The following is a 71133-nucleotide window of genomic DNA, read 5'->3' as shown; positions in this document are numbered from 1 at the left end:
AAAATGAATTTATGTCCCTAATTATCTTTTGACCATAACACCCTTTTGCCGGTGAAAACTGTCATACATACAATGTTGATTAGTGAAAATATCCCAGAACTTGACCGCCAACGTTGCGTCTAAGAGCCTCTTCATGATCCAAAACGCCATCTGGAGTTGTAATCACGACATAACCCCACTGTAAGGAAGAAAGAGATGCCAAGTGAGTTAAAAGGTTCCAATTCTTTGAACTTTGTAATCAAATTGTAACCAAAACAAACACTGGCAGTATGACTTGTATCCTTAACATTCTCTTTCCAACAGGAAATGAAACAAACTAAGCTAAACCATGAAAACAAGTATCTTTCAGCAAGGAAAAGAAACAAGCTAGGTTAAATCATATCAGACATGCCATATGTAACAGGTCTACAAACCTGTCGCGTTGGAAGAGTACGTGTTTTGTACTCCTCAATTTCGATAGCCTTGATGTCCTGCCTGTGAGTAAGTGCTTTACAATCATTAATCCTCCCCTGTAGTTGAACTGTTATCTTCCCCACTCTATGTGGATCATAAACTTGAAAATCCTTAATATAGCCTATAAATTAAAATGTGAGTTAGGGACGCTGTTAGATACAACAACAAACTAACAAACAAGCATTACTCTTATCAAAAGGATTATTCTGATAAAAAAAAAAATGAAGTGAAAGACAAAGCATCCAAGCCTGCAGCAAAGCCTTTTCTCAAATTTAAAACTAGTAATTGAACAGGTGAATGCAAAGAGCTTCAAGTTTCAAAACATAACCTATTCATGCATTTTAATAAAATATCAATAATTTCATAAAGATTTCAAAGACATGCTGTCAAGTAATTCCGAGATCATATTAAACAGATATAGCAAATGATGAGAGTCATAGGTTCTCAAAGAATCAGCACAACAAGGACAAGCTTTGTTACCAAGAAAAGCAGCAAAATTTCCTGCAACACACACCCGGCCCCTAAACACATCGGGCTGGCAATGCGTACTTGACAGATAGTGAACCCCATTAGATATCTAAAGTTGCATTGCAAAACAACTCAATCAAATAAGAAAACTATAAGCTCTTCATAGTTCATAATCAAATCTATTTCTGCAAAAACTCTTGAGAATTACTATTCAGGCTTAACCCAGCTACCAATTTCCAAGTCCAATTACCAACCTTCTAAGAGTGGCATTAATTCACTCAAGAAGAAGAAAAATCAATATGATCAATCCAGCCGCTAGTGTCATAAAAAGGGTTTTCCAGATCATTCATTTGAAGTTAAGAAAATATGCACCCCCTTCTAATCCCATTACTAAACCAACTGATAGAAAGTAATGGCTATGTTCAGATATACAAAAGGCTAATTTGTTGAAATTTTCGTCCTGTTGTTATTCATCTTGTAATTTGCAAAACAACAAAATTTATGCACACAAAATCATCGAGTATCCAAATCCAAATCGAGATACCGATACAATTAAACAATGGGAAATCTTTCAGCAATAGTTGAAGAAAGAAAAAAACTACATAAAGGGTTTTACCTCGATTTTTCATGATATTGAGGAAAGAAGACATTACAGTGGAGATAGGCTTCAACTCCACCATGGATTTCCCTCTTTTCTCGGCATTCACCATTGATCTGAGTGCTTCATTCAGTATTCTTCTCCCCATCTTCCTTCTTCTTCTCTCTTCCGACGGAGCTAAAACCCAAAACCCGAACTCAGTGATACCTGAAAAAGACCTACACCGAGGGTTTTTAAGTCTTTTACGGCAAAAAAGTCACACTTAATCTATGTCAAAATTATTATCGATCCCCAAATTATAGGCTATTTGCAGAACAGCCCGCTTTGATAAAATAAAAAATAATTATTTAAGAATAATTATTAATCATGTTTAGTGAACTTTTTACCCCCAACTAAATCGTGCCTTTAAGAATAATACTTCTTGAAGGAATGAAAGAAACACATTCTCCATTGGAGGCTATAAAATGTGACATCTTTTGAGTTTCAAAAATCTTTTGGGAATTTATTTCAGTATTGAAGTTGATCCTCACTAGTCCATTAAGAGGATTCCAAGTAATTCACATTTTCATCTCAAAGATTAGAGAGAGGTAGAGCTCTATATTTTTTTATGATAGGATTGTTCTTTTGCACTATTTGGATCGTTTCTCTACATTCAACTTTTATTCTTTCTTTATGATATTTTGGCTTTCTTTGTTGGAATTATGGATCTATAATAGTTTGTAATCTCTAATTTTCATTGTATTGCTTATAGTATTTCACTGTTTTTAGTGCACGATCTCTACTTTTAGGGTTTACTTTTATTTTTCATTAATATATTTTACTTTTATCAATTTTAATATCAAAAGAATATGTTTGGAATACACAGAGGAGATGCAAATTAGTAATTTATATTACAGATGGAGGTTGTGTTGACTGGTTTCATTCACGCTTAAAATTTTTATTAATTTATGAAAGAGGAATATTAAGCAGAAGAAATATATTACTATGTGAAAACAAAAGATCATATTTGAATGATATCTCAGATCCTCTTTTGGATTGGACTGGAAACTCGATTATGAGGTGAGTTTCTTTTTTGTTTTTGAATTAAATCTTCCATTCTTTTTAGATGTTCATATGAGTTATGAATTTTAGAAATATCTTTTCGAACCCAAAATCTTTAATCCCCTAAATTTTCTTGGCCCATGAGATCCCAATTTCTCCATAGGAGACGGATTTCTAAAATATAGTAACACTATTTCTCTAGTTTATATTATTTTATTTTTCATTTTTGTGCCACAGATTGTATATACATACAGTATGTGAATCTAGATAACACTAGTCCTTTAGTTTTTAATTCATTAAGATTATTTGTAGTTGGTTTGTTTGGGAATTTATGCTGGTTTCTTTTTGAGTTAGTGAAAGACCTATAAATTTTAGAATTTTTGCTTGTATGTTTGCACAGTGTGATGAAGTTTTTGGGTTAAATTTTTTAAATTTAGTTTTGAGCCTGGGAGATCTCGGTCAGTGTTGTGTTGGGTTGAAGGCTGAAATGGTGGATAGTTGATTTCATCTTGTTGTTTGTTATTGATTTTGTTCTTTTTTGGGTGAGCTGATATAATGGGATATACTATTAATTTTGTTATAGGTTTGTTTTATATTGATTTTGTTCTATTTTGCGCCATTATTTATGGCTTTGCGCCTTACAAGGCTTTAGCACCTATTATATGGTTGGACCCCTAATTATTTAGGGTAGTTTGTTTAAATTTTCACATTTTTTGGTATTGAATGTATAAGAAAATTTTGACAGAATAATATTTTAAAGTTAAAGTTATGCACTATACAGATTTATTAGTCGGAATAAAATAATTATTTTGGTTAAGGTATGATTTAAAGAATATTTTAAACTGAAATAAAGTTTAAGAGGGTTTACTTTAAACGCTAATTCCTATTAGCTATATTTTGGTTTATATTTTTTAGGAATTTTCGTGTTTAGAATTTTAGTATTCAGATTCTAATATTATAATTAATTAAATAAATTAAAGAATAAGAATTTTGAGGATCTTGTAATAAAGGGAGGTGGGAACACTAATGGTCTAATGAGAATATATTGCTTCAGATATATTTGGGAAGTCAAATTATTATAGAATTTTGATTTGTTCTCAATATTATGAGAATGTACCAAAATTATTACATTATTTGTATTTTTAAATAATTTCTGGATGAGTGGTATTAGCTTTTTTTATGAAAGAAATAAAAGTACAAATTTGATGGATGACATGCGCCATTGTTTATGGCTTTGGTGCCTTTTAAGATTTTCCCTGATTTATGGCTGGCCCCTAATTATTTAGGGTAATTTTGTTAAAATTACAAGATATCATTAATTATAAAATATTATAAAATTTAATAGCTAACAATTATAGTATGTAATTATGAAATTATTGCCTTATTAGTTTATTATGGATAACATAATATTAATTTTAAGTATATAAATTATAAATATGAGTTTACTACAGATAACATAATATTATAAATAACATAATATTAATTTTGATATATAAATTATAAATGTGGGATTTTGTAATTAATTGGAGGTAGGGACATTTATTGTGAATTAAGAATATTTTGTTTTATTTTATTTTTATTTTTGGGAAGATATTAAAATAAATGGGAAGTAAATGAAGTATTGAGATTATTGCCTTATTAGTTGTATAGGAAGATACTAATATGAATAGTTTTTATAATAATTTGAATGGTATAATAATTAGGAGGTCATCTTTTTAAATAATAAATAAGGAAGCATTATGTCATAATACTGAATTGGATTAATTAATATTAATTTAATATTATTAATTAAATGTATGATTAAGTGGTATTAGAAAAAATGTATTTTTGAATGTGAAGAGTGCAATCTTAAGTTTTAAGGATATTAATACAATTTTGGTTTAATTTAGGCTGAATAAAGATTATAGATATCATGTTTTAGGCTATAAATAAAATAATAAACAATTTGACTTATTAAGGATTTTGACATATTTTAGTCTAAAAATAAGTAATACTTTTAAGAGATAAAATGAAATAATTAGTATATAATATTTTGAATATTTAAGGAATAATGGATATTAAAAGAAATTTTTTATTTATGTTTATTTTTAAAAGGGTAAAGGTATGGAATATGGATCCTATGAAGGTTATGAAGTAGAATGCTATAATTTAGTTGTTACTAGCCAAAGGTTACTCCCTTTGGCTAGTTCTAGTATTTTATAGGGAGATCTAGTTGCTTAGTCTTGGTGGTTGGTTGATTCTATTCAATTTGAATAGTTTTCTAATTAAAGTTTTATTCTGTTTTTTGATACTTTTCAGGTGGAACTTCAGTATTTTATTGAGTTAGGAGCGTTGTTGAAAGATGTTATATCTTTATTGTCTAAATTTCCGGGGGCAGTTTTATCCCATGGGGCTCGCTCTAAGATTTTAGCGGCCTATGGTTGGCAAAGCATGCTCTGTGTTTAGACGATGAGCTATCCTGGTTCGAGGAGGTTCCAGCGTCGGTGGCGGACGTGGGCGTCGTAAATTCATGAGTGATTTTAATCACTTTGTCAAAAAAAAAAAATAATACTTCTTGAAATATTTCACTAACTATATGCTGACGATACTTTTGTTTTTTTGCAAAGCGTCTATGAGATAATGCTTATTTTTTGGTGGCTTCTGGGGTACGTTGTTGATCCTTCGAAGACTGCTTGGATTCCATGGTTGAGCTAGAATATAGAGCGGCTTTCAATCCTCTTGTTGAGAATGCTAGGCATTATGTTGACTGACCTTTCTTTGACCATTTTGGTAGGTGGAAATGGGAGGAACTGAATCGGTGTATTTGTAGATTTTTGGGAAGTCTCTTGGGAGAAAAATTATTTCTATTACTAGAATATCTCTTCCCCATACTAATCAACTTATTTCAAAAGATAGGAAGAATGGGGTATTCTCTATCAAATATGTTTACCAAATTGACCAAGAGCAACAGTTGGGCCCTAAAAAAGAGATTTGGAAATAGATATGGAGTCTTGAAATTCATCCAAGAATTGCAGTAATGTTGTGGAGAGTTTGGAATGAGACTCTTCCTACTAACTCTAGATTGCCATTTATTGTAGATAAAGACTGCAGTTTTTGTGCAAACCATGAAGAAAGCTATCTTCATCTTTTTCGTGACTGTGTCTTTGTGAAGGCAGTGTGGTTTGCTGGAGTGTTTCCGTGTTTGGTTGAGCACATCCCGAGAAACTCAGTGATTCATTTTATGGAAACTTTCTTTGATGATAGGTATCAATAGACATAAGTTTTTAATTTATGAGGGATGTTTATTTCAAGAGGCATGTCAATAAAGAAATATTTTCAAGTTCCAAAGCACACCAGCAAAAGCAGAAGCTATTGTTGGAAAGATTTTAACCTCTTATTCGAACTTCTCTTCCTTTGGAGAAGATCAAAACAACTGTGAAGGGTTGAGTTTTGTTGAAGAGCAGGGAATGTACAGGGACAAGGTTGACTTTGTTTTCCTTACTGATGTGTCCTGGTTTGATGACACTGCTGGACTAGCGGTGGTCATGATTAATTTGGCAAACAATTCTTGGGCTTACAGTACTCAACAAGTCAGAGCAGAGTCGACAATGGAGGCGGAGACTCGTGCAATCCAATGTGCTCTTGAGTGGACTATTCAAAACTCTTGGAGTAAAATCTATATTCTCTCAGATTGTCAAGAAGTGCTCAGGGCGTTGGACCAGAAGAAATGTCCCCTTGATTGGGGTTTTTTGAACTTATCTTTGTTGGTTTTAGATTTAGTTAACAAACTTTCATATTGTAGTTTTTTCTTTATTAAGCGTTGTTTGAATACTTTTGCAAATGGACTAGCAAAGAAAGCTAGAGTTTCTAGCCATGTGTCTAGTGTGTTTTAAGGAGAGGGAATTCTCTCTCTAATTCTCATCTATGTTTCTTAGTTTAATAAACTTGATGTTCTTCTAAAAAAAATTAAAGGGTTTTTGAATTTATGCCATTTTGGTGTATAATCTTTACCTTTCCTTCTATTCATTTTAATTTGTTTTAAAATAATAAATTAGTTGTTCATAATATGTATAATTATATATAAATTAGCTATTATTCCTTATTAATGTAAATAATATAAAAAGTGATATTTTTTAAACAAAATTATTTTATTTGGTATCATATTTTTATTTTGTGTCATATTTAGTATGAATCATTAAGTAATAAATTCTCCTCATTGCACAAAAGTAGTGAAAAAAACTACACCAACAAATAGTCATTTATAATATGTTTGTGTTTTCTAGGGGTGATATTTATTAAAAAATTATATAAATAATTTTTTAAAAAAATTAATTAAATAGTTCTTTTTTTTAAAAAAAAAAATAAGAAAAAAAACATCTATTAAACAATATAACTAAGCAAAAAAAAAAAAAGAAGTGTGTTGAATCTATGGTTGATTTGCAACCTATTGCTTTATGTAATGTGGTTTACAAAGTGATATCAAAAGTCTTGGCTAATCATTTGAAGTGTGTGCTCTACAGTATATTTCAGATTCTCAAAGTGCTTTCATTCATGGGACACTAATCACTGACAATATTATAGTATCTTTTGAAATAATGCTTTATTTGAAATGAAAAAGTTGTTGGGTTTTATGCCCTAAATAAAACTCATTTCAATATAATCAGATTTACTTATTAATATAGATCAGAAATAACATTTAATGTTGCATGGTTCACATGATTTATTTCATGATTATATGTACATAATGTATAAATTCATCTGAAACCCTTTTCACATACTTGATCCTGTTTATTGTGACGTCAACACATTGGAAAGTAAACATGACTATGTGAATAAAGTTTCCTAGATTTATCAGACACAGGGTTTTACTGATATGATAATCTACAACAAGAGTTTACTTGTATTTGGAGAAATACTATGTTCTTTCCAGAACATTGGTTAAAGTAAAGCTCAGGTTGGATGCATGGAGTATGCATCGGAAGGGACCGATATTGAACTTTGACTTAGATTTATTAAACTTACCGTAAAATCTATTCAAGTCAATATCGCCTAGTTGATCCTAGATCAAATGTTCTTAATCCTGTTATGATTAGGCTCAATCTTGAAAGGCTATTCGTGTTCTTTGATTTGTTAGTTAAGCCTACTTTTAGGTCAGGGTGATACGTACATTTTGGGAACACGGTAGTGCAATTGAGTGGGAGCGCTAGCATAAACATGGAATCTATAGCTTCTATCTGGCGAATAGTAAGCAAAGGATGATCTCCTTCGAGCTTGACCAAACGAAAATAAATGGTGGAGATCTCATTTCACATAAGCTGAAATATCATTTATACGGGGTCAAGTGTTTTAAGGATAAAATACATAGTAGGGTGTTACGGTAATCTAATCCCTTTACTGTGTAGATCATTCATACAGAGGATCATTGATCAAATTAGGATTATAACAATGGATAACTAATGATGTGTCTATATGGTGGAACATATAGAACATTCTATATACTGAGAGTGCAATTGTAAGTTCTATGCGTGGATTCAACGAAGAATTAATAAGTTAGTGAATTTTAGTGCCAAATTCTTGATCTACTTATTGGAAGCTCGGTTATATAGACCCATGGTCCCCCCACTAGTTGAGATAATATGGCTTGTAAGACTCATGTAATTGGTTTTGATTAATTAATTATAATTCTCAAATTAGACTATGTCTATTTGTGAATTTTTCACTAAGTAATGGCGAAATTGTAAATAAAGAGTTTATAGGGACATATTTGTTAATTATGATACTTTGTATGGTTCAATTAATAAATATGATAAATGACAATATTATTTAATAATTATTTATAGTTATTAAATAGTTAGAATTGGCATTTAAATGGTTGAATTTGAAAATTGGCGTTTTTGAGAAAATCAGATGCAGAAAAGATAAAACTGCAAAATTGCAAAAAGTAAGGCCCGAATCCACTTGTATAGGGCTGGCCACTTTTGTAGGAAATTTAAACTGATATTTTCATTATTTTAATGCCAAATAATTCAAACCTTACCCTAGTGGAATGCTATAAATAGATAGTGAAGGCTTCAGGAAATTTACACTTAAATTTCTACACTTCTGATTCAGAAAAAAACTGAGCCTTCTCTCTCCCTATCTTTGGCTGACCCTTCTCTTTCTCCTTCCCTCTTGAATTTCGAAATTCTTAGTGATTAGAGTAGTGCCCACACACATCAAGCAATACCTCAATCATAGTGAGGAAGATCATGAAGAAAGATCATCAGCAAAGGAGTTTCAGCATCAAAGATTCAGAGAAAGAGATCCAGGTTCAGATATTGATAATCCTCTGCTACAGAAAGGAATCAAGGGCTAGATATCTGAACAGAAGGAGTCATTTAATTCCGCTGCACCCAATGTAAGGTTTCTTAAACTTTATATGTGTTTAATTTATCGTTTTAGAAAGTTCTTATTTAGGATGTTAATAAACATACTTGTGAGTAGATCTAAGATCCTGGTAAAATAATTTCCAATAACTGGCCTCAGAGCCATGGTAATTGATTTACTTGCAAGAAATTTGGACTTTAAAACGATTGTTTGTATGTTTTTGGATGGTATCATGTTGTATTGAGTGTTATTTGATGATTGATTGATGTTTGTAAATTTTCGTGAAAAATAATTACGATTCTGTTTCTAGAATTATTTTTATTGGATAGTATGGAAAAAATTAAGCAAGTTAGCCTTTTACAGAACTTAATTTCGATTTTATTTGAATTAATTATGATTTTTTGAAGATTCGAAAAAATCGGAGCTGTGCTGAAATTTTCCTGCGATCGCGAAAACTGTCCGTACAGTTCACAATTTTTTCGTTTTTCTTCGATTTTTCATGCTTTTTCATGTAATTAACTTCCGATTTTTTGTATAGTTTTGTATTTATACTATTACAATTCCTAATTCAATTCTAATTATCATTTTGAATTAATTTAATATTTTTAAAATTTAATTCAAGATATTAGTGTAATTTGAATTTGAATAGAATTAGTATCTATCTTCTTGCTTAAAAATCTATCTTATTTTTAAATTTGATTATATCTTATGTTAATTTTAAATTTAAGGTCAGATTTTATATATATTTTTCAAATTAAATCTTTTTTAGATATTTTGACCTTATTTAAATTTAAAATAAGATAATTATAATCATGTAATTTTAAATATATGTAAGATATTTTGCTAACTTTTAAATTTTGTTATTTTATTTATTTAAATTAAATTTAAAATCTGAAAAATATATTTAACTTATCTTTTCTAATTTTTATTTAATTTTTATTTATAAAATAACATTTAAATTTTAAAAGTAGTTAGCAAATTTTTTGAAATGATATTTAGGTTGGTTGAAACCTAATTTTTCAAAAATTGTAGGTTTAATTTTAAATTTAAATATTTAATTAAATTTTGAAATTTTTTTTTATTTTTCAATTTTTTTTTAAAAATTTTTGAATTTTTTTTATTAATTATTTCGAAATTAATTATTTAATTTAAAATTAAATAAATCCTACATCCAACTATCCAGCTAACCTTGTTGCAGGAGTATGTGTTTTAGCTTGTTTGTAAGTTTTCAAAACCTATTATTACTTGATTGCAAATAGCCATGGTTACTTTTTGCCAGATCTAATGATCTGATGGCTCCCTTGGTCAAGTTAATAATTTGTAACAGGTATATTTACAATCTTCTTTCATCTGTGTATGACCTAGCAACATGATAGGACCCATCCAAAGTGTGCTTGTGTGAGCCTATGTGTTTAATTTGATTATAGATACATATAGGTTATTGTTGCTAAAATAAATTATCATATTCTTGATAGAATTTATTTAGGCCCATTTAGTTATTGGGCTTATTCAATTAATAACAGTTGTTTTTATTAAGGTTAAATTCCTCTCTTTTGGGCCTTGTGTGAGAGTTGGGAGCCATAGAAGTGGGTACGACATACTGAACCCAGCACCCCCTCACATGAACCACCCCAATTGTGAAGGCCCATTTGCTTGATTTGAACAACTGTACTAGCTTAATTACACTAGTTTAACCTAATAAAATTGATTAGCAACATAATTAATTTCATTTATTTTGAAATTAATTTAAGAAAAATTATAGTTTAAAGAATTCTTTATTCTAAGCTAAACTATATGTATTATCTTGTATTTAATTAAATATAGAATTATAACCATCTAGATTCTTTCTGGAACTTAATTTAAATTTTTCATTAAATATTCTTATTTAAGTTGATATTTAGTTATCTACAACTAACCAACTTAAATCTGAATATCTTTTGAATTTCAAATTTCAAAATTAAGTTGAGGAATTTTAGGCATTGGTTATTAAGATTCTTTAGATATTTTTTAAGTTAATATCTTTTCGAATATTAACTTAAAATGGAATATTTTCAAATTAAGTGGTTACAACTTAATTTTTGATATTTAATTAAATTTAAATTTGAAAAATATTTAAGTTCTAGATTTTTTCTAATACAACTTAAATTAGATATTTTTTTAAATTTTGTGGAAAAGATACTTAGTCAAATAAGATATTTTCTAGATAGTTATTTCTAGACTACTTATTATTTCTAATATTAAATAGGAAAATATTATAAATTGTGAAATTAATTATTTAAATAATTAATTTTGGTACAATTTATTTTAAGTATATTTTTTCCTAGTATTAAACTAGAGATTAATAATTAAGCATTCTCTACACTTAATTATTTATTTCTTGAATTTAATACATTTAATTAATTTGAAAATTAAATATCTAAGTTGATTTTTATCATCATACTTAAATATTTCTTTTTCATGACATTTAATTAAATAGAAAATTATTTTTAGTTGAAATTTATTTTTTCAACTAAATTTAAATAATTTTCAAAATATATTTTTTCTTTATTTTATTAATCAATTTTCGAAATTGCATTTCTTAAATGCTAGAATTTCGAATTTTATCTTGAAAAATAGATTAAGTTGTAAATTAATTATTTATTTTAATTAATTCTTGGATCAACTTAAATCAATGATTTTTTCATTTATTGATTAATTTAAAATAAATTGAATTAAAATATATTATTAGAAATTGAATTAATTAGTCAAAGGAAAATCTAGATAGATGATATTTTTGCTTGAAGTATTTTTCTAGTGTATTTAATTAAATAGAAAATTAATATTTAAGTTGATTTTCATCATCATACTTAAATATTTGAAATTTTTCTTATATATTTAATTAAATAGGAAAATTATATTTTTTATTGTAAATTAATTTTATTAATTAATTTTGGGCCAACATTAAATTAGAATAATTTTTCCAGGATTAATTTTTTATTTTAACATGCATTTTCGAAAATTGTATTCTTAAATACTTTAATTTTTCGAAATGCAAGATATATTTATAGAAAATTAAATTTGAGTTGTAAATTAATTTATATTAATTTTGTAACAACTTAAATTGAATATTTTTCTAAATATTTATTGGAAATTATTACTAAGATGGAAGAAATACATGTTATTTTCATATCCATCTAAGTAAAATTTATAAATATTAAATTAAAATTTATATTTAGAATTTTTCATTCTAAATTGGAAATTTTAAATAAATATATATTTAAAATAAATAAATTAAATAAAGAGAATCAAAGAAAATACAACTCACTTTAAATAATGAGCTTGATTATTATTAAGATATTCGATCTCCATTGTTGGTCTTACAAAAGTTAAATGTTTTCAATATAACCTCGAGACGCTAGACTTCGTCCCCCTATGGATGGTTATTCGTTGAACGCATTTAACACCGTAAGATTTCATTTGATAAGTGTTTTGTAAGTTTTCGTCTCTATTAGACTCTCCCCTACGGTGACTACTTAGAGATAAACTTATGAAACATGAAACAATGGTGGAAGCTCATAAAATGAGAATAACCTTGACTCTCGCCTACCGGGACAACGTTGGATTCTTATTTTGATCGAATAAAAGGTTGCTAGAATGGTTTCTATTTTAGATGAGCTGACAACTCTATTCAATAAATGATACTTTGACTCTCGCCTACCGGGACACTGTATCAGTTTGTTGAAAACCTTGGAAATTATTTAGGATTGTAAGTTTTAGTATTTTCACTTGTCATTCCTACTTGCTATATGTTTAATAATTTCTGAATTGTGTATGAATTTATATTGAACCATGTTATTTTCTGTTATTAAGTTGTAGTTTAATTTCGAATCTTCATTGTTGGTCTAACATGTTTGTTTTTCTAATGAGATAAATCCCTAATGGATTTTCACCATTAGACATACATAATAATGTAAGATCTCGAAAGATAAATATTGTATATGCAACATCTAGTTGTTCATCAATTGATGACACCTTAGACTAGTATTTTTACAATATGAAACAAGAAGATTACATAAATAAGATTACTTTGTCTTTCGCTAATCGAAGCATCGTTGGATTCTTATTTATAAACGAAATTATCCTAATTCCTCTTAGGTTATTCATTTCGAATTAGCTTCAAAATATATATCATTGGATGAATGGTCTATAAATCATTTCATGTCATTATATTTTCTCTTAAGAAATTAAATGATGCATATGATTATAATCCCGAAATTCTATTCCCAATTGATATAAATCCTCAATCTTAGAAATCTCCTACTTGTATGGGCAAATCTGACTTAGAGTTTGTATTAATAGTGGTGGTCCAAGAAAGAATTACTCATTATATTTGGTTGAATTTAAGTCTTTGACTTTAATTTTAGAATCCAAACAGAAATTTTCTTATATTTCTAATTCCAGATACAATACAGTTACACTTTCTCAAGTGTTTAATATCCATCTTTTATTAATGGATTCAAACTGTATGGAATATGAGTTAGGTATTCTGTGACCAGGATCCACTTGCACTATTCTAAGAACTCTTTGATGTAACTAAACCTATGTCATCAAAAGACACTACCACATTTTTTTATCTATGGCATTTGTATCTTGTTCATAGTGGATTTGACAAGATCAATCTCTGCAAAGAGTTAATATGCCTATATCCACTGAAAGTAGTTCATCTCATTTGCAGATGGATGTACATTCAAGGGTGGATATGAGTTTTTCGTTGTATTCTTAAAACGATAACTCAAGATTATACCTTTTAGCAAAGAAATTTGAAATGTTTGAAAAATTTCATTAATTTCTAGCAATGGTTAAAACCATTAAGGTAAGTGGTTAAAGATCTTGCGAACTGATAGGGGTGGAGAAATAGTTAGTAGATATTCAGTTCAAAGATCATTAAATTGATTTTTGAATTATATCCAAACTTACCTCCCCAGAAATTTCGAGTTGCATATTGATGATTAGTTACTAGTCGTTGCCTAAATCCTTCTATGGTAATACAATTTCAGAATGATGTAATGGTTGGGTACTTAATGTAAATTATTACTAGATTCGTGGATGACCTAATCAAAATCTTAAGAAAAGCTAGAACCATTAACCATGGTTTGTTAGCTATTCTAAGTGATTAGGGGTGGACCATCCCATTGTCAATAGATAAGAAAGTGTTTGTTCAAACAAATACTACTTTTCTAAGAAAATGACTAAGTCTGAAAAACAAGTAGCAAATAAAGGAGATATTTAATTCTTGATTCCAAAAGTGTTCTATCATCTTATATAACATATGATGATCCCACTGCCTCTGTTGTCTTGTCACAACCGAAGAGATCAATACCATTTAGTTTTCTTAGACATAATTCACGGTGCCTTGTCGTAGTGGGAGAGTTTCTAGGAACTCACCTTCTTATGACTTGGGAGACACTAGTGATTAAAATCCATTGTGAGTTTAAACAAGTAATGGATTGTCAAGATAAGAAACTAAGAAGAAAGCCAATAGAACTATGGTTTAATCCATTCACATGGAGTAACCTAAAGTTTTCTATTACAAGGACATAAAAGGAAATTTTCGTTTTATAAGTCCATTCAATGGACTTAACAAAACTTCCTGTTCCTAGTATTATAGGTTCGAGTTTATCTAAACCTATGGCTTGTGGTATACCTGGTAATTACTTACTCTAATGCAAGCAACTTACTTTAGTAAGATGCTGAAGCATTTTCTTTCTAATGGCAATCTATAGAAGCTTCACAACTTCTTAGGTATAGATTTTATTTATCTAAGGAAAAGTTTCAACTATTCCAAAAAAGATAAAGCCATGAAAGAATTTCTTATATCTACAGTGAGAGGTCTTAGATATGCTTTTGTATGCCTTAGACCAGACACCTGTTGTTGAGTGGGAGTAATGAGTAGGTATCAGATTAATCCAGGAGAAGAACATTGGAAGACAATCAAGTAAATTTTAAGATTAAGAAGAGGAACTATATGTTAGTCTATAAGGGTGTGTTTAAAACTCTTAGACTACACCATATCAGATTTCGAAATTTGCCTTTGTGCTAGTAAATCTTTCTGATAAGATGGTGGTTACTCTGGGGGTGGAATAGTGATTTTGGAGAAGTGTAAAAACCTATCTGAAGTCTCTAGGTTTACCAGAGAGGGACTGAATGTTAAAGTTGCAGGAAAGGTAATTATTCAGTCTAAGGAAAGTTCTATACATTTTTGGCATCATTCCAAATTGCCTTAAACTACTAATGTTAATTTCCTGATTAACCAAAAGTAGTTGCCAAAGATATAGAATCCAGTATCCCAAGAGAGTAGACATATAGAGAGGAATTTCACATTATCAATGATTTTGTGATTAAAGGAAGAGTAATAGTGGAGAAAAGGTTGTGGTTAATTCAACCTTTCAGATCCTATTACGAGGAGTTTACTACTACTACACTTGATTTATATATCAAGGTGTTGAGATTATTTGAAACGCACTTTTTGTTTTATATTAGTGCAAGTGGGAGTTTGTTGGGTTTTATGCCCTAAATAAAACTCATTTCAATATAATCAGATTTACTTATTAATATAGATCAGAAATAACATTTAATGTTGCATGGTTCACATGATCTATTTCATGATTATATGTACATAATGTATAAATTCATCTGAAACCCTTTTCACATACTTGATCCTGTTTATTGTGCCGTCAACACATTGGAAAGTACATGACTATGTGAATAAAGTTTCCTAGATTTATCAGACACGGGGTTTTACTGATATGATAATCTACAACAAGAGTTTACTTGTATTTGGAGAAATACTATGTTCTTTCCAGAACATTGGTTAAAGTAAAGCTTAGGTTGGATGCATGGAGTATGCATCGGAAGGGACCGATATTGAACTTTGACTTAGATTTATTAAACTTACCGTAAAATCTATTCAAGTCAATATCGCCTAGTTGATCCTAGATCAAATGTTCTTAATCCTGTTATGATTAGGCTCAATCTTGAAAGGCTATTCGTGTTCTTTGATTTGTTAGTTAAGCCTACTTTTAGGTCAGGGTGATACGTACATTTTGGGAACACGGTAGTGCAATTGAGTGGGAGCGCTAGCATAAACATGGAATCTATAGCTTCTATCTGGCGAATAGTAAGTAAAGGATGATCTCCTTCGAGCTTGACCAAACGAAAATAAATGGTGGAGATCTCATTTCACATAAGTTGAAATATCATTTATACGGGGTCAAGTGTTTTAAGGATAAAATACATAGTAGGGTGTTACGGTAATCTAATCCCTTTACTGTGTAGATCATTCATATAGAGGATCATTGATCAAATTAGGATTATAACAATGGATAACTAATGATGTGTCTATATGGTGGAAAATATAGAGCATTCTATATACTGAGAGTGCAATTCTAAGTTCTATGCGTGGATTCAACGAAGAATTAATAAGTTAGTGAATTTTAGTGCTAAATTCTTGATCTACTTATTGGAAGCTCGGTTATATAGACCCATGGCCCCCCCACTAGTTGAGATAATATTGCTTGTAAGACTCATGTAATTGGTTTTGATTAATCAATTATAATTCTCAAATTAGACTATGTTTATTTGTGAATTTTTCACTAAGTAATGGCAAAATTGTAAAGAAAGAGTTTATAGGGGCATATTTGTTAATTATGATACTTTGTATGGTTCAATTAATAAATATGATAAATGACAATATTATTTAATAATTATTTATAGTTATTAAATAGTTAGAAATGGCATTTAAATGGTTGAATTTGAAAATTGGCGTTTTTGAGAAAATCAGATGCAGAAAAGATAAAACTGCAAAATTGCAAAAAGTAAGGCCCGAATCCACTTGTATAGGGCTGGCCACTTTTGTAGGAAATTTAAACTGATATTTTCATTATTTTAATGCCAAATAATTCAAACCTTACCCTAGTGGAATGCTATAAATAGATAGTGAAGGCTTCAGGAAATTTACACTTAAATTTCTACACTTCTGATTCAGAAAAAAACTGAGCCTTCTCTCTCCCTATCTTTGGCTGACCCTTCTCTTTCTCCTTCCCTCTTGAATTTCGAAATTCTTAGTGATTAGAGTAGTGCCCACACACATCAAGCAATACCTCAATCATAGTGAGGAAGATCATGAAGAAAGATCATCAGCAAAGGAGTTTCAGCATCAAAGATTCAGAGAAAGAGATCCAGGTTCAGATATTGATAATCCTCTGCTACAGAAAAGAATCAAGGGCTAGATATCTGAACGGAAGGAGTCATTTAATTCCGCTGCACCCAATGTAAGCTTTCTTAAACTTTATATGTGTTTAATTTATCGTTTTAGAAAGTTCTTATTTAGGATGTTAATAAACATACTTGTGAGTAGATCTAAGATCCTGGTAAAATAATTTCCAATAAAAGTATTGGGAAAGTAAGTCAGATGGCGTTGAAGATTGATATGAGCAAAGCTTATAATAAGGTTGAATGACTTTTTTTGGAGGCTATGATCTTGAGGATGGATTTTGATAGTCGGTGGGTGGAGTTGATTATGGCATCGGTCTCATCTATTAAATATTGGGTCCAATCTGGTGGTTTCTCTTTGGGGTCTGTAAAGTCCTTTTTTGGCAAGTTAGGTGACAAAATAATTTTTCCTTTTTATGGTAAGATTGCTATGCATTCATGTTCGAATTCTTACCTCTTTTATTCGGTTTTTAGTTGCCATTTTCCTTGTTTGGAAAGTTGCACTTTCAGCTGAACTTTCCTTTGTTGAAAACTTCTCAAAAGAGAAGGAATTCTCTTTTGGAAAGTTGTCCTTTTTAGGGAAACTTGGTTTATTGCCTTTTCCTTATTGATTTCGATTGTATCTTGATACAATCAGAATATCTAATCTGTTTTTGGCAAGAATCAAGCATTGAAAGAAGATCAGACCCGATTTTAGTAAGTTTCCTGTTTCTGGGCAGATCTGCTTCGTCAGCATCCGAATCTGATGTAGCAGATCGTGTTTCTTTTGGAAAGTTTTTGTACAGCTGCTAATTCGAACTTGTGGTTGCCTCTTTGGTTTCTATGATCTATAAATAGAGCCTAGAGAGCAACCATTCGAATTACCTCTTCCATTATTCATTTTCTACATTTATCTTTTGAGAGAAGAGAGTTTTTCTTTGTTTTGTGAGAGCCTAGTTGTTCATCTAGGTTCTAGTTGTTCTATTTCTGTTCTTACTCTATCCTAGAGGTTGTGAAGAACTTCTTGACTGAACAAGAGATTGGTCTTCGGGAGAAGACTTGATAAAGCCTTACTTCGGGAGGAAGTAAGCACTTGGTCTTCGGGAGAAGACTTGTTGAAGCCTTACTTCGGGAGGAAGTAAGCACTTGGTCTTCGGGAGAAGACTTGTTGAAGCCTTACTTCGGGAGGAAGTAAGCACTCACACTTCAAAGACGAAGGGAGTTTGGGCTTGAAGGTGTTTTAAGAAGTCAGATTCATAAAGTGGATTACAAAGGACTGCGGCAATACTTTAGAGGGAGTCTAAACTTGTTTAAGTCAATTGTCTTTGTAATTTTGATACTTTATTAATTGATTTCATTCTCTGGGCGTGGCCCCGTGGACTAGGAGTGTTCGTGAGAACACTGATACCACGTATAAATCTCTTATGTCAAGTTATTTATTTTTCTGCAAATATTTTATATTCTGCCTGTTCAGTTTTGCTGTAGCAGAATTACTTTCTGCTGCTGCAAACGCTTACAGTTTTTATATTTTCTTATATACAACTGACATTTGCAAAAACACGGTTTTTCAATTGGTATCAGAGCGGGACACTAAACTCTTAGTGTGGTCCTATAACGTTTTTGTTAGAATGTCATTTTTTGCAGAAGGAAGTTCTATTTCTAGACCACCGTTGCTTAATGACTCTAACTATCCTTATTGGAAAGTTAGAATGAGGGCCTTCATCAAATCTCAAGATGAGAAGGCGTGGAGAATGGTTCTATCAGGTTGGTCTCCTCCAGTTGAGACAGATTCTTCAGGTAATACTACTATAAAATCTGAACTGGAATGGTCTATTGAAGATGATAAACTATCTGCCTACAATAGCAAAGCCTTGCATGCTATCTTTAATGGTGTAGGTGAGGGTTACATTAAACTTATATCATCTTGTGTTTCTGCTAAGGAAGCTTGGGAGATTCTTCAAACTCAGTTTGAAGGAACTTCTGATGTGAAAAGATCTAGATTTATCATGCTTCAAACTAAATTTGATGAGCTTAGAATGTCTGATAATGAAACTTTAACTGAATTCTATGAAAAATTATCTGACATTGCTAATGAATATTTTGCTCTTGGAGAAAAGCTTGATGATTCTGTTCTTGTGAGAAAAATTGTTAGAGTTCTTCCAGAAAGGTTTGATACTAAACTTTTGGCAATGGAGGAAGCTAAAGATTTTAGCACTATGAAAGTGGAAGAATTGATGGGTTCCTTACGTACTTTTGAATTAAATCAACAGATTAAACAAAAGGACAAACCCAAATCTATTGCTGATAAAGGTAAAAGTATTGCTTTGAAAGTTGCTGATAATGAAAATTCTGATAGTGAATGTGATGATGAGATTGCTTTATTAACTAAGAATTGTCAGAAATATATGAAAAAGATGGGAAATAAAAAGAATATTTCGAAAGGTTCAAAAGGTAATACTTTCATTAAACCATCTGTCTCTAACAAAAAGGGAATTCAGTGCAGGGAATGTGAAGGTTTTGGGCATATTCAAGCTGAGTGTGCAAACACTTTGAAAAAGAATAAGAAAAGTTTCAATGTCACTTGGAGTGATGATGAAACCGAAAGTGATGAAGATATTGCTGAAAATGTTGCCCTAACCTCTGTTTGACTAATGTGTTGTGTGATTCACAGGTGAAAGTTAAATTGGTATGTCTGAATAACACCACCAAACAAGAGGAATCAGATTCAGATGAGTCTGAAATCTGTGAAGAATCTCTTGCTGAATCATACAAAGTCATGTATGAAAAATGGATTCAGGTTGCTTCTGAAAATAGAGAGTTGAATAAATTGAATAAAAAATTGTCTCATCAGATTGAAATGTGTAATTTGAAAATAAAAGAATATGAGACAAGTTTTTGTGATAAAGATGAAAAAATCTCTCTATTAAAGAAGGAACTTGAAAACTTTAAGAAAAATGTTCAAATGCTTAATCCTGGATCTTCTATTTTTGAAAAAGCTCAGAATGCAGGTCAGAGAGGTTTCGTAGGCCTTGGTTCTAATGGAATGGAAAGTTCTGGAGTCACGAAGTTTGTAAAATCTAGTGTTCTAACGAATCACCTTGAGGCTACAAACTCTGCCGTAACAGTTTCTGATGCTGCAAAATCTCCAGGATTTTCGAAAAGGGTAAGATCTCAGGTAAAAAGATTTGTTCCCATCTGTCATTTTTGTGGTAGAAAATGACATATCAGACCTAAATGTTTCACGTTGAAAAATCTGTTTAAAACAAATTATTTTGATAATTTGAAAAAATCTCGAAAGAAACATAAAGGTTTGAAACAAATATGGGTGAAAAAGAAGTGTCTAGCTGGTTTCTCTGATAAAACCGCTGCATCTCAAATGTGGTATTTTGACAGTGGTTGCTCTAGACATATGACATGTGACAAGGATTTTTTGACTAACATTCGGCCTATGTAATGTGGAGAAGTCACTTTTGGTAATGGCCTATCTGGAAAAGTTGTTGGTATGGGAACTCTAAATTTTGAAGGGTTACCTAGACTGAAAAATGTGATGTTAGTTGAAGGACTGAGGGCTAATTTACTTAGAATCAGTCAAATCTGTGATCAAGGGTTTACTGTTTCTTTTGATAGTGATCATTGTTATGTTCTGAATGATGACAATGAATGTATCTTGCAAGGATTTCGATCCAATGATAACTGTTACACTCTAACCCCTGTGTTTACTTGTCATTCAGCTATCAACTACACCACAGATCTGTGGCATGCCAAGCTTGGGCATATTAATTTTAAAAACATGAAAAAATTGTCAAATGCAGGTATTGTTCGAGGTCTTCCCAAGCTTGGTAAGGAAAGTGAAGGTAAGTGTGAACCGTGTCAACTTGGGAAGCAATTAAAAATCACTCACAAGCTCCTCAGAAAACCGATATCAATACCTCAAAGGTATTGGAATTGCTTCACATGGATCTTATGGGTCCAATCCAAGTTGAAAGTTTGAATGGTAAACGATATATCTTTGTGTGTGTTGATGATTTCTCTCGTTTTACTTGGGTAGATTTCTTAAGAGAAAAATCTGACACCTTTGATGCCTTTAAAACTCTTTGTCTGAGATTAAGAGTTGAGAAAGGTTGTAATATTGGGAAAATTGTTCGAATTCGAAGTGATCATGGTAAGGAGTTTTAAAATTCTGTGTATGGTGATTTTTGCAAGTCTACAGGTATAACTCATGAATTTTCAGCTCCCAAAACTCCTCAACAAAATGGAGTTGTTGAGAGGAAGAATCGAACATTGCAGGAAATGGCAAGAGTGATGTTAAATAGCAAGAAGTTGACAAAGCGCTTATGGGCTGAAGCTATTAACAGAGCTTGCTACATAATAAACGAGTGTTTATTCGTCTGTGTACCTCAAAAACATCTTATGAAATCTGGAAAGGTAAGCGCCCCAATGTAAGTCATTTTCATGTTTTTGGATGTGTGTGTTATGTCTATAGAGATCGTGAGCATATTGGCAAATTTGATGCTAAAAGTGATGTTGGAGTGTTTATTGGATATTCCTTAAACAGTAGAGCTTATCGTGTTTATAACATGAGAACTCAAACTGTTTTGGAATCAGCTAATGTGGTTGTTGATGATTTTAGAGATTTTTCAGAGTTTTCCACAGAAGCCAAGATAGATAGTCTCATGGATTCTCCTCCAGAAGTTGTAACAAGCGGATCCCGATGCAAAGAACCCATTGCCGATGCCGCAAATGATGAATCTGTCGCCGCAACTCGAAACCGGAGAACCGTAACCGTCTATCTTGACTCATCCAAACATCATCACCGACTCTATTCGTAAAGAACCAAGCACCGAAGTCAAACCGAATCATCCAAAAGATCTCATCCTTGGAAATCCTGAAGAAAGCATGGTAACTCGCAGAAGGTATATTAATTTAATCAGCTTTCTTTGCTTTGTTTCTCAATATGAACCGAAAAATGTGAAGGAAGCCATGACCTTTGAGGAATGGCTCAATGCAATGCAAGAGGAACTCAACCAATTTGTTCGCAACAAGGTATGGATTTTGGTCCGAAGACCAAAAGGTATAAATGTTATTGGAACAAAGTGGTTGTTTAAAAATAAAAGTGATGAGTTCGGTACAATTGTGAGAAACAAGGCTCGTTTGGTGGCTCAAGGGTACACACAGGTAGAAGGTATTGATTTTGATGAAACTTTTGCTCCTGTTGCAAGACTAGAATCAATTCGTTTACTTTTGTGTATTGCTTGTATTCTGAATATTAAATTGTTTCAAATGGATGTGAAATCTGCCTTCCTAAATGGTATTTTGAATGAAGAAGTTTATGTTGAGCAACCAAAAGGATTCGAAGATCCTCAATTTTCAGACCATGTATACAAACTTGAAAAAGCTTTGTATGGTCTGAAACAAGCTCCTCGAGCTTGGTATGAAAGGTTGACTCAATTTTTACTTTCTCATGGCTATCACAGAGGTAGTGTGGATAAAACTCTTTTCATCAAACATATAAAATCTGATTTTATCATAGCTCAAATTTATGTTGATGATATAGTTTTTGGTTCTACATCTAACCATGAAGTGCAGGTATTTGTTGATCAAATGAAAAGTGAATTTGAAATGAGTATGGTGGGTGAGCTTTATTTCTTTCTGGGTCTTCAAGTGAGACAAATGGAAGGAGGTACATTTGTATCTCAAAGCAAGTATGCTAAGAACCTTGTCAAGAAATTTGGCCTTGAATCGGCTAAGCAGGTAAGTACTCCTATGAGCACCACACTGAAATTAACAAAAGATGAGAATGGAGTAAAGGTAGACACTACACTCTATCGTAGCATGATTGGAAGTCTTTTGTATTTAACTGCTAGTCGTCCTGATATCTGTTACAGTGTGGGAGTGTGTGCTAGATATCAAAGTAATCCTATGGAATCTCATGTATCACTCGTAAAAAGGATTATTAGATATGTTAATAGCACTCCCGATTATGGAATTTGGTACTCGAAAGATACCAATTCAAATCTTGCTTGTTTTAGTGATGCAAGATTGGGCAGAAATGCCGATGATCGAAAGAGCACAAGTGGAGGGTGTTTCTTTCTTGGGAATAATCTAGTATCTTGGCATAGCAAGAAACGAATTCCATCTCCTTATCCACCGCCGAAGCCGAGTACATAGTCCGCTGGCAGTTGTTGTACTCAACTATTGTGGTTGAAACAAATGTTGATTGATTATGGGTTTGAATTGGGTGTTTTGACTATTTTTTGTGACAATACTAGTGCCATAAATATTTCCAAAAATCCTGTTCAACACTCTAGAACAAAGCACATTGACATTAGACACCACTTTATCAGGGAACTTGTTGAGAATAAATCATTGCAATTAGAATATGTTGATACTGAAAAACAATTAGCTGATATTTTCACAAAGGCCCTAGATGCAAGTCGCTTTGACTCCCTCAGAAAGTCTTTGGGAGTTTGCATTGTTTAATTTTATCTGTTCATAATTCTTGTACAATAGTGTTATGTGATTCATCTCTAGCTCTTAATCTTCTATCATTGTATTTTGACAAATCATGTTTATGCTTTTGGAATATAATTAGTTAGGATCTCAGTCTGATCATACTTTGTGATGTTGTGTTAAAAGGTTCATGTTACTCTTTATCTGTGTCTGGGAATAAATAATGTTCTTATACAGAGTTGAGCAATTTTTGTTTCAGTCTTGTCAGGCCCCTTGCTGGAATAGAGCTACCCATACTGAGGTGTGAAAGCCATCTGATGAGTAAGTTGGAACATTGTAATTAGCAACTATGATGAGGATGCACTACCATAGAAAAGGGCTACCTGTGAAAGCATCCAGTTGCGGGATCAAATTGAAAAAGGCGAAAATGAAAAATCTTGCCAAGGACAATGATCCTATTTTCACTGCACACACTTATGTCTGACAAGTGTGTTCAAATCTGTAAGTCTCCTCTATTAAAATTCAATTGATAATCCTGGTTCACAATTTTCAGTAACATGCATATATTTTTCCTCAACATCAATTAAGTATGATTATTTCATGAGATACTAATTAGTTATTTTCCTTAAAAGCATAACATGTATTCTACTTTGTCAATTGTCAATGATATTTGATTTCTCTGCTTGATTCGAATCACATATACTTATTGTACACATTATATTTTATTTTCGGTTTTAATTTAAAAAAAAAAAAGAGGGAGGCGTGTGACTTGCTTCATGGGTTAAGAAAATCTTGTGCATAAATGGTAAGTATCAACATTCATTCTTCTTTGATTTATTTTGATATTTTTCCAAGTAAAGATTAATCTTTATATGGTAATGTGTCTTTATTCTTGAAAGATTGATTTATTTTTGGAAAAATTTGTTGGCATTTCTAGTTTCCTTTTATTTATTTTTTTTTTTTAAAAAAAAAAAGGGGGAAAGGAGTTGAGAAGTGGGCGGTTTCCTTTTTTGGTTCATGGGCTGGCGGTTACCATTTGAATTTTCAAAATTGGTTTCCTTTTTCTTGTTTTGATTCCAAGGTTATATAAACCAAATTTTGACACTTATTTCACCACCTACCCGAACCCTCTTTCTTGTTTCTTTGTCTGTCACTATTCATCTTCTCCTTCAGTTCCAAAATGGTGAGAACCAAGAATCTAGGGCACACTAAAAAATTAGAAGAAACCTGCTGTTGCAAAGCCTGGAGATTCATCGCTTCCCCAGCGTGAATCTCAAGCCGAGAAGCCAAAACGTCCACCCAAGCAAGTTGCTCGCAAATCGGTAAGGCCCTATCACACCTGGACTTCCTCATCTGAATCCTCTAAGGAATCTCCTCCTCCATTGGCTGTTCCTCCTCCTGCTGCATCAATGGCTGACACCACTCCAACAGGCCCTTCCACTCGAACTCGAGCCCAAAGAAGCCTCTACCGAGAAAGAACTTCGAGCCTCTCAATCTCGAGAGAAGACTGTCCCTCCAGCCAAGAAGAAACTCAAGACTAATCCTCCCTCGGCTTCATCGAGTTCCAGTTCAGAAGAAGAGGATCCAATGGAAGTCTCTTCAGACAAATCAGTATCTCTGCATACTGAGAAGGACAGTGAGGACACAGAACTCGAGCCAGAGCCTCCTCGTTCAAAAACCGCTTCGCAAAGAAAGGCCTCTGCCGTCGCCAAAGGCAAGCAGCCCATGGAAGATCCTACATCCGGTAATATCCCTTCCTCTCTTTCCGTCGTCCTACTTTTTATTATCGAGACAATGAGCGTGACTGGAATCTATATGCAACCCGTAAGTTTGAAAGTGAGAGGAATTATGATTTGCATGCCCATCGTGTTTATGGTATTGTAAAGTACATTCAATTTCATCAATGGGAAAACACTCTTACTGATTTCATTGGATTCATTGCAAACATTATTAAGGAGTTTTATGCTAATCTTACTGATGATTTCCTTGATGAGAACTCTAGACTTTATCGGAGAGTTTATGTTAGGGGTCATTGGTTCTCGTTTTCTGAAAAGGACATTGCTCAGGCTCTGCAATTGCCTGAGAATGTATCCAATGCTGTGATGTCCATGGATCGTGAGTTGATGCACTCTGAACTCACTGGTGCTCGTTCAGAATTGAAACCAGGGGAGAGTCTTCGAATCACTCACCTCACTTTTGCTCATGCTTCCCTTATGCGGTTTGCACTAAGCAATTGGGTTCCAAATTCTAACAAGACCGTGGTGTCTCAAGAAGTGGCTACACTCCTATACCGCATCACTTCTGGAACTTCCATTGATCTAGCCTCACATATTCTAAACCAGATTGTCTCCTTCCGAAGAGGTAAAAAGCCAACCTTCAAACTTGTATTTCCAAATCTAATCTATAAGGTTTTATCTTCTCAGAAGAATGTGGCCCAAGCACATGAAACACTTGAGCCTCCCATCACTGGACCTACATTCCAACCCTCTGAATACTTTGATGGTGTGTTTCAAAAACGGCCAAAGGCTGGTGCCGCCGCTCGCTTCCGCTGGCAAGTTCAGCTCGCTGCAGTAGAACTCCTGGAAGTCAAGTCTGAACTTCAGAATGTGTATACTCGTCTTGAAGCAATGGCTGATGTCCAACATAGCATGTCCAGGCAACTGTCCACTTTGATTAAACTCTACAAAGATTAAAGTGTTTTAGTTTGTCTCTTTTTAATTAAACTTTGGTCTATTTTTTGTTCTTTGTTTACTTTGGCACTCTGATAAACAAAAAGGGGGAGATATATTTATTTTTTGGTTTGTTGCCCAACTCTGGACCCTTTTTTCAGGGGGAGTTGTGGTTTGTTAGTACTTGTGAACTTAATGTTTAAAGTTAGCATGTTTTTTGTTTTTATTGTGATATTCGATTGTGTTACTCAGGGGGAGTAGTATCTTTTGCTCTTGCTAACTTTGCATTGCAGGTACTTTATGGTAAAAATTATTTTGTTCATCTAAAGTGCCAAAGGGGGAGATTGTAAAGTCCTTTTTTGGCAAGTTAGGTGACAAAATAATTTTTCCTTTTTATGGTAAGATTGCTATGCATTCATGTTCGAATTCTTACCTCTTTTATTCGGTTTTTAGTTGCCATTTTCCTTGTTTGGAAAGTTGCACTTTCAGCTGAACTTTCCTTTGTTAAAACTTCTCAAAAGAGAAGGAATTCTCTTTTGGAAAGTTGTCCTTTTTAGGGAAACTTGGTTTATTGCCTTTTCCTTATTGATTTCGATTGTATCTTGATACAATCAGAATATCTAATCTGTTTTTGGCAGGAATCAAGCATTGAAAGAAGATCGGACCCGATTTTAGTAAGTTTCCTGTTTCTCGGCGTATCCGTTTCGTCAGCATCCGAATCTGATGTAGCAGATCGTGTTTCTTTTGGAAAGTTTTTGTACAGCTGCTAATTCGAACTTGTGGTTGCCTCTTTGGTTTCTATGATCTATAAATAGAGCCTAGAGAGCAACCATTCGAATTACCTCTTCCATTATTCATTTTCTACATTTATCTTTTGAGAGAAGAGAGTCTTTCTTTGTTTTGTGAGAGCCTAGTTGTTCATCTAGGTTCTAGTTGTTCTATTTCTGTTCTTACTCTATCCTAGAGGTTGTGAAGAACTTCTTGACTGAACAAGAGATTGGTCTTCGGGAGAAGACTTGATAAAGCCTTACTTCTGGAGGAAGTAAGCACTTGGTCTTCGGGAGAAGACTTGTTGAAGCCTTACTTCGGGAGGAAGTAAGCACTTGGTCTTCGGGAGAAGACTTGTTGAAGCCTTACTTCGGGAGGAAGTAAGCACTCACACTTCAAAGACGAAGGGAGTTCGGGCTTGAAGGTGTTTCAAGAAGTCAGATTCATAAAGTGGATTACAAAGGATTGCGGCAATACTTTAGAGGGAGTCTAAACTTGTTTAAGTCAATTGTCTTTGTAATTTTGATACTTTATTAATTGATTTCATTCTCTGGGCGTGGCCCGTGGACTAGGAGTGTTCGTGAGAACATTGATACCACGTATAAATCTCTTGTGTCAAGTTATTTATTTTTCTGCAAATATTTTATATTCTGCCTGTTCAGTTTTGCTGTAGCAGAATTACTTTCTGCTGCTGCAAACGCTTACAGTTTTTATATTTTCTTATATACAACTGACATTTGCAAAAACACGGTTTTTCAGGGTCGATTACTCCAACTCGGGGTATCCGCCAACAGAATCTTTTGTGTCCTTACTTATTTATCTTATGCGTGGATGGATAATCTGTTCTTATGAATGACTATGTACGAAGGGGTTGGCTTAAAGGTTGTAAAGTTGCTCGGGGTGCGCCTGTGATCTCCCATATGTTCTTTGCAGATGACAATTATTTGCATTGTCATGCCCTGCAGGATGAGACTAATAGGGTGATGTCGTTGCTTCGTAATTTTGAACTAGCTTTGGGTTAGAGAGGTAAATCTGTCCAAGTCTTATTTTCTTTAGCACTGGACTGTACCGGTTAGTAATATAATTAAAATCACATTCGATGCAATTATCTTTAGCAATCAGAATAAGTATAGGCGTGGTTAGGTGTCGCTGAACTCTTCTGGTCAGCTTATTATGGCTCAGACAGTCGAATGGACTATTGGGGTTAAGAAAGTGTTGAGGTGGTTGAAAGAAATAAGACTGCATGATGTGGTGGTGGAGTCGGACAGTTTGGTCACAATCCAAGCTATCCGAAGTTCGTTAGATATAGCTTCTATTTTTGGGTTCTACATTTTAAAGTGCAGTAAGATTCTATCTAGTTTGAATAATGTCTTTTTAATTTTTGTCAAACGATCTTAGCTAGAACATCGTGGTTAAATGATAGTTGTACTTATTCGAATTCCACGATTTCAAGTAGTTTACGTGATCTTTTGGTCAGCTTATTATGGCTCAGACAGCCGAATGGACTATTGGGTTTAGAAAGTGTTGAGGTGGTTGAAAGAAACAAGACTGCATGATGTGGTGGTGGTGGAGTCGGACAGTTTGGTCACAATCCAAGCTATCCGAAGTTCGTTAGATATAGCTTCTATTTTGGGTTCTACATTTCAGAGTGCAGTAAGATTCTTTCTAGTTTGAATAATGTCTTTTAAATTTTTGTCAAACGATCTTAGCTAGAATATCGTGGTTAAATGATAGTTGTACTTATTCGAATTCCACGATTTCAAGTAGTTTACGTGATCTTTTGGTCAGCTTATTATGGCTCAGACAGCCGAATGGACTATTGGGGTTAAGAAAGTGTTGAGGTGGTTGAAAGAAACAAGACTGCATGATGTGGTGGTGGAGTCGGACAGTTTGGTCACAATCCAAGCTATCCGAAGTTCGTTAGATATAGCTTCTATTTTTGGGTTCTACATTTCAGAGTGCAGTAAGATTCTTTCTAGTTTGAATAATGTCTTTTTAATTTTTGTCAAACGATCTTAGCTAGAACATCGTGGTTAAATGATAGTTGTACTTATTCGAATTCCACGATTTCAAGTAGTTTACGTGATCTTTTAAATTCTTTTGAATGATTTAAGTTAACGAAATTGCATCTTTCTATTCAAAATATATATATTAAATATTACATTGTTTTATATTAATTAGTCCAAAAATATCATAATAAAACATTCAAACTACAACAAATTATAAAAATTCCTACTTAAATCATAAATTCATACTTGAGTAAATACTAACACTAAAATTCCAAATCTATAAACTCCTCATCCACATCGTTATCCCTTGAGTCTTGACATCGATGTGTCTACTGTTTCTGTGGTGTATGTTGCATCTGCATCATCTGCTGCATCTGCATCATCATTTGCATCTGTTGCATCTGCGACATCGGTGTTATCGGACAAGCAAAGGGCGACATCTGCTGAGGAGATGATGATGATCCAGGCAAATCAATATGAGGCTGTTGCGACAATGGATTTTGTGACGGCTGGCCAAACATGAAGGGAAAAGGAATCTGCTGCGATGGTAGCGACATCGACTGTTGATACTGAGTAGTTGTAGGCTGAGAAGATGAACCAAATCCATCTTTAGACATGTGAGGTTGAGACAACCCAGTTGAATGTGTTGGAGCTATGCCGCCGCCTTGTCTTTGCATTTTAGAAGCCATTCGCTCCATTCTTTTTTCTGAAGGTGTTTGTTGGGTAGGCGTCTGTGTCTGATCGGGCTGGGTGCACTGAGTTGAGGATTGACCCTTTAATTTGCTGCCCACTTCTCGGTTGTGAACACCTTTCCGATAAGCGGGATCACAATGATCTTTCAATGGCTTCCGAATGTTATCGGTTGTCATCTACACAAATTTTGAATGAACAATAAATATTGAGTTTGTTTGAGTACCCTAATTCACATATTTATACTTTTCAAACACACTAGAAAATTAATTATAATTTGTAATTTTGTCCATCCTAATTCTACCTGAATGTTGACACCACAATGGGCTAAATGCTAACCTACCCAAAATTCTACAAATGACACTCAAAACAATAGTTCCAGAATAGTTTCAAATACATCAAAAATTAAGAACATCTCCAAACACACAAAAACAGTAAATAAAAATAAACAAACACAAAGACAAACTCATTTTATTTACCTACTCATATTACTAATGAAATTTAAAAACTATTTAAAAACTTACTTTTATACATACATATATAGCCATATGCACATATGCAATTTATCTCACAAAAACATATAAGTACTAACTCATTTTGCCAAATACAAAAATTCATATCCAATTACTACTTAATATCTAAACACAATATTTTAAAATAGAATATAATTACTTTCATGTGTGTACTACCATAGTAACTACACTACGTAATAATTATACCCTTGTTTCCAAACACATACTCAAAAATTTGTTGACATTCTAAAAAAAATTTAAACTTATCTATTCATTTTTTTTAAATAAACTCTTCATAAATAACTTATCTATTCATTTTAAATGCTAACTTTTAACATAAAATACACAAAAATTATGCATACACATATCTAAGCATAAATCAATCTAATACAAATAGTTTTCTTGAAAAAAAAAAAAAAATCTAACATAAACATCACAAATAAACAAACATTTTTCTTTCGAAGGAAAAAAAAAAACAATCCAATATCTAATACCCTAATGAATTTACTAAAAGAAAACTTACCCCTGATGCTGAGAGGGAGGGAGGAGCTGCCGAAAGAGGAAGAGGATTGCTGAGATTTATACATTATACAAACAAAAAAACAAATTAATATAATGTATACATTATACATATAAATACATTTACATATGTATTAAAAATACAGAAATATGTATACCTTTGAGTTGAGAGAGAGATCGGAGTGGGAGAAAACATTTGCATCATCATCTGCATCATCTGCATCGGTGTCATCGACCAAGCTAATGGTGACATCTGCTGAGGAGATGGCGAAGATCCAAGCAAATCGATATGAGGCTGCTGCGTTGATGGTTGTTGTGACGGTTGCCCAAACATGAAGGGAAGAGGACTCTGCTGCAATGGAAGTGGCATTGACTGCTGATAATGAGAAGCCATAGGCTGAGAAGATGAACAAAGTCCATTTCTAGACATGTGAGGTTTAGAAGGCCCAGTTGAATGCATTGGAGCTATGTCCCCCATCTCATCATCGGATGGTAGACGGTCCTCAGGTGCCAGCTTTTGACTGATGTGTCGAACTTGTCTTTGCAGTTTATAAATCATTCGCAACATTCTTTTCTCCGAAGGCGTTTGTTGAGTAGGCACCTGTGCCTGAGCAGGTTGGGTATGCTGGATTGAGGATCCACTCTTCAATTTAGGGTCTACTCCTTGATCGTGGTCGTGCGTCTCCCCAAGCACCTCAGGAAGTATCGAATTCTCATTAACTGGTGCAGAAGCAGCAGTACCAGATCGAGCTTCATCAGTTGTCTTTAACCGCTTCTGTTTTAAGAATTTGTTAAAAACAAAACGAAGTTACAATTGTTTGAATATGAATAAAATTAGATAAACTTACATCTTGTTGAGTAATCTCGTTGACAGAAGACTTTGTCCGTTTCTTTGTATGAACTGGCTTCCATGTTTCAATGCGGCCAAAATTGCCCTAATAAAGATAAACACGTTACAAAATTAGTAATTTAACATAATTTAATCAAATTGACATGTTAACTTACATTTTCAAAAGGTTTCTCTGCCATTGATTTTGTCCCTGTTGCAGGGTACTTTATCTTTTTTCGGTTGTCTTTGTTCCTTTGGGAATCATCAACGACATCAACCATCTCAATTATGTCATTCTCATCGGTTGCCTCATCGGCAACTGGTACTTCCGGTTCCCCATGGAAAATCCACTTTTGATAACTCTTTAGAAAACCCTTGTCAAAAACATGTGCTTCCACAATATCCAAAGGATGCCGTCTTGTATTTAAGCATCTAACACAAGGACATAGAATTCTCCCATCACAATCTTTGTGTTCAGACGCAAATGCAATAAAAGCTTGGACACCTTTCCAGTAAGTAGGATCACAACGATTTCTCAATGAGATCCAAGTTTTATCAATCGTCATCTAAAAAAAATAATAAAAAAAATAATAAACGATAATTATTAAATTTGTTTGTGTACTCTAATACATATTTAATAAATTACACCTTTGTTAACAGTTGTTTTTTTTACAATGTTGCCAAAACACCAACTTCCAAAACATCACTCGACTTATCTTATCAAAATCTAACTATTTATTTGTTCACATTATGAGTTTGTTTGGTAGACAGAATACGGTTTGTATTGTATCAAATAACAAATAACATTATGTTTAAATAAAACATTGTATTGTATTAGTTATTACGATCATAAATTTTAATACAATGTGAGTCGTATTATTTAATACATAATAAATGACCCGTATTAGGTTGTATATTTATAATGCTTACAAAAGGTCTAGGGTTAATCCCGGCCCCGACCCCAGCCCTGGACCTCGGACCCATACCCTGACAATATGGAACTGAACCCAGACTCATACTCGGACACAGGCCTTGACCTGGACACCGACCCCGAACCCTCGACCCGAACACTGGACCTGGCCCCAGACTCGGACCCCGGCCCCGAACACCAGACCCGGACCAACACCCAGACCCCCGACCTGGACCCGAACACCAGAACAAGACCTCCGACCCGGACCCGAACCCAGACTCGACCCTGGACCAAACCTCGAACTCAGAACATGCCCCGAATGCCAAACTTAAACCTGAAACTCGAGCCCAGACTCGAACAGCTACCTGGACCTCGGGTTCGGGACACGGGTCCGAATTCGAGTCCGGGTCTAGGTTTCGAATTCGAGTTTGGCGTCCGGGGCATGTTTCGAGTTCGAGGTCTAGTCCGGGGTCGAGTCTAGGCCATGGTCGGAGTTCGGGTCAAGTTTATTGTAAAGAATTGATAATTTTACACAACTTATTAGAACAACTCAATGTCAAAATATTTTATTAACTAATATTAATACTGCAATGTGAACCTCACTAAGTAGTGTTTGTTTATGTTTTTATATCATCATTAATTAGATACAATTTAATAGCTTTTTTATTAAGACTTCATCTGAAACAAAATAGTCAATAGTGGAATGCAGCTTAGCTCCTTCTCAAACAAAATAATCAAATAAAGGACATCACATAATATTTCATATGATCAAACTATAGACGAAAACAACATAAATTAATAATTGACATATAATCACATCAATTAGTGTGTAAATATCAATTGAATTATTCTAATTAACAAATGAAGGTCTGCAGTTAGTGGCAATTAGTTCAAAAATTTCAACACTATTCAACAGTAAAATATTGCTCTAAATTTTATTCACAGTTTTGAACAAATTTTATTCAACAGCAAAATGTGGAAGGAGTATGACTTCAGACTTGTTGTTTTAAACAAATTTTGTTCGTTTCTTTGATTTTTTTTTTTTTTTTCTGAGTAATTTTGAAGCAGTACTAACACTGGCTTTATCGTATGATATCTACCAACCATAACTGATTCAATTGCTTAGGCTTTAGAAGCCAAGACTACCTGAAGCCATGTCTACAGCAAAAGAATAATGACACACATAGATTTAATTTTGGGTTGCATACGCCTGAGGTTCTATCTTTCTAGGTTCAACAATGTACACTTGGACTGAACACAGTTCAAACAAATATAAAAACATACATATATATATATATATAAAAATATAAAAATACAAACAAATTTTCAAAAGAAATTAAAAAAAAAAAAATACACACAAATATGTATGCATACCTTGAGGTTGAGCCTAGAGAGAGATCGGAGTTCGGCGGCTCCGAGAGAGATGAGAATAAACTAATTAGGGTTTTTCCTTTTAGTTTCAAAATGTGAGGAAATAATATTTTAGGGGTTGAGGATGGTGATTTCAGGGTTGTGAGTGAAGATATAGAGGAGAAAAGTGGCGTTTTTGAGCTGTGGGAGGCGGAGAGGTCCAGAGAGTTTGTGTCATTGTGTGTGTTATTTCGTGTGGAAGAGAAAATGAAGAAGAGGATTGTTTATATACGGATATATTAGTGACGACATTGTCGTTACTAATACTCTTAAACTTCTGTCGTCCCTAAAAATTTCCTGCTTAAACGAACATTTACATTTGTTCAATTGAAACTAAAAGCGAACTCTCCACTCTACCCTCCAATGGAGGACCTCCCACCCTCTCTGGTCACCGATATCCTGAGTCGACTCAACGATTCTGCAGACCTGGTTCGCTGCCGACTCGTCTCGAAGACTCTAAACGAGATGTCGTATGAGGTACGATCCCTCAACCACCTCTGTACCTTGTCTAGCTACCTCAAATCTCGGTCCCGCGATGCCACATCTCCCCAGGTCATGACCTTCAAGATTGCCTTCAAGGACCTGGTTCGTAGACTCAGTAAACTCGAGTCCGTCTCCATCGCCGTGGAGAAGTCCCTCGGCAGAAGATCGTACGACGAGGTTGAAGACGACGATGACGATCTTTACCTGACTGAACCCAGCTTCATCAACGATTGGCTTCCGGAGATTGGCGGACGTCTGAAATCGATTTCCATAACGGATTTTTGGAGTCAATCTAGCTGGCGAAGGTCCGAGGCTTTGACTCTGATTTCTTTGTTCTGTGAGTTCCTTTAAGCCTTTCCTTTGCAGAAACTTCATTAGGTTCTTAGCAAGTTTTCATGGCCAAGCTAGGAAATTTAGGAATAAAATCCTGTTTGGTTCCAATTTAGTTTCTTTGCTTTGAAAACTTGTATTAGAAACCATTTTAGTAGTTTATAAACACAATTTTCTTATATCATATACATAGTACATAGTGTTTGGTATCGAGTTTCTTAGAACTCAAACATAAGATTGAGACATCTGTTTTATTTTGTTTCAGGCCCTAATCTTCTCAAACTAGAACTGAAAAACACATGGTTGTCAGTTGATGGGTTGAACTGTATGCCCAATCTCACAAGTTTGACCCTTGAATTTCTAAGACTAGATGATGAAGACCTGAATAAAGTTAATGAATGTTTTCCGGGTTTACAATTTCTTAATTTGGTTGGGGTTGGAGGACTTAAAGAACCAAAGGTTGATCTCAAGAACCTGAAATTATGTTACTGGACAATCTCAAATGCTCCACTATCTATAACAATATTGGCTCCCAGCCTTGTTGAACTCAAACTGGAGTGTATTAGACCTAGATCTCTTGTCCTTGAAACCCCATCGTTGTCTGATCTCCATCTAATCATTGAGAACGCAGATCATTTAAAAGTGAAAGAATTCAATTGTTTGAACAGTCTTCAGCTAGAGTCTTGGAATCTTTTCAGTCTCATGGGCAAGTTTGGATCAAGTAGAACCATCAAAATTCTGTCACTTGATATTCCAAAACACAATCAAGATGTTACTCCAAAGTTAAGCTTCGGAACACTGTATGATTCTTTTCCTAATCTCAGTTCTCTCACATTGGGTCCTCGAGCCTGGTCAGAAATGGAGGCATCATTTAGCTCTGGAGGTTTGGAGGGTAGGGTAGAAATGAATGGCTTGAAAGAGATTACTGCTTATTTGTTAATTGATGAAATGAATGCCACCATTTCCTTCATATCTTCTATGTTGAATAGATGCCCCAGTTTGTCAAATATGGGTGTGCTTATTCATGGTGAAGTTGCGTCTCGTATAGCAAGCAAATTTGCATCCAGGATTAGAACAGATTTGCCTAGACTTAGATGGAGATGGGGATTCTGGAAAGAAGGAGAAAAGGACTGTTGGGTCTCTGATTTTATTTAGCTTGTCAAACATGGCTGTGCTTACTCTGAAGAAGGAAAATAGTAATAGTAATAATAATAATAATGATCACAATATTAAGATAATAACAATAATAAGGATTGAGCTGAACTTTGCTCTGCTTTACTGGGACAGCAGAAACAATTAGAATGAATGGAAAGTTTATATCTTGGAAAGTCAGCTTAGAATGAAAGATTTGCTAAGTTGAAGTTACCACCAAACAGAACAAGAATTGAATGGTAAGTAAGTAATAACTAAGTATGCCTTGTAAAAAGAGTATTGCATAGGTCGACAATCTTAGAGCTATTTGTCTGAAGCAAGGTTCTTCTGGATATAAACCTCTTAATAACATTGTAATCATTTATGTCCTTGTATCCTCAAAATGTAATTTTTGTAAATAATTGTATCTCTCTTTGTCGACATGTGTTGCCGTTGCATCATGTATTTGGCAATCTGCTACCCTTTTGCAGCTTGAAATTGTATACTTTGTACATATTTTAGTGTCGATATCACTTTGAATTGGTGTCTAAAATATTTTCTCTTGCCTATCTACAGATTTGGCGTTATATTTTAGTTCTTGAATTCTTCAATCTAGTTAACACTTGAAATAGTTTATGTTCATGAATCATGTCTTCCAATCTTCCAATACTTTTGGTTAGATCTTATACATCCTCCTTCGGATTAAAAGATGGGAAATTTAACTTAGTGTGTTTAAATGTAAAACATGTTGTTTTAATATACCACCTAATTAGAAATAGTATATACTTTTAACATCTTTCCTCCCAAAAATACCCTTATATTTCAAAAAAATTCTCTCTAACTCTCCCACTCTCCGACCTAGAATCCCTACCGTCGAATACACAGACTTAGAACCCCGGTCGCAAGGCCTCGCCGTCGTCTTCTTTCACAGCCTCTCTCGTTTTTCCTAAGCTTCCTGACTCTGATGCTTTTACTGCTTTCTTCCAGTCTCTCAAACAGACTCGAGATTAAAACAGTTACATTGTTACACACTATACTCTATAGATTGTGTTTGTACAAGTATGATACTTTTTGGTGCTTTGATATTGTATATGATTTTTACTACAACAATTTTTGATCTTTAGAGTGGAGAGCACCCTGATGTTGATATAGGATGTGTATTATTTTACTTCGTTACAAATTGATCGATCATAGCTTCATTATTTTGTTCTATATCATCACTTTATTTTGGTTAAATAAAAGGAAACATTCTTTTACTATATAGCATTTTTTAGTGTATGATTGTCTTCTCAATACAGCCTGAAACATTTTTTCTTATTTACGCCAAAAAAAATACGATTTTATATTTATTTTGAATTTTAAAAAATCATTATTATTTATTAATAGCATTTTGATCACCTAATGTTCTTTTTTTTCTGTTTTCTTTTCTAATTCATTTCACAAAATTGATTGATAACTTAAAGTTTTATAACCATAAAAACTGTAATTCTAAACTCCAAAATCATAATACTAAAAATCAATATTCAAATAAGTAGTGCATTATCTGAACTAATAAATTATTGGTATTAGACTATTAGTAGTTACTAAATTATAAATGCATACAAATTTCATTATTGTGTTTTATCTTTTGTAGTGAAGAATACAAGAGTCATAATTAGAAAAACAATGAAAAACATAGTTAAGAAGCCAGTGCCAAATTTACATATAAATATAAAAGAAAGCATAAAAAAGTTTAGGTGATATTTTAGATTTTTTCACATTGTATTTTTTAAAATTTGTGACATTTTCATATTTTGTTTAAAAATAAGCTACTACAAATACAAATTTAAAGTCCCACATAGTTTAGAAACACTTAAAGTGTTATCTATGTAGGTTATAATTATATTTCTAATTGTATTTTTGAAAATTTATTACTTTAGATCAAACAATGAGACAATACAACATCCAACAAAATTTGTAACTGCAGCAATAGTAAGCAACTGTAAATCGTAACAACACATTATTACACAAAGAATATAAAAATAAATATACAAATCAGTATTCTTCCAAACCAGTTGCAAGCGAGCCCGTAGATTAATACTCCAGCTCCACTAATGCCGCCAAAAGTTTTTGTAGAGTCGAAAAAATAAAACTAGCTAGCGGGCATTAACATTTAATTTTAGTTTTGAAAAAAAAAGAAACTTTAAGGAAATAATAAAAGTAATTGAGTAGATAGTCGTACTGAGAATCCTATTTGGATCGAACCCATACAAACGATAACCACGTACAATAAAAGGAAAGCCCAACATACTAGCATAGGAGTCCATATGCCTGAGTTTAATTGTGTTTTATTAAAGGTTCCTCTAATGTGCTTTTAGATTGATGTGCGATGTGCTTTTGATTGAGACTTTGGAATATATAATTTTATCAACTACAATGATATATATGTATAGTAAATTTCCTTAAAAAAAAAGTTTTGCATGATATTTGTGTTTTTTTTTTTTAATTTTTTTTTTTGAAAGATTATGGCATTAAGATTATCAAAAAGGGTAGGTGAGAAATGGAAAACACATTTTAAATAATTAAGTTTCTTTTATATATATATAAAAAATATATATAATAACAATTAAGCAAGCAGCTCAAAACATGCTTTCCAATTGTGGCAAGCAGCTCAAAACAAGCTGTTAACTAGGGACCAATTAAGCAAGTTGAACATACCTATAGCTAATATGAACTGTGTGGTCTGTGACCTTGAAATTGAGAGCCACAACCATATATTTTTCAAGTGTACTCTTTCTCTTCAAGTGTTGTACAGAGTATTTGGTTGGATGGGCACGGCTGGGTGGTCTATGGACTATGATCGGTGGACTGTTTGGCTGAGTAGTTCAAGACCGAAAGTGGCGGACAGGATAAGAGTTTTAATCCTTGTGGCAGTGATTTATTACGTGTGGAGCAACCGCAACACTTGCTTGTTTTTCTTATACTCTAATACTGTGAATTGTATTGTAAATAAAATCAAATGTGAAATTAAGTATAGGCTCTTATTGATTAAAGATAAGAATTGTTCTAGGGAGGAGAATAATTTAATTCACAAGTTGATTTGTAATTAGTTGGTGTTGGTGTTGCTTCTTTGTAAGAAGTGATTTTGCTTGTATTTGCTGGTAGATTAATGAAGTTTTTCTTCTTCTTGATCAAAAAAAAAAAAAAATTGATGGTAAAGTAACAAACTTTCAAAATTATAATTAGAAATACAATAATGTGAGGAATTTTTTTTTTAAAAAAAAAATCAAAATAATTATTGAAATTAACATAAAATAATGTGAGTAAAAAATTAAAAAAAAATATTAAGAGTAATTTTTAAAAATTATTTAAGTTTATATTTTTTTTTAATAATGGGATGTATTTATCATTTTATAGGGTGCAAATAGAACTCCCCAAAAATAAACATCTCTTAATCTATGTCAAAATTATTATCAATTCCCAAATTATAGGCTATTTGCAGAACAACCCGCTTTGATAAAATAAAGAATAATTACTAATTATGCTTCGTGAACTTTTTATACAATTAAATCGTAACTTTACATATTTGTAAATAATACCCCTTGAAATATTTCACTAACTATATGCTGACGATACTTTTATTTTTTGTAAGGTGTCTATGAGATAATGCTTATTTTTTGGTGGGTTCTGGGACTGTTGTTGATCCTTCGAAGATTGCCTGGATTCTTTGGCTGAGCTAGGAGTAATATAGAGCGGCTTTCAATCCTCAATGCTAGGCATTATGTTGACTGACATTTCTTTGACCATTTTGGTAGGTGGAAATGGGAGGAGCTGAATCGATGGTATTTATAAATTTTTGGGGGAGTCTCTTGGGAGAAGAATTATTTCTATTTCTAGAATTCCTCTTCCCCATACTAATCAACTTATTTCAAAAGATAGGAAGAATAGGGTATTCTTTGTCATATATGCTCACCAAATTGACCAAGAGCAACAGTTGGGCCCTAAAAAAGAGATTAGGAAATAGATATGGAGTCCTGAAATTCATCCAAGAATTGCAGTAATGTTGTGGAGAGTTTTGAATGAGACTCTTCCTACTAACTCTAGACTCCCAATAATTTTACATAAAGAATGTATTTTTTGTGCAAACCATGAAGAAAACTATCTTCATCTTTTTCGTGACTATGTCTTTGTGAAGACAGTATGGTTTATTGGAGTGTTTCCGTGTTTGGTTGAGCACATCCCGAGAAACTCAAGGCTTGTTCGGTACGCCGTATTGTATTGTATTGTGTTAGATTGTGTTGTATTGTGTTGTATTGTATTGTATTAGTATTATTTAATACAATACAATGTTTGGTATTGACTTGTATTAATTGATTGTGTAAAGTTATAATATACATTTTCAATACACTCGATCCCAACACCAACTACGAGTCCGGGTGCCGGGTCTGGGTCTGGTATCGGGTTTGGATCTGAGTCTCGGGTCTGGGTTCGGGTTCGGGTTCGGGTCCGGGACCCGATTAGGGTCCAGGTCTGGGTCCGGGTCCGGATTTAGGTTCGGGTCTCGGGTTCGGGTTTGGGTCGGAGATTGATGTTGACCCCAAATTCTTTGTAAATATTGTAATACAAGCTAATACAGACCATTTATTATGTATTAAATAATACAACATACATTGTATTAAAAAATTTGGTCGGAATAATTAATACAATACATTGCTTTATCCAAACATAGTGTTATTTATTATTTAATACAATACAACCCTTATACGGCGTATCAAACGAGCCCTCAGAGATTCGTTTTGTGGAAACTTTCCTTTCCTTGATGATAGGTATCAATAGACATAAGTTTTTAATTTATGCGGGATGTTTATTTCAAGAGGCATGTCAACAAAGAAATATTTTCAAGTTCCAAGGCACACCAGCAAAGGCAGAAGCTGCTGTTGGAAAGATTTTAACCTCTTATTCGGACTTCTCTTCCTTTGGAGAAGATCAAAACAAATGTGAAGGGTTGAGTTTTGTTGAAGAGCAGGGAATGTACAGGGATAAGGTTGACTTTGTTATCCTTACTGATGTGTCCTGGTTTGATGGCACTGCTGGACTAGCGGTGGTGATGATTAATTTGTCAAACAATTCTTGGGCTTACAGTACTCAACAAGTCATAGCAGAATCGGCAATGGAGGTGGAGACTCGTGCAATCCACTGTGATCTTGAGTGGGCTATTCAAAACTCTTGGAGTAAAATCCATATTCTCTCAGATTGTCAAGAAGTGCTTCAGGCGTTGGACCAAAAGAAATGTCCCCTTGATTAGGGTTTTTTGAACTTATCTTTGTTGGTTTTAGATTTAGTTAACAAAGATTCGGATTGTAGTTTTTCTTTATTAAGCATTGTTCGAATATTTTTGCAAATGGACTAGCAAAGAGAGCTAGATCAGTTTCTAGCCATGTGTCTGGTGTGTTTTTTTTTTTTTTTTATAAATCATCAAGATTATTATTGATCCACAAACTATTCAATACAAATACAATGAAAGAGCACCTTTACATGTAAAGACCTCAACAAAAACAATTTCACATTTTTTTTTCCAATTTAAAAACATTCTCTATCTTTTTGACCACTCTTTTTAGGCCAAACTAGCTCTACTCTATGCTTAATACTATTCTTAATTCTTTGTACAATGATATCTTTGTTTTCTATGTGTTTGTTCCACACAATGTCATTTCTTACAAACCAAATGGAGTAGACTAAATGTGCAATAGCTGCTGCCAAAACTCTTTTCTTTATCTTACTGATTTTGCTTTTGTGTATCCATTTGAGAAGCTTGTGGAGGTCATTTGCTTGTGTTCTCCAAGACAGCCAATCCTTGATTTTCTCCACACAATATTGGGCTAATGGGCACCTGAAAAATAAATGTTCAGATGTTTCTTCCTGCTGCATACAGATCGGACATTTTGTATCAGCTATGTTCTGAAATTTTGTGAGCCAATCCCTTTTTTTGAGTCTTTTCTGCACAGCTAGCCATAAGATAAAGCTATGCTTGGGGATGTTGAACCTTCCCCAAACTTCATCACACCAATGTACCTTGTTTTGAATTGGACATAGAAAGCTATACCATGCTGAGATTTGGAACTTACTCTGTGTGAACTGCTGCACTGCAGTGAATTGCTTGAGCTTGTCCTTGGCTGCCACTACCTGTTTCCAATACCAGCTCCCATGGCTTGGAGCTTGGTATCCCCACCAATCTCTATCTTTGAGATACACACTATGTATCCATTTTACCCAAAGATTATCTTCTTTATTTGCCAAAGCCCACACATACTGAAACAGGGCTGCTATATTCCATTACTCTATTTTCCTCAAACCCGATCCTCCTTCTGATTTGGCTTGGCAGATTCTATCCCATGCTACAGAGCCACCACCTTGCATCATGTGTTGGCCTTTCCAAAGGAAAGCCCTACATATGGATTCTACTTCATGTATCACTTGTTTGGGTAGTTTGAATATTTGGCACCAATAGGCATATATAGCTGACAGTACAGAATTAATGAGCACAATTCTACCAGCAAAAGACAAGTTTCTAGTGCTCCAACTTCGGATTCTAGCTGTCATTTTTTCAATTAGAACCACACATTCTTGCTTTGAAATTTTTTTAGCACAAATGGGGACACCAAGGTACCTGAAAGGAGTGTTTTGCCTTGAGAAACCTGACACTTATAGCACTCGGATGACTTCATAATCTTCCATATTGCTGCAGAATATGGCAGACTTGGCTTTGTTTGGTTGCAACCCAGAGGTAGATGAGAAAAGCTTCAATCCTTGCAGCATAAGAACAATGCTTCTATAATCTCCTATGCAAAAAAGAAGTACGTCATCCGCAAAGCTCAAATGGTTAATTTCTTTCATGATAGGCAAATCCCTCCTTGTTGCCAACTTTCTTTAGAATTCTTGTTAGATACTCCACACCAATGACAAAGAGAAGGGGTGATAATGGGTCTCCTTGACGTAATCCTCTCTTTGATTCAAAGAATCCATGAAGAGATCCATTGAAAAAAAGAGAAAATTTTGGCGTTCTAACACAATTCATCACAAGAGTGATAAATTGATCAAGGAAGAGCAAATTCTTAAGAACCTCTTCAAGAAAATCCCATTCGATAGTATCATAAGCTTTTTGGAAATCAAGCTTGATCATGCAATTAGCCTTCTTGGATTTCCTTTCATAGTGCCTAACCAGGTCTTGATAGATCATGATGTTGTGCGCTATGAATCTCCCTTTTACAAAACCCCCTTGATTCTGAGCCACAATATCAGGAAGTATATGTTTTAGTCTCGAGCAAATGATCTTCGTAGCAGCTTTATAGACCACATTGCAGCATGCAATCGGCCTAAAATCTCCTGGTGTGTTCGAGCATTTGACTTTTGGTATAAGTGTAAGGGTTGTGCAATTGATTTCCTTTAAGAGCTTTCCAGTGTGGAGAAAGGATTTAACAGCCTTGCAAACATCCTCTCCAACTAAATTCCAGTTATCCTAAAAGAAGTAACTAGAATATCCATCTGGCCCGGGTGCTTTAGCTCCTGGAATGTCAAAATGGCTTGTTTGATCTCAGCATCAGTTATTTCTTGTAATAATATCTCCCTGTGTTGACTTGTTACCCGTGGACCATTTCTAAGTACATTAGAAATGGTTTTCTTCATGTTGATCATTTTGGTGCCAAGGAGTTGTTGAAAGTATCTGAGGAACTCTTGTGTGATGCTATCTATATCTTCTATTCGGTTTCCCTGAGAATCCACAATAGAAAGTATTCTATTTTGGACTCTCCTTGATTTAATGCTAGCATGAAAAATGGGTGTGTTATCATCTCCATCTCTAGTCCAAGTCGCCTTAGCTTTTTGCATTAGGAAAGATTGATAATCGTTATGTGCTTTGGAGAACTCATTCCTGGCAGTTTTCTCCTCTACATGCAGTATCACATTCATCGGGTCTAACATGAGTTTGTGTTGGTGTTCCTCCAGTAATAACTTTGTTCTTATGACTGCTGCTTGCAAATCTGTGTACCCTGCTTGATTAATCTGTTTGAAGACCAGTTTCAAAGCTTTAAGTTTAGTCATGAGCTGATACATAGCAGTCCCCTGGTAATTAGCCTCCCAAACTGCCTTCACTTTGCTGTCAAACTCAGAGTGAGATTGCCACATTTTAAAATACCTAAAAGGTTTTTTCCCATTATGTAGCAGTGTATGAAATGTGACAATGGCCGGCGCATGATCAAATACTCCTTCACTCATAAAAATTGCTTCAGCACCTGAGAAAAGATCCTGCCAACTCTCATTGGTCAATACTCGATCCAGTTTAGCATAAATTCTAGCTTCTCCTTGCTGATTATTGCACCATGTGAAAAACTTCCCACTGCTTTTTATATCTTCCAATTGGCAAAAAGAAACACAATCTCTAAACAAAGTGAGATTATGCTCCTTAACTTTAGAGCCAACTCTTTCTTCTTTTTCTAAAATTTCATTGAAATCCCCCATTACTACCCAAGGTAGATGAGAAGTAATTGCTTTTAAATCCTGCCACAATATCCTTCTACCCTCTTCATCATTAAAACCATAAACAAAAGTAACAAGAAAACTCTTACCATCAATAGTAGATACTTGTAGATGGATTAATTGGCTTGTACATTTGATTATGTTGATGGAGAAGGAATTTGGATTCCAAGCCACTACCATTCTTCCACCTTTATGCCATGCTATATTGCTAGTAAAACACCATCCCGAAAACACATAGGAGTACAAGGCTCCAAGCTTGGAGGCCTTGACTCTTGTCTCAAGGAGCCCCACAAGACCAACATTTTGAGTATGAATCAATTGCTTGATTAAACTCTGTTTTTGTTGGTTATTGGCCCCTCGGACATTCCAAGATAAAATTCTATCCATTCAAAAGAGGAGGTTCTCCCCCTCCCCCTTTCTTTTCTCGGTTTGCATCATGTAAATTTGGGAATTCCTCCATGAAATTTTCTTCTTGCAGCACAGTGAAAGAATTCTCAATACTAGTAGCAACATTCTTGTCCTTCCCTTTTAGTTTCCCACCTTTACTAACCAGCTGAAATCCATCAGTTGTTGCTGGTTTTTCCACCTGTGCAGGCTCCTTTCGTTCCTTGGCAACCCATTGCTGTTGTTTCCGTGTGCCTTGTGTCTTTCTACAGTCTATAGTCTTATGTCCCAGGCCCCTACAATTGTTACAAACTGTAGGTTTCCACTCGTATTTGATTCCCACTTTTGCCATTCCTCCATATTTGTCTTCAAACTCTATAAATCCAGGCAACTCTTGATTCATAAGCACTTCAACAAGTACTCGTGGAAAGGTTAATTTTTGCCTCTGCTTGGTTATTTCATCTACCAGGATTGGTTCTCCTATCTGCCCAACCAGCTTAAAAAGAGTGTTCTGACCCCAGTACTTTAGTTCCAATTGCTCTAACTTAACCCATATAGGCACCCTCCTTATGTCTTCCTTTCGAAAATTAGTATCGGGGTTCCATGCTTTCATAATGACCGGTCGTTTATTAAAGAAAGTATAGCCTCCATTCAAGACAGCATCCCTTTCTTCAACAGATGAGAATCTTATGATGAAAATTCCATACGAAATTAGCCCTACCCTATCCACTTTTTCCTTCCAAATTCTCCTAGCAAAACCTTCAAGCACTTCTAATGGAGGATTAGCTCCTAATACATAACATACAATTGCTCATTTCCAATAAGAGACCTCCTCCTCAATATCATCTAATGTTATCTTCACATTTGGTTTTTCAGCATTCTGGAAAGAGGAATTCAAGCTTCGAACAACAGATCTAGAACGTAAGACAGGGAGAACAGAGTTCTTACCTTGACTAAGGTCACTGTTATATTGCATGTTTGCCTCCAAGAAATGTGCAAAATCCGTTCGAACTTCATCCTGACGTTGCAATTCACGAAGCGAAGATCTGGGAGACAGATTGTTGAAATTCTCGTCATTAAGCTCTGTATGTTGCTCCTCTTCTTCATCATCAGTGAATACAATTGGCTCTATACCTAATACGGCTTCCATTGATTTGGTTTTCTTTCCATCTTCCGAGGACGATGGACCACGCTTCTTAGCAGGTTTGGTTGGCTTCGACACATATACCTTCTTCCCCAAATTCCTAGATCTCGTCTTTGCCATGGCGCCAGCACTAACTGAGCGAGAGAGAAACCAGGTGTCTGGTGTTTTAAGGAGAGGGAATTCTCTCTCTAATTCTCACCCATGTTTTTTTAGTTTAATAAACTTAATGTTCTTCTAAAAAAAACTAAAGGGTTTTTGAATTTATGCCATTTTGGTGTATAATTTTTACTTTTCATTCTATTCTTCTTAATTTGTTTTAAAATAATAAATTAGTTGTTGATAATATGTATAATTATATATAATTAGTTATTATTTATTATTAATGTAAATAATATAAAAAGTGATCTTTTTTAAACAAAATATTTTATTTGGTATTATATTTTTATTTTGTATCATATTTAGTATGAGTCATGAAGTAATAAATTCTCCTTATTGCACAAAATTAGAGAAAAAAAACTACACCAACAAATAATCATCTATAATATGTTTGTGTTTTCTAGGGGTGATATTTATTAAAAAAAATCATATAAATAATTTTTAAAAAATTAATTAAATAGTTTTTCTTAAAAAAAAAAATAGAAAAAAAAAATCTATTAAGCAATATAACTAAGCATAAAAAAAAATGAAATGTGTTGAATCTATGGTTAATTTGCAACCTATTACTTTATGTAATGTGGTTTACAAAGTGATATCGAAAGTCTTAGCTAATCGTTTGAAGTGTCTGCTCGACAGTGCAATTTTGGATTCTCAAAGTGCTTTTATTCATGGGAGACTAATCTCTGACAATATTATAGTATCTTTTGAAATAATGTATTATTTGAAAAGAAAAAAGTATTGGGAAAGATAGGTCAGATGGCGTTGAAGCTTGATATGAGCAAAGCTTATAATAAGGTTGAATGACCTTTTTGGGAGGCTATGATCTTGAGAATGGGTTTTGATGGTCGGTGGGTGGAGTAGATTATGGCATTGGTCTCATCTGTTAAATATTGGGTCGAATCTGGTGGTTTCTCTTTGGGGCCGATTACTCCAACTCGGGGTATCCGCCAAGGGAATCTTTTGTCTCCTTACTTATTTATCTTATGCGTGGATGGATTTTCTGCTCTTATTAATGACTATGTACGAAGGGGTTGGCTTAAAGATTGTAAAGTTACTTGGGTGCACCTGTTATCTCCCAAATGTTCTTTGTAGATGACAATTATTTGTATTGTCAAGCGCTGCAGGATGAGGCTAATAGGGTGATATCGTTGCTTCATAATTTTGAACTAGCTTTGGGTTAGAAGGTACATCTGTCCAAGTCTTGTTTTCTTTAGCAAGAATATTGATGTTAGTGTGAAGGCCCGTGTGTGCTCTATCTTAGGTATGGTGGAAGCTGGTGAGAATTGTTCGTATCTTGGACTCCCAAATACTATGAACCGCAACAAGTCAGTTGTGTTGGGCTTCTTAAGGAAAATGTGAGGAAGCCGATTGACGAGTGGGACGGTAAGTTTTTATCTAGAGTTAGTAAAGAGATTTTGTTAAAAACGGTGGTGCAATCTCTCCCCAACTATGTTATGAGCGTTTTTCTTTTACCTAAAAAGGTGTGTGACGAGACGGAAAAATTAATGTACTATTTTTGGTAGAAGAATTCGGGTAGAAATGACAGTGGCATTCACTAGATGAGTTGGGACTGGAGGTGTTCCCAAAGGTTAATGGGGGACTTGGGTTTCAAAAGCTTCATGATTTTAATATTGCGTTGCTTGAGAAACAGGGTTGGCGTCTTCATTCTTGTCAAGATTCTTTAGTTAGCCATGTGTTCAAAGCTCATTATTATCCTTGTGGGTCCTACTTGGGGGCGGAGTTGTGAAGAAATCCAAGTTTTATATGGAAAAGAATCCATGAAGCTCAATCTCTTATTCGAAAAGAGAGGTGTATGGTTGTTGGATCTGGAATGAGTATTGATATCCTTAGGGACCATTAGCTTCTGAATAAAGAGAACTCATTTGTGGTTTCAGATTACCCTAGTTTGGCAAATCAAAAGGTCTCTAGTCTTATGAAGATTGGAGAAGCGTCTTGGGATGAAGTGGTTCTTAAAGACATTTTTTTAAAGACGGACGTAAAGCTTATTTTGAGCATTCCTTTGTTCCCCTCAATGTTTGACGGTATTTGGAAGTGGAATGGTGAGAGTTCTGGTGTATATTCGATCAAGAGTGCGTATCAGCTTCTTCAAAAGCTTAAAGGTGAGTTAGTTGGAGTTGGTAACTCGATCTTTTGGAAAGAGTTGTGGGATTTGAGAGTGCCACCTAAAGTCAAGGATTTGGTTTGGAGGCCTGCTTCCAATTGTCTTCCTACCCGTATCCAATTAGGCGTGAAACATGTTCCTCTTTCCCTTGTTGTCGTGTCCAAGGTGGTTACGAGTTGGAGAGTCTATTTCTCATTATCTTGTGGGGTGTTCGTTTTCTTTTGCTTGCTAGCAGATGACGGGTATTTCAGTGATAGAGATTGGTGATAACTTTTTTAGGGGATGGCTTCATGATAGATTTCAGTGTTGGGATTTTGGGATGAAACATAGAGTTATTATGCTTTGTTGGGCGTTATCGTCTGTGTGCAATGACAAGGTATGGAATGGTAAGAATAAGACTGTGATTTTGTTGGCTAAGGGTAGTTTTGATCAATGGAGTTGTGCTTAAGATAAAAATTTTGGTTCCTCTTTATTTTCTTTACAAGACAGTGAAGGGCACGAGCACTGGATTGTACCGGTTGGTAATATAATTAAAATCAATGTCGATGCAGCTATCTTTAGCAATCAGAATAAGTATGGGTATGGTTAGGTGACGCGAAACTCTTATGGTCAACTTAGTATGGCTCAGACAGCCGGATGGGGGTGACTGGTCCTGTTCCTGCTAAAGCTATTGGGGTTAAAAAAGTGTTGAGGTGGTTGAAAGAAATAAGACCGCATGATGTGGTGGTGGAGTCTAACAGTTTGGTCCCAATCCAAGCTATCCAAAGTTCGTTAGATATAGCTTCTATTTTTGGGTTCTGCATTTCAGAGTACAGTCAGATTCTTTTTAGTTTGAATAATATCTTTTTGATTTTTGTCAAACGATCTGCTAATCGTTTTACTCATCATTTAGCTAAAATATCGTGGTTAATTAATGATTGTACCTATTCAGACTCTACGATTTCAACGTTTACGTGATGATTTTTTGAATTCTTTTGAATGATTTGAGTTAACAAAATTGCATCTTTCTATTCAAAAAAATATATATATCAAATATTAAATTAAATATTAAATTGTTTTATATTAATTAGACCAAAAAAAATCATAATATAACATTCAAACTACAACAAATTATAAAATTCCTACTTAAATGATAAATTCATACTTGAGTAAATACTAATACTGAAATTCCAAATCTATAAACTCCTCATCCACATCATTATCCCTTGAGTCTCGACATCTGATGCGTTTACTGCTTCTGTGGTGTATGTTGCATCTGCATCATCTGCTGCATTTGCATCATCATTTGCATTTGTTGCATCTGCGACATTGGTGTTATCGGACAAGCAAACGGCAACATCTGCTGAGGAGATGATGATGATCCAGGCAAACCAATATGAGGCTGTTGCGACGATGGATTTTGTGACGGCTGGCCAAACATGAAGGGAAAAGGAATCTGCTGCGATGGTAGCGACATCGACTGTTGATACTGAGAAGTAGTAGGCTGAGAAGATGAACCAAATCCATCTTTAGACATGTGAGGTTGAGACAACCCAGTTGAATGTGTTGGAGCTATGCCGCCTTGTCTTTGCATTTTAGAAGCCATTCGCTCCATTCTTTTTTCTGAAGGTGTTTGTTGGGTAGGCGTCTGTGTTTGATCAGGCTGGGTGCACTGAGTTGAGGATTGACCCTTTAATTTGTTGCCCACTTCTCGGTTGTGAACACCTTTCCGATAAGCGGGATCACAATGATCTTTCAATGGCTTCCGAATGTTATCGGTTGTCATCTACACACAAATTTCAATGAACAATAAATATTGAGTTTGTTTGAGTACCCTAATTCACATATTTATAATTTACAAACACACTAGAAAATTAATTATAATATTAATATTAATTATTCTAATTCTAAGTATTAAGTATTCATAATTAATTTGTAATTTTGTCCATCCTAATTCTACCTGAATTTTGACACCACAATGGGCTAAATCCTAACCTACCCAAAATTCTACAAATGACACTCAAAACAATAGTTCCAGAATAGTTTCAAATACATCAAAAATTAAGAACATCTCCAAACACACAAAAACAGTAAATAAATAAATACAAACACGAAGACACTCGTTTTATTAAGTTACCTACTCATGTTACTTATGAAATTTAAAAACTTACTTTTATACATACATATAGCCATATGCACATATGAAATTTATCTCACAAAAACATATAATTAATAACTCATTTGCCAAACACAAAAATTCATATACAATCACTATTTAACATCCAAACACACAATGTATTTTAAAATAGAATGTAATTACTTTCATGTGCACTACCATAATAACTACCCTACCTAATAACTATACCTTTGTTTCCAAACACATACTCAAAAATTTGTTGACATTCTAAAAAAAATCTAAACTTATCTATTCATTTTTTTGAAATAAACTCTTCATTAATAACTTATCTATTCACTTTAAATACTAACTTTTAACATAAAATACACAAAAATTATGCATACACATATATAAGCATAAATCAATCTAATACAAATACTTTTCTTCAAAAAAAAAAAAATGTAACATAAACATTAGAAATAAACAAACGTTTTTTTTTTGAAGGAAAAAACAAGCAGTGCAATATCTAATACCCTAATGAATTTACTAAAAGAAAACTTACCCCTGCTGCTGAGAGGGAGGGAGGAGCTGCCGAAAGAGGAAGAGAATTGCTGAGATTTATACATTATACAAACAAAAAAAACAAATTAATATAATGTATACACTATACATATAAATACATATACATATGTATTAAAAATACAGAAATATGTATACCTTTGAGTTGAGAGAGAGATCGAAGTGGGAGAAAACATTTGCATCATCATCTGCATCATCTGCACCGGTGTCATCGACCAAGCAAATGGTGACATCTGCTGAGGAGATGGCGAAGATCCAAGCAAATCGATATGAGGCTGCTGCGTTGATGTTTGTTGTGACGGTTGCCCAAACATGAAGGGAAGAGGACTCTGCTGCAATGGAAGTGGCATTGACTGCTGATAATGAGAAGCCATAGGCTGAGAAGATGAACAAAGTCCATTTCTAGACATGTGAGGTTTAGAAGGCCCAGTTGAATGCATTGGAGCTATGTCATCCATCTCATCATCGGATGGTAGACGGTCCTCAGGTGCCAGCTTTTGACTTATGTGTCGAACTTGTCTTTGCAGTTTATAAATCATTCGCAACAGTCTTTTCTCCGAAGGCGTTTGTTGAGTAGGCACCTGTGCCTGAGCAGGGTCTACTCCTTCATCGTGGTTGTGCCTCTCCCCGAGCACCTCAGGAAGTACCGAAATTTCATTGACTGGTGCAGAAGCAGCAGTACCAGATCGAGCTTCATCAGTTGTCTTTAACCGCTTCTGTTTTCAGAATTTGTTAGAAACAAACGAATTTACAATTGTTTGAATATGAATAAAATTAGATAAACTTACATCTTGTTGAGTAATCTCGTTGACAGAAGACTTTCTCCGTTTCTTTGTATGAACTGGCTTCCATGTTTCAATGCGGCCAAAATTGTCCTAATAAAGATAAACACATTACAAAGTTAGTAATTTAACATAATTTAATCAAATTGACAATGTTAACTTACATTTTCAAAAGGTTTCTCTGCCATTGATATTGTCCCTGTTGCAGGGTACTTTATCTTTTTTTGGTTGTCTTTGTTCTTTTGGAAATTATCAACGACATCAATCATCTCAATTATGTCATTCTCATCGGTTGACTCATCGGCAATTGGTACTTCCGGTTCCCCATGGAAAATCCACTTTTGATAACTCTTTAGAAAACCCTTGTAAAAAATATGTGCTTTCACAATATCTAAAGAATGTCGTCTCGTATTTAAACATTCAACACAAGGACATAGAATTCTCCCATCACAATCTTTATGTTTAGACGCAAATGCAATAAAAACTCGGACACCTTTCCAGTAAGCAAGATCACAACGATTTCTCAATGATATCCAAGTTTTATCAATCGTCATCTAAAAAAAAATAAACGATAATTATTAAATTTGTTTGTGTACTCTAATACATATTTAATAAATTACACTCCATTACAATGTCCTAAAACTATTTTGTAATGTTTTGTAAAATATTATTTTACTTATCCAATTAATAATAAGTTTCCTTAATAAAACATAGCTATACAATTACTAATACTTAGTTATCATAATTAATAAAAATTATAAAACTAAGTAAAATTAATTGTTTCTGGTTTTGGTTATATTTTTATAAGAGATTCCCACTCTCTCTAGACTCTCGGTCTCACTACCTCCAATTCATCCCACCACTTTGTTAACAGTTGTTTTTTTCACAATGTTGCCAAAACATCACTCGACTTATCTTATCAAAATCTAACTATTTTAGTTCAGGGCTTGATTGGTAAACCATATACGAGTTGTATTGTATTAAATAACAAATAATATTATGTTTAAATAAAATATTGTATTGTTTTAATTATTACAATCATAAATTTTAATACAATGTGAGTCGTATTATTTAATATATAACAAATGACCCGTATTAAATTGTATATTTATAATGCTTACAAAGGGTCTAGGGTCAACCCCAATCCCGGACATCGGACCCATACCCTAACAATATGGAACCAGACCCGGACTCGTACCCAGACACAGGTCCGGAGCCCAGACTGGAACACTGACCCCGGACCAGAACCCCGACCCCAACCCTGAATACCGAACCCGGCCCCAGACCCGAAGCCAGACCAACACCCGAACCTTGGAACCGAACACGAACACCAAACCCAGACCTCCGATCCGGACTCGGACCAGACACGGACCCAAACCTAGATCCCCAACCTGGACCTGCACCCCAGACCCGAACACTGGACCCGGACCTTGATCCTAACCCGGACCTAGACCCGAACTGCAAACCGGACTAGAACCGAGACCCTAGACCTCGGGTTCGGGTTTGGGACTCGGGTTCGAGTCCGAGATTCAAGTTTGGGGTTCAGATTAGAGTTCGGCATCTGGGGCATGTTCCGAGTTCGATGTCTGGATCTGAATCCAGGTCCAGGTTTGGGTCCAAAGCATGTTCCGAGTCTGAGGTCTAGTCCGGAGTCGAGTCTAGGCCATAGTCGGGATTCGGGTCGAGTTTATTGTAAAAAATTGACAATTTTACACAAATTATTAGTACAAGTCAATATCAAAGTATTGTATTAACTACCAATACTAATGCAATGTGAACCTCACTAAGTAGTGTTTGTTTAAGTTTTTATATCATCATTAATTAGATACATTTTCATAGCTTTTTTTTAAGACTTCATCTGAAACAAAATAGTCGACAGTGGAATGCAGCTTAGCTCCTTCTCAAACAAAATAATCAATAAAGGACATCACATAATATTTCATATGATCAAACTATAGACGAAAACAACATAAAGTAATAATTGACATATAATCACAGCAATCAGTGTGTAGATATCAAATGAATTATTCTAATTAACAAATGAAGGTCTGCAGTTAGTGGCGATTAGTTCAAATATTTCAACACTATTCAACAGTAAATTTTATTCACAGTTTTGAACAAATTTTATTCAACAGTAAAATGTGCAAGGAGTATCACTTCAGACTTGTTGCTTTAAACAAATTTTGTTCGTTTCTTTGATTTTTTTTTTTTTTTCTGAGTAATTTTGAAGCAGTACTAACACTGGTTTTATCATATGATATCTACCAACCATAACTGATTCAATTGCTTAGGCTTTAGAAGCCAAGACTACCTGAAGCCATGTCTACAGCAAAAGAATAATGACACACATAGATTTAATTTTGGGTTGCATACGCCTGAGGTTCTATCTTTCTAGGTTCAACAATGTACACTTGGATTGAACACAGTTCAAACAAATATAAAAACATACATATATATATAAATATTAAAATACAAACAAATTTTCAAAAGAAATTAAAAAAAAAAAAAATACACACAAATATGTATGCATACCTTGAGGTTGAACCTAGAGAGAGATCGGAGTTCGGCGGCTCCGAGAGAGATGAGAGAAAACTAATTAGGGTTTTTCCTTTTAGTTTCAAAATGTGAGGAAATAATATTTTAGGGGTTGAGGATGGTGATTTCAGGGTTGTGAGTGAAGAAATAGAGGAGAAAAGTGGCGTTTTTGAGCTGTGGGAGGCGGAGACAACCGGTCGGAGGCGGAGAGGTCCAGAGAGTTTGTGTCATTGTCTGTGTTATTTCGTGTGAAAGAGAAAATGATGAAGACGATAGTTTATATACGCATTTATTAGTGACGACATTGTCGTTACTAATACTCTAAAACTTGTGTCGCCCCTAAAAATTTCCTTCTTAAAACTAACATTAACGTTTGTTGAATTGAATCTAAAATTACCCCTCCAATGGAGGACCTCCCACCCTCTCTGGTCACCGATATCCTGAGTCGACTCAACGATTCTGCAGACCTGGTTCGCTGCCGACTCGTCTCGAAGACTCTAAACGAGATGTCGTATGAGGTACGATCCCTCAACCACCTCTGTACCTTGTCTAGCTACCTCAAGTCTCGGTCCCGCGATGCCACATCTCCCCAGGTCATGACCTTCAAGATTGCCTTCAAGGACCTGGTTCGTAGACTCAGTAAACTCGAGTCCGTCTCCATCGCCGTGGAGAAGTCCCTCGGCAGAAGATCGTACGACGAGGTTGAAGACGACGATGACGATCTTTACCTGACTGAACCAAGCTTCATCAGCGATTGGCTTCCGGAGATTAGCGGACGTCTGAAATCGATTTCCATAACGGATTTTTGAAGTCAATCTAGCTGGCGAAGGTCCGAGGCTTTGACTCTGATTTCTTTGTTCTGTGAGTTCCTTTAAGCCTTTCCTTTGCAGAAACTTCATTAGGTTCTAGCAAGTTTTCATGGCCAAGCTACGAAATTTAGGAATAAAGTTCTGTTTGGTTCCAATTTAGTTTCTTTGTTTTGAAAACTTGTATTAGAAAGTACGTGGTGTTTGGTATCGAGTTTCTTAGAACTCAAACATAAGATTGAGACATCTGTTTTATTTTGTTTCAGGCCCTAATCTTCTCAAACTAGAACTGAAAAACACATGGTTGTCAGTTGATGGGTTGAATTGTATGCCCAATCTCACAAGTTTGACCCTTGAATTTCTAAGACTAGATGATGAAGACCTGAGTAAAGTTAATGAATGTTTTCCGGGTTTACAAGTTCTTAATTTGGTTGGGGTTGGAGGACTTAAAGAACCAAAAGTTGATCTCAAGAACCTGAAATTATGTTACTGGACAATCTCAAATGCTCCACTATCTATAACAATATTGGCTCCCAGCCTTGTTGAACTCAAACTGGAGTGTATTAGACCTAGATCTCTTGTCCTTGAAACCCCATCGTTGTCTGATCTCCATCTAATCATTGAGAACGCAGATCATTTAAAAGTGAAAGAATTCAATTGTTTATACAGTCTTCAGCTAGAGTCTTGGAATCTTTTCAGTCTCATGGGCAAGTTTGGATCAAGTAGAACCATCAAAATTCTGTTACTTGATATACCAAAACACAATCAAGATGTTACTCCAAAGTTAAGCTTCGGAACACTGTATGATTCTTTTCCTAATCTCAGTTCTCTCACATTGGATCCTCGAGCCTGGTCAGAAATGGAGGTATCATTTAGCTCTGGAGGTTTGGAGGGTAGGGTGGAAATGAATGGCTTGAAAGAGATTACTACTTATTTGTTTATTGATGAAATGAATGCCACCATTTCCTTCATATCTTCTATGTTGAATAGATGCCCCAGTTTGTCAAATATGGGTGTGCTTATTCATGGTGAAGTTGCGTCTCGTATAGCAAGCAAATTTGCATCCAGGATTAGAACAGATTTGCCTAGACTTAGATGGAGATGGGGATTCTGGAAAGAAGGAGAAAAGGACTGTTGGGTCTCTGATTTTATTTAACTTGTCAAACATGGCTGTGCTTACTCTGAAGAAGGAAAATAGTAATAGTAATAATAATAATAATAATGATCACAATATTAAGATAATAACAATAATAAGGATTGAGCTGAACTTTGCTCTGCTTTACTGGGACAGCAGAAACAATTAGAATGAATGAAAAGTTTATATCTTGGAAAGTCAGCTTAGAATGAAAGATTTGCTAAGTTGAAGTTACCACCAAACAGAACAAGAGTTGAATGGTAAGTAATAACTAAGTATGCCTTGGAAAAACTGGAGTATTGCATAGGTCAGACAATCCTCGAGCTATTTGTTTGAAGCAAGGTTCTTCTGGATATAAACCTCTTAATAACATTGTAATCATTTATGTCCTTGTATCCTCAAAATGTAATTTTTGTAAATAATTGCATCTCTGTCTTTGTCAACATGTGTTGCTGTTGCATCATGTATTTGGCAATTTGCTACCCTTTTGCAGCTTGAAATTGTATACGTGTCGATATCACTTTGAATTGGTGTCTAAAATATTTTCTCTTGCCTATCTACAGATTTGGTCGTTATATAGTTCTTAAATTCTTCAATCTAGTTAACACTTGAAATAGTTTATGCTCATGAATCATGTCTTCCAATCTTCCAATACTTGTGGTTAGGTCTATACATTCATGGATTAAAAGATTTAGGTGGCATTTGATTGGGAGGAACGAAAATATCTGAATGAAAATGAGAACAGGAATGGAATTGAATAAAATTTAAAAAGCATAAAAAAATGATAAAAAAATAATTAATCTTTTTCTAATCATGCATTGGAATAGTCTTTCCCTTCTATTTTAAAATGGAATTGTCAGTCTACTAAAATAGTGAAAAGGTCATTCCATTGGGATAATATTTCAACACTTTAATATCCAACTAAACAAAAGAATAGAATGGAGATTGTTTTCTTTCCATTTTATTTCATCCAACCAAACATTTATTTTCAATGTATCCTCTGAAATATAACATTTAATAGTAATTTGGTCTTTTAGGTATAATTTGTTTTATTTTACCGTGATGTAGCCGTGCACATAATTGATTGACAAATATTATGCAACTATAAAACAACTAAAAATGATTTATTATTTGCCCAAAAAAAAAAAAAATGATTTATTATTTTTACTAAAAATGTATTTTTGTAAATAAAAAAATTCAAATGGTAAAAATGATTTGTGTGTGTGTGTGTTTTTTTTTTTTTGCTGGGAAGAAAAAGAATTTCTTTAGGTTAGGAGTCGGGCCGATAATGAAGAAGCGGGCCAGAGCCCAAGCTATTGGCGTTGAGTTGCAAGTCACAACAATGTTCTTGCAAAGGTTCGGCCCACTATGAATTTTGCTAGTGTCCCAGTCCCACATTGCTCACATCATAGTTATCACAAATGTTTATATACGCCAACTTCAACATCCAAGCTCGTCCCCTCGGGGACATCCGATAAAATTGGAACGATACAGAGAAGATTAGCATGGCCCCTGCGCAAGGATGACACGCACAAATCGAGAAATGGTCCAAATTTTTTTTCGACTCTTTTCCTTATGATTTTTCACCCAAACACTCTTCCCAGAAACTAAGTCCACAAACATGGATTTGCTTCCACCTTAGAGCTCCCAATTGGTGAAGAAACACGGCTTCTGGTGGTTGAAGCTTGTGAGCGTTGATATGGCCCAAATTCTTGGAGAGCAACCTTATGGAGTTCACTATGGCAAACTTAATAATGACCTCTCCTATTATGTTCGTTCTAATTCTAAGCCCAGAATGAGAGCTGCTCTCGCTGTCAAAGTCGGGTATATCATCTCTCTCTATCTACTCTCTTACTTTTCTTTTTTGATATGGTAGTGGTGTATATAATATATATGTCAGCATCAATTTCTTTGTCTTTGATTCATTTTCGTTGAGCTCATTCCTTAAACTTAGTTCATTTGCTGCTTAGGTTTGGATTTTGATGAATTTGAAACAAATGAAATTTGCATTGGCTACTTCTGTGTTTTTCGGTTAATCTTTGGTGTTAGAATTGCGTTAGGATTTGATTCACAATAATTCACTATGAGAATTTTCAATATTACTCGGTTAACATTTCATTTTCATATTCAAACAACGTTATTATTTATTTAGGTTATTCGAAACTCTCAAGCAATATAGTTATTAATGTTTACGAAGGTAAGCTAGGCACAGGTTAGATGCTATTGACACTAGCTTGGAAATGATATTTTAAGAATTTTTTTAGATTTGAAATAATTTAATGATTTGTGTCTCTTTCCCTTTCTTTCTCTTTCTCAAGAGTGTAGTTGAGTTTATAAAGACTCATTTTGGACATAAAGTTTCAGCACCTGAATCCCCAGTTCTACCTACATTTTCTGTTCCATTCCATCTCATAAAAAGCCACGCTTTTCATGCTTTGTTGAATCCGAAGCTCCTGGGGTTAGTAACTTAGTACAACATGAATATCTATATTTGTTTGCTTGCTCTATAACTTTTCTATTGTAGCATTCCTGTGTATATCTATAACTATGCCATATGGATCTTGTGTGTTTTAATTGTTATGCATATTGCAGTCTGCAGTAATCATTGGCTATAAGTTTCAAGTGGGTGAGCTGAAGACAGTGAGGGACTATAGAGATTTACTTGCAGAATCCGTGTTTCTCCATGCTCTGAACCAGAGATTTTGAGAAAGGATCCACCTCATTTCTCATGCTCAGCTGCTTGATCCGTTAAAGGCTTATATAATGATATCATCTTGCAAAAAAGGAGGGACCATCGAAGCCTTGAAATCAATGCTGATTTAGGTATTCTTGATTAACTTCAAGATTTCCTCCTCCTTTAACATCAAATTAATATTTATATATATGCATATCAATGTACATAATGTGTGCTCTTTCATTGTCAATGACATCGGGTGTAACCGGTCGCTAGGGTACAAATATGGATTTTCAGAACGAGAAGTGTTTGTGTGAGCTAATTTGGTTTTAGCTTTTGCATCATTGATAAACAAAATTGAATTATTATAGCACAGTTGGTTACACACCCCGGTCTCATTTCACTCTAGAAAACTCTTCATTTCATTGTTCCCTTTATCTGACTAGTATTACTTTTCTCAGTATTAAGTTAATTGTTGTAATGCTGTTGTGTGAAAATCATTGTCATCCAATGTGTCTATTAATTATGAGGATTCAGGCTACATTGTGCCATACTTCTTTAAATTCTTAGCCTGTTCATATACTTTTATTTTTCAGAGATATAGTGCAGCAATGTGACTATCCAAACATTGGAGCCACAGAATTAATTCTATCAAATGGCATGCGTGTTTGCTACAAATGTAAAGATTCTCTTGATGACCAGGTACTTGTGTACTTCCTTGTAATTGTATTGTATGATTTCTTAAGTATTTCTTTATTTTATTTATTGCCTTCCATTTGGTTTATTCTTGCTGGATTGGGTTAGATACCCTTGATGAGTTTTAGCTGCTAGACTGATGAAGTGTGCTCCAAATTTTCTTTCCTTTTATCTTAAACTCCATTATATATTTTTCTTTTGCCTTATTGCAATTTATTACATGGTGCTAGAAGGATTTCTATATATAATTATTGCTTTGTCATATTATCTTTAATGGTACCTTCCCTTTACTCAATTTCCATACGACAATGCATAATACTCATTATTGTAATCTGAGTTCAACTCCCTTTTTAAAAGCAATAATATTTCTTTACATTATATTTTTTCCTGGATTGTTTAAATGATTTAAGACATGATTTGATGTGCAGCCTATATTTCTTATCCATATTTTGATTCAACAGGTTATGTTTACAGGGTTCTCGTACGGTGATCTGTCTGAAATCCCTGAAAGCAATTACGTTTCTTGCTCAATGGGACCTACCACTGCTGGAGAAATTGGTGTATGTGGTTATAGACCATCAATGCTTCTGGATATGATTGCTGGTTAGAGAGCTGAAGTTGGTTACAAGATTGGAGCATATATGAGAACATTTTCTGGTGACTGTTCTCCCTCAGACATGGAAACTGCATTGCAGGTTTGCAGCATCACAATTCTTTTTAATAGTTCAAAAGTGTATTATGCTAAATAATTAAAAAGTCTATATGTGGACATGAGTGGCATGCAATTTCACGTGGTTTGTAATAGTGCCATTTGGGCCTACAAATGTTCTTCTTTTTCTTTTTTCACCACTAATCTTTTTTTCGTTGTCATTTGGGCCCCCATAATTTATTAGGGACACGATTTTGTCCTGTGATGTACTTTCACGGAATGTATTCCGCTGTACATTAGATGGGTCTCAGGGTACATTAGATGAGTCTCATGGTACGTTATCATTTTTTAACCCCAATTACCCTTAGATCAACTCCAGCTCTCAGATCAAATAACTTCCCCATCTAATGGCTGCCGTACATCACGGAATACATTCCGTGAAAGTACATCACGGGACAAAATCGTATTATGTTTATGTTTTCTCTGACAGCTTGTCTACCAACTTTTTACAACAAATGTAACACCAGGAGATGTCATTTACCATGATTAGGTCACAATCTAGTGAGGCAGCTTGCACAATTCAAACTATTGACGAAAGTCATCCAAATCAAGAAGAGCAACTCCATAAATTAGTGGATGAGAGAGTGAAAGAGATCAAGTTAGTAGGAAAGAAAGTGTATTCTCATTGTGTATGAGTTGAGTTCTACTTACTGGCAATGTGTCAAAGTCGTAATGTTAGGCCCTGTGTTTGCTGATATGACTATGTATTCTTGGAAAATGCATCTTTGCGAATTGGTATTCCATTCCATATGCATCTTTGTAAATCATTGAGTTTATTGTTTTAAGTAAAGAATATTTATATGTAAGGATGAAGGTCATGATCAACTTGAGTATCTGTAGCTTACTCTCTCTCACTTACACATGTTTTCATTCATTACTTTTGTTTATGAGTACAATTAATTTGGGACTCAGAACTTTCTCATAATTGATTGTTTCTAGATATTTAATCTATGGAATTCAGTGAAAAAAAAATATATAATAATAGCTTTAAGAAAATATGTTTTGCGTGTTAATGTACGATTAATTTGCCTCTCATTTGTGAAAATGTAAGTGATTAGTGTCAAAAATTGTAGTGTTACTACAGAATAGGCTCTCATTTGTAACACAATGTCGGTTACCTTGCTATTTGCCCGATGAAACTTTACAAGTTAGAACCTTTACTCTTCTCCTCCCATCATCTACACGAGTGCACTAGTCCCTTTATTTAAAGAAAAAAAAAAAATTTTAAAAAAAAACGAGAGAAACAATTAAACAAAGGTATAAAAATCTTCAGAATATTAAATATATTTACAAATTACAAATTTAATTTTTTTTTTAACAATGAAATTTTTTATTTAATAACGTTCAACCATTACAATGTCCATTAAGGAAGTAGGAGCAGTAAGTTCATTAAAAGTACAATCTGACATAAAACAAGACCTTCTAACAACACAATGAACGACCCTTTTTACAGATAGTTTAACAAAATAAATTGAAACATGATTTAGAGAAGAGAGTAATAATCAACAATCTTTATTGGAGAACATTGTCTCACATGGATTAAATGTAAAAGTATTGAGCCATATATAAAGAACATGGGCTACTCCACTCATAGCCAATTGGTTTTGAGATGGAACCCCATGATTCTCAATATGGTATCAGAGCCAATCCCTAGCTGGCTTTCAATCCATACTTATCCAGATGGTTAGCCAGCCGCACGAGATCTAGATGGTGCAAAGACGTCTGAGATCCGAACAAAAATAAGCGAGCAAGTAGCAGGGCCTGTGATAAGGTGATTCAAGATTGGTGAGCAAAAATAGCCACCATCTTGAGGGGGGATATAGGAGAACATTGTCCCACATGGATTAAATGTAAAAGTATTGAGCCATATATAAAGAACATGAGCTACTCCACTCATAGCCAATTGGTTTTGAGATGGAACCCCATGATTCTCAATAATCTTAAACAAAAAATCCAAACTGAGATGACATGGGAACCGAGCTATGATAGCTTGAACCACTTGTAAAGCATCTGATTCAACCACCACCTCCGACAAGTCTTGTCTCTATCCAACTTAGCGCTTCTTTGACCCCAAAAATTTCAGCAAGCTCTGGTTGAACACATCCACTTCTGCTGCCAGGCATAGCTTCTATCAAACAACTATCATGGTCACGAATAACACAACCAAAGCCGTATTTACTCTTACTTTTAAAGATAGCTCAATTGACATTAATCTTGATCGTATTTGTCGTTAGTTTCTGCCACTGCTCGCAGCCATTGTTGTTATTCACCAACAACAACGCTTCACCCTTTTGTTGTTGAGCAGTCCTCTATTGATCAAAAACAATCCTAGTCAATCGAACTACATTTAAATTAAAACATAAATTTTATTTGAAAATTGAAATCATACATAATGATAAATTTAATCTCATTTAATTCAGATATTTTTACATAACCTTAAATGATATTTGTTTATTTATTTATATATATGGACTAACCACTATTTTAAAAACTTTTTTTTTTTTTAAGAAAAATTAGTATTTTTACACTCTAATTTTTTTACATCACTAAATTGTGCTCTTAAGACATTCGACTTGTAAATAATAATCCTCAAAATATTACTTTTACTTTAATGTGGTCCTTTTATTACACTCAATTTGATTTTTTCGTGAAATAAGTAACATAATAAATGACAGTTGACAAATAAATGCAAATTATATACATTTTTACCTTTTTTACCTTAACTATTAAAAACTATAAATAAAAATATGAATTATTATATATAAAAAAAAGTCTTTTACTCTATTATCCATTAACATAAAAAGAGTGAAAAATATATAATTTGTATTTATTTATTAACTACTATTTATCACGTCACCCATTTCACGAAAAAATTTGAATAGATTGTGATGGAAGGACCACAATAATAGAAAAGTTATTGTTATGAATTTTTTTAGTACACAAGTATACGTATTGTTTACAAGTAATAGACTCACTAGAGTGAGGTCGATCCCACAAAGATTGTAGTTAATTACCAAACAATTTAATTTCTAATTTTGTTTGGTGATAAATATAAGAAAAGATGTTTAAAATCTATTGACAAAGATAACAAATAAATTAAAGTGTGATTCAATAATGATTAAAACTTAGGGTGATTAATTTCAATTGAATCTACTTTATATGATTTAGTACAATTCAATTTCCAAATTCTAATTTTCATGTGATAGCGAATTTACTAAAGAACTTTATATTCGGGTTAAGATATTTAAATCTCAACCTATATGTGAATTTTCTATTCTCGTGATAAATTTAAACATATAGGAGGCATTAAGCATAAAAATCTTAAATGCTACACAAACCATATATGTACTCTTGTCTTATATTGAAATCTGTGTCTATTCCACTATAGAATAATCAATACTCACTTCTCAGATTTTGTATTAAAATCATAAAATATTTAATTGAAGGTCAGACAATTAAAAGAAATTAAGTAGGAATAAAATAGATACACAAGAAAATTGAGGAAGAATTGAACCACATTAAACTAAAATAAAGTGTCAAACAATCTTTATTAATACCCTAATTGAAATTATAGCTACTCATATTCATTGTAAATAACTCACAACAATTAATTAAGAACATGAGAAAACAAAAGAAAAAAAAACTCTTCGAAAAATAATTGATGAAAGTCTTTAGAGTCGCTTATCGCTTTTAATTTTCGTCCCTTATTACTATCATTGGTGCTTTGAAAGTGTCAAAAGGGTCTTTCATATAGCTTTTCAATAGAGTTAAAATCCTAAAATTTGTCACTTTAAGCAGGCGGGCCACGACACTGCAAAAGCATGTCGCTACCTGTGTCTTTTAGAAGCTCCTAAAAATTTTCTAGAAATTTGAGGCGCACTGCAACACTGGAGGGCATGTCACGACACTTGAAGCTAAATTTTGGGCAGTGAGCGATTTAAGGTTTTCATGCCTCAATATTGAATTCCATTGTTGAGGCCCGCCATAGACTTGCTAAATACGACCTTGCTACCAAACTTTTGTCTTTTAGCACCTTGACATTGAATTTCTATGTTGATGCGCTACTCCACACTTTTCAATTCTTTAACATTAGAAGCTTCAATCACACCGAATTTTTTGGATTTTTTCTTGAATTCTTCTCCTTATGCTCGAGGGATAAGACTTTATTTAATTCGATTTATTCAGGTTAATTGAACAGTTTAAAATAATTTTTAATCCACCAAATATATTAATTAAGCAGTTTAGATTTTTGTTAAATTATTTCGAATTGTATTTTTTTGTCGGTTTATTCAATTTAGTTTGAGCGGTTTATTTGGAGAGAGCGATTTGTAAATTTTTTTAAGAGGAATTATCCCATATACTATTTTTTAAATTTTTTTTTTTTAATTTGCGATTTGGGTTGCTCCGGTGATTTCTATGTGAGTTGCTATACCGATTTTAGTTACAATTTAGATTGCTCCGTTAGTTGCTATAAGAGTTTCTTTGTAAAATTCTATAAAAATACATTAAAAAAAACTATTTTAAAGTCTAAAAATGAAAAATAAATAAATAAATAAATAAATTAACACCCCTAGTAATTTTATTGCGAAAAGAGGAAGTATTTGTTTAGGTTCGGAGTCGGACCGATAATGCAGAAGCGGGCCAGGGCCCAGGCCATTGGCGTTGAGTGGAGAGTTGTTTCGAAGAAGTGACACAACACAACACAACACAATACAGGATCAGATCCTCTACCTTCTATTTCTATGCTTTCCTTCGATCCTGAATCAAATTTTTGACAAACATGGATTTCCTTCCCCCGGAGAGCTCCCAATTGCTGAAGAAACATGGCTTCAGGTCCTTGAAGCTTGTCAGCCTTGATATGGACCAAATTCTTGGAGAGCAACCTTATGGAGTTCACTATGGCAAACTTGATAATGGCCTCTCCTATTATGTTCGTTCTAATTCTAAGCCCAGAATGAGAGCTGCTCTCGCTCTCGCTGTCAAAGTCGGGTATATCAGCTCTCTCTCTTCTACTCTCTTACTTTTCTTTTTTCATATCGTAGTGCTGTATATTATACATAAGTCAGCTTCAATTTTTTTTTGTCTTTGATTCATTTTCGTTGAGCTCTTTCCTTAATCTTAGTCTATTTGCTGTTTAGGTTGGATTATGATGAATTTGAAATGAAATGAAATTTGCTTTCGGTTAATCTTTGGTGTTAGAATTGCGGTAGGATTTGATTCACTAGAATTCGCTATCACTATGAGAATCTCAAGATTACACGGTTAACAATTGGCGTGGTGTGAGGGAGCCTTCATTTTCATTTTCATATTCAAACAACATTATTATTTATTTAGGTCATTCAGAACTCTCAAGAAATGTAGTTATTAATGTTTATGAAGGTAAGCCAGGCATAGGATAGACGCTATTGAGTAATTTTATTTATTGCTTCAATTATTGTTTTTGATTTCAGAAAATTCCCATTGGTAATTTACTACGGAATATAAAAATCCATACTTGAATTGACTCGAGCCTTTCTGTGGATAAGAACAATACAATATAATAGCTAACAATCACTCGTAATGTTGTTGTGCTAATTAGTGATATGAAAAAAGAGAGGAGAGCAAATAAGAAAAAAAATGTTATGTAAACTAGGGTATATACCATAAACATGTCACACTTCCCCTCGTGATTTTTATGTGCATTATTGAACAAGCTTAAATGATAATAAACACACACACACACACGCCACGCACACACATGCACACACTTATGATAGTCAAGCTAATTTGTTGAGTTAATGGCAGATCAGTTTTGGAAGAGGACGATGAGCGTGGAGTTGCGCACATAGTTGAGCACCTTGCTTTTAGCGCCACTGAGAAATACACAAATCATGATATTGTGAAGTTTCTTGAAAGTATTGGTGCAGAATTTGGTGCCTGTCAGAATGCAGTAACATCTGCTGATGACACTGTTTATGAGCTGTTTGTTCCTGTTGACAAGCCTGAACTATTATCACAGGCCATTTCAATTTTGGCAGAATTCAGCACAGAGGTACATTAATTTATTGTCATTGTCCTTCTGTTTGTATTTTTTATTCAAGTTGCTAATTATTTGTTTGTAGGTTCGTGTCTCAAAAGATGATTTGCAAAAAGAAAGGGGTGCTGTAATGGAAGAATACAGAGGGAGCAGAAATGCCACTGGAAGGATGCAGGATGCAAATTGGATTTTGATGATGGAAGGTTCAAAGGTATTGCTACTATACTTTCCCGGCTAACTAAAGGAGATGTTTCAAATTATGTTTACTCTTGCTTTGTACAACCACTTGGGTGCAACTCATCCTCATGAAACTAGTCTATGAGTGGAGGTTGCCCATGTGGTTTATTACCGACCAATTTCATATTTAGTCAATGTGGGGTCCTGCAATACATTCTTTTTCAAGCCAACATCCACGGTCTTTCAAGTTGCCTCTTATGCAATGAGGCCCCCCACTAGAAAGTGCTGGTTCGGATATCATTTGTTACAACCAATTGGGGAGAGCTCATTCCCATAAGCCTAGCCTATGAAAGGAGGGTGCCCAAATGTTTATATTATAAACTAGCAACATATATATCTTATTTGTAACTTGTAATGTCAATGTATGACTACAATTCGTTGGAAAGGATGTTCCTCATTCTGGTTGTGTCATGTCATCTGCAATTAACATATATATAAATGCATATTTCTCAATCATTTGAGCCTCAGACCTGTATTTTTATGATTTTTGACAGGAATTCCTAACTTGAAAGTTTAAGACTTCTATTAAATTTCATCATTCCTTAAAATCCTTGGTTTAATGCAGTACGCCGAACGGTTACCAATTGGATTAGAGAAGGTGATTCGGAATGTGTCAGCTGAGACTGTGAAACAGTTTTATAAGAAGTGGTACCATTTGAGCAATATGGCAGTGATAGCAGTTGGAGATTTTTCTGATACAGAGGTTTGATGTTTTGACACATGGAAATGATGTTTTAAGAATTCGTTTAGATTTGAAATAATTTAATGATTTATGTCTCTTTCCCTTTCTTTCTCTTTCTCAAGAGTGTAGTTGAGCTGATAAAGACTCATTTTGGACATAAAGTTTCAGCACCTGAACCTCCAGTAATACCTACATTTTCTGTTCCATCTCATAATGAACCGCGCTTTTCATGCTTTGTTGAATCTGAAGCTGCTGGGGTTAGTAACTTAGTACAACATGAATATCTATATTTATTTGCTTGCTTTATTACTTTTGTATAGAAGCATTCTTGTTATATCTCGAACTATGCCATTTGGATCTTGTGTGTTTTAATTGTTATGCATATTGCAGTCTGCAGTAATGATTAGCTATAAGTTGCAAGTGGGTGAACTGAAGACAGTGAGGGACTATAAAGATTTACTTGCAGAATCCATGTTTCTCCATGCTCTGAACCAGAGATTTTTTAAAATCTCTCGAAGAAAGGATCCACCTCATTTCTCATGCTCAGCTGCTGCAGAAATTCTGGTTGATCCATTAAAGGCTTATATAATGACATCATCTTGCAAAAAAGGAGGGACCATTGAAGCCCTGAAATCAATGCTGATTGAGGTATTCTTGATTTACTTCAAGATTTCGTCCTTTCAAAACAAATATATTATATATATAATGTGTGCTCTTTTATTGTTAATGACATCGGTGTATCAGGTCGCCAGGGTACGGATACACGGATTTTCAGAACGAGAAGTGTCTATAGTTCGATCTCAGCTTATGTCAGAGATTGAATCTGCGTATTTGGAACGTGATCAAATGCAATCATCAAGCTTGCGGGATGAATATTTACAGGTATATCCGATTAATTTCAAAGTACATGAACAGTTTCCAAATGCATATCATTTACAAGAAGCATTAATATTTCTTTTGGCAGCATTTTCTCCGAAATGAACCTGTAATCGGGATTGAGTATGAAGCTCAACTTCAGAAGACTATTTTGCCACGTGAGTTTGCTGCATTTCTAAATAAAATCTTGTAGCAAATGCTTGTTCTTGGGTATAAACACATACTTATGCTTTCTCCACCTGTAGATATTTTGGCATCAGATCTATCCAAGTACGCAGAGAAGCTTCAAACATCATGTAGCTGTGTAATTAAGACAATTGAGCCACGAGCTTCTGCAGTAGTAGATGATCTTAAAGATGTTGTATCGAAGATTAATGCTGCGGAAAAAGAAGGAAAAATTGCACCATGGGATGAAGAACAAATTCCTGAAGAAATTGTTTGTACAAAACCAAATCCAGGGTAAACTCACTTGTTATTTTTCTATTCTCTTTATTTTTTTTTTTCAATTTTTACTATTGGCTGCATTTTCTGTGTTCTCCTCACTCGAGTGAGCCACCTCTATTCTTTTTTTACAAGATTAGATGTTTGCTTCTGCAATGTGACTACTAGGATTTGATTTTGAATATTTTTATATTTAGTTACAAAGTTCTGATACTGTGGAATTTAATTTCTAATATGTTATTAATAAAGAAAAATAGCCTCTGTATGGGCTGAGAACAAGGAATACAGAACGAATAAAAGAAGCTACATAAATTACATTTATTCTTTATAGTACTAAGATAATCCAGTTCGATTTCAATCCAATCATAACTAACTATCCAGTCCGATCCTGTGTACTAATGAGCCCTCACTAACCGCATAGTGTCTCATATCATTAGATCTATGGCAACTTTTATGGTGTGAGCTAAATTGATTTTTGCTTTTGCATCTTTGATAAACAAAATGAATTATTATAGCCATAGTTGGTCACATCCTACTCTCATTTCACTCTATCTAGAAAACTCTTCATTTCGCTCTTCCCTTTGTTCGACTAGTATTACTTTTCTCAGTATTGAGTAATTTGTTGTAATGTTGTAGTGTGAAAGTCATTGTCAACCAATGTGTTTGTATTAATTATGAGAATTCAGGCTACAGTATGCCATACATAATTTAATTCTTCGCCTGTTCATATACTTTTATTTTTCAGAGAGATAGTGCAGCAGTGTGAATATCCAAACATTGGAGCCACAGAATTAATTTTATCAAATGGCATGCGTGTTTGCTACAAGTGTACAGATTTTCTTGATGACCAGGTACTTGTGTACTTCCTTGTCTTGTATGATTTCCTAAGTATTTCTTGGTTTTGTTCATTTCTTTCCATTTGGTTCATTCTTGCTGGATTGGGATAGATACCCTTGACGAGCGTTAGGTGCTAGACTGATGCAGTGACATCCATGCTCAAAATTTTCTTCCCTTTTATCTTAAAACTCCATTTAAATTTTCCCTTTGCCTTATTGCAATTTATTACATGGTGCTAGAAGGAAGTCTAACTATAATTATCGCTCTGTCATATTATCCTTAATGGTACTTTCCCTTTACTCAATTTCCATTTGACAATGCATAATACTCATTATTGTAATCTAAGGTCAACTCCCTTTTAAGCAATAATATTTCTTTACATTTATATATATTTTCTCGGATTGTTTGAATGATTTAAACATGATTTGATGTGCAGTCTAGATTTCTTATCCATATTTTGATTCGACAGGTTATGTTTACAGGGTTCTCATACGGAGGTCTGTCTGAACTCCCTGAAACCAATTACTTTTCTTGCTCAATGGGGCCGACCATTGCTGGAGAAATTGGTGTATATGGTTATAGACCATCAATGCTTATGGATATGCTTGCTGGAAAGAGAGCTGAAGTTGGAAACAAGATTGGAGCATATATGAGAACATTTTCTGGTGACTGTTCTCCCTCAGATATGGAAACTGCATTGCAGGTTTGCAGCAGCACAATTCCTTTAAATAGTTCAAAACTGTATTATGGTAAATAATTCAAAAGTTTATATGTGGACATGAGTGGCATGCAAATTTCGTTCAACGTGGTTGGTAATTATATTGCAAGTTGCATTTGGGCTTGTAAATGTTCTTCTTTTTCTTTTTTCACCACTAATCTTTTTGTCTTTGTCATGTTATATTGCTCTAAAGTGCTTACTAGCTACACACTTATTCTTATTTTTATGTTTTCTCTGGCAGCTTGTCTACCAGCTTTTTACAACAAATGTAACACCGGGAGACGAAGATGTGAAAATAGTGATGCAGATGGCAGAAGAAGCAGTCCATGCTCAAGAGAGGGATCCCTACACGGCATTTGCAAATCGTGTGAAGGAGCTCAACTATGGAAACTCCTACTTCTTTAGGGTATTGCATGATACTTTAAAAGACTTAAACTTTTCTTATGGGCTGCGGTCTGTTTGTAACTTTGTTATACTTGAAATTCTGCAGCCTGTAAAAATAAAAGATCTTCGAAAAGTTGATCCCTTGAAAGCTTGTGAATATTTCAACAACTGTTTCAAAGATCCCTCTACTTTTACTGTTGTAATTGTTGGGAATATTGATCCTTCTACAGCTCTTCCTCTGATTTTGCAGTATTTGGTACGTAGAAATTTCACTAGGATTTCATTTAAATGTGATTAATTTTAAAATTTTGTTGATTGGGTTCGTTGTATGTCATGCAGGGTGGAATACCTAAGCCTCCTGAACCTGTTCTCCATTTTAATCGTGATGATCTCAGAGGCTTGCCATTCACTTTTCCTAGAACCATAATTAGGTAGGCTATTGCTCCAAAACAATGAGAAATATTTGTATGCTTTATTTACATCATTAATAAAGGATTTTTAAGAATGCAACCATACAGTACAATTATTATTTTTCAAATGGTTGTATTGACTCGATAAGATTAAACTTCACTTTGCTTAGTTTGTTCTCATTTTCTCTTTACTTAGAGAATTGTCATGTATTGGTATGAGAAGGAAACATTCATATTGTCTCCCATTCGACCATCCATTTTCCCAGACCACTTATATAAGCTGCAGCTCCATACCATTTGACTTGAAACCTTGATAAAATCTCTCAAATGCGCGTATACCTTAGTGTTGACACAGACTTC

General features: G+C 34.1%; 7 protein-coding genes and 1 non-coding gene across 9 annotated transcripts in view; 4 read left to right on the top strand and 4 right to left on the bottom strand.

The window, feature by feature from the left end:
- LOC115703570 (small ribosomal subunit protein uS8my) overlaps nt 1-1739 on the bottom strand; it is a 2002-nt gene extending 263 nt beyond the window's left edge. Inside the window, exons 1-3 of the mRNA XM_030630798.2 lie at nt 1538-1739; nt 414-574; nt 1-178 (exon numbers count right to left, since the gene is read on the bottom strand). The exon at nt 1-178 is cut by the window's left edge and continues 263 nt beyond it. Coding sequence (XP_030486658.1) covers nt 80-178; nt 414-574; nt 1538-1667 — 390 coding nt within the window. The 5' untranslated portion in view covers nt 1668-1739 and the 3' untranslated portion in view covers nt 1-79. The remainder of the gene's footprint in view (nt 179-413; nt 575-1537) is intronic.
- Nucleotides 1740-29135: 27396 nt separating this feature from the next.
- Nucleotides 29136-34007, bottom strand: LOC115704229 (uncharacterized). The gene is made up of 6 exons (XM_030631446.2): nt 33865-34007; nt 31757-32146; nt 31600-31686; nt 30910-31526; nt 30756-30804; nt 29136-29899 (listed from the first exon to the last, which is right to left on the bottom strand). Exons 2-6 carry the CDS (start codon nt 32144-32146, stop codon nt 29360-29362), a joined length of 1683 nt encoding a protein of 560 aa, XP_030487306.2. The 5' UTR covers nt 33865-34007; the 3' UTR covers nt 29136-29359.
- A 228-nt stretch (nt 34008-34235) lies between these two features.
- On the top strand, nt 34236-36397 carry LOC115705174 (F-box/LRR-repeat protein At4g29420). Its single transcript, XM_030632423.2, has 2 exons — nt 34236-34720; nt 34979-36397. The coding sequence occupies exons 1-2, from the start codon at nt 34264-34266 to the stop codon at nt 35866-35868; spliced, it is 1347 nt and encodes a 448-aa protein (XP_030488283.2). The 5' UTR covers nt 34236-34263; the 3' UTR covers nt 35869-36397.
- Nucleotides 36398-41403: 5006 nt separating this feature from the next.
- LOC133038997 (uncharacterized) lies at nt 41404-42423 on the bottom strand. The gene is made up of 2 exons (XM_061117769.1): nt 42161-42423; nt 41404-42076 (listed from the first exon to the last, which is right to left on the bottom strand). Exons 1-2 carry the CDS (start codon nt 42421-42423, stop codon nt 41404-41406), a joined length of 936 nt encoding a protein of 311 aa, XP_060973752.1.
- Nucleotides 42424-49196: 6773 nt separating this feature from the next.
- Nucleotides 49197-54402, bottom strand: LOC115705173 (uncharacterized). The gene is made up of 6 exons (XM_030632421.2): nt 54150-54402; nt 51782-52171; nt 51624-51710; nt 50974-51551; nt 50819-50867; nt 49197-49926 (listed from the first exon to the last, which is right to left on the bottom strand). Exons 2-6 carry the CDS (start codon nt 52169-52171, stop codon nt 49390-49392), a joined length of 1641 nt encoding a protein of 546 aa, XP_030488281.2. The 5' UTR covers nt 54150-54402; the 3' UTR covers nt 49197-49389.
- An 884-nt stretch (nt 54403-55286) lies between these two features.
- LOC115705175 (F-box/LRR-repeat protein At4g29420-like) lies at nt 55287-56649 on the top strand. Its single transcript, XM_030632425.2, has one exon. It carries the CDS (start codon nt 55287-55289, stop codon nt 56112-56114), a length of 828 nt encoding a protein of 275 aa, XP_030488285.1. The 3' UTR covers nt 56115-56649.
- Nucleotides 56650-57548: 899 nt separating this feature from the next.
- On the top strand, nt 57549-57651 carry LOC115708520 (U6 spliceosomal RNA). Its single transcript, XR_009685861.1, has one exon. It is a non-coding gene; the product is annotated as a U6 spliceosomal RNA (small nuclear RNA).
- Nucleotides 57652-64758: 7107 nt separating this feature from the next.
- The window catches only part of LOC115705171 (zinc protease PQQL-like), an 8459-nt gene continuing 2084 nt past the window's right edge, over nt 64759-71133 (top strand). The window contains exons 1-14 of one of the 2 annotated variants that reach the window (XM_030632419.2): nt 64759-65161; nt 65957-66203; nt 66274-66399; nt 66991-67128; nt 67230-67364; nt 67498-67755; nt 67852-67989; nt 68072-68141; nt 68229-68442; nt 69170-69275; nt 69731-69964; nt 70221-70385; nt 70470-70619; nt 70703-70794. In XM_030632419.2, coding sequence (XP_030488279.1) covers nt 64953-65161; nt 65957-66203; nt 66274-66399; nt 66991-67128; nt 67230-67364; nt 67498-67755; nt 67852-67989; nt 68072-68141; nt 68229-68442; nt 69170-69275; nt 69731-69964; nt 70221-70385; nt 70470-70619; nt 70703-70794 — 2282 coding nt within the window. In that variant the 5' untranslated portion in view covers nt 64759-64952. The remainder of the gene's footprint in view (nt 65162-65956; nt 66204-66273; nt 66400-66990; nt 67129-67229; nt 67365-67497; nt 67756-67851; nt 67990-68071; nt 68142-68228; nt 68443-69169; nt 69276-69730; nt 69965-70220; nt 70386-70469; nt 70620-70702; nt 70795-71133) is intronic. The other variant, XM_030632420.2, reaches the window with a different exon arrangement.

The sequence above is a fragment of the Cannabis sativa genome, chromosome 1, assembly GCF_029168945.1.
Source record: "Cannabis sativa cultivar Pink pepper isolate KNU-18-1 chromosome 1, ASM2916894v1, whole genome shotgun sequence".
NCBI lineage: Eukaryota > Viridiplantae > Streptophyta > Magnoliopsida > Rosales > Cannabaceae > Cannabis > Cannabis sativa.
Note: the sequence above shows the minus strand (reverse complement) of the source record. Positions and strands in the feature narration are given on the sequence as shown.

Excerpts from the sequence above, each read along its gene's own strand:
- LOC115705174 (XM_030632423.2), top strand. The coding sequence starts at position 34,264 with ATGGAGGACCTCCCACCCTCTCTGGTCACCGATATCCTGAGTCGACTC. Across the intron at positions 34,721-34,978 it reads GACTCTGATTTCTTTGTTCT|GCCCTAATCTTCTCAAACTA; the intron begins GTGAGTTCCTTT and ends ATTTTGTTTCAG.
- LOC115705173 (XM_030632421.2), bottom strand. The coding sequence starts at position 52,171 with ATGACGATTGATAAAACTTGGATATCATTGAGAAATCGTTGTGATCTT. Across the intron at positions 51,552-51,623 it reads ACGAGATTACTCAACAAGAT|AAGCGGTTAAAGACAACTGA; the intron begins GTAAGTTTATCT and ends TTCTGAAAACAG. Across the intron at positions 49,927-50,818 it reads CCTCCCTCTCAGCAGCAGGG|ATGACAACCGATAACATTCG; the intron begins GTAAGTTTTCTT and ends ATTTGTGTGTAG.
- LOC115705175 (XM_030632425.2), top strand. The coding sequence starts at position 55,287 with ATGCCCAATCTCACAAGTTTGACCCTTGAATTTCTAAGACTAGATGAT.
- LOC115704229 (XM_030631446.2), bottom strand. The coding sequence starts at position 32,146 with ATGACGATTGATAAAACTTGGATCTCATTGAGAAATCGTTGTGATCCT. Across the intron at positions 31,687-31,756 it reads CAGAGAAACCTTTTGAAAAT|GGCAATTTTGGCCGCATTGA; the intron begins GTAAGTTAACAT and ends TATCTTTATTAG. Across the intron at positions 31,527-31,599 it reads ACGAGATTACTCAACAAGAT|AAGCGGTTAAAGACAACTGA; the intron begins GTAAGTTTATCT and ends TTCTTAAAACAG.
- LOC133038997 (XM_061117769.1), bottom strand. The coding sequence starts at position 42,423 with ATGACAGCTAGAATCCGAAGTTGGAGCACTAGAAACTTGTCTTTTGCT. Across the intron at positions 42,077-42,160 it reads TCGGGTTTGAGGAAAATAGA|TGTGTATCTCAAAGATAGAG; the intron begins GTAATGGAATAT and ends ATGGATACATAG.